Here is a 72,089-nt window from a genome sequence, read left to right as displayed (position 1 = left end):
GGCGTAGTTCGCGAAGTAGCGCTACGCGTAGCTACGCGAAGTGCACTTCACACTACGCGAGCTATGCGTAGCACTTCGCGAACTGCGTAGTACCCTGTTCGCACTGTGCAAGATGCTGTTTTCAATGATTGCACAGTGCGGACAAGCATCCGGCACTGTGCAATCATTGAAAACGGCATCTTGCAAAGTGCAAGCTGTAGTTTTCTGCCGCTCGAGTAGATTTTTACTCGAGCGGCAGCTTTCTCAATGCGGACTGGTAGTTTCTCATCGCGAGCATTCGCAAGCATACGTGACCACTCTCAATGAGAAACCTGACCTCCCCACGTTGAGAATCTCGCTGGGAGGTTTATTTTCCATGCTCGTGATCGGCAACTTGATGTTGTTGATCGCGAACGAGGAAAAAGTCTCGCCAGGATGTCATTTTACTTGCTCGCGGTCACCAACTTGACGTTGAGGACGGCGAGCAAGCAAAAAATGACCGCTGTGCTACGTGCAATTCGCGTAGTGCGAAGTAGCGCAAACTACGTGAGTGTAGCGTAGTGCTTTGCCCAGGCTTAGAATAAACTGAAACTCTCTGGAGGCTCTAGACCATCACGTAATGCGCAAAATGTATTGCTTGAGCCTCCCACTTTCAAGAAGGAAAGATCGATTGCCCAATCCTTTACAGGCAAAGTGGTGAGAATCTGGAACTCACGTCCGCCTCAGCTCCGGACCATCCCCTCTTCCCAGTCCTTCAAAACTGATCTCAAAGTTCTCCTCCTGCAAAGACACTTCCAAACTTAATTCACGCCCTCTCTATTATCTAAAGGAAGTCTTTCCATTATAGGAAATTCTATTCTCCATGCCTATAAAAGTGCCTTCCCAGTGTGTCCCTGTGTTTTGAGTGTCTGGCATTTATTGCAGTTTTATACCTCTACGTATACTTTGTACTCTTTTGTAACATGCACACATGTCACTGTTCCTCTTGTAACGTATCGTTTGCTACCTCTTGTATTTTGTTTGCTTTCCATGCATGCACAATTGCCACCATTGCCTCATGTAACATAACGTTTGTTCTTGTGTTTTATGTGTCTGCCATCTATTGCAGTATTATACCTCTATTTGTACTTTGTACGCTTTTGTAACATGCACACATCACTTTTTCCTCTTGTAACGTATTGTCTGCTACCTCTTGCATTTTGTTTGCTCTTGATACATGCACAATTGTCACTATTGACACATGTAACAAAATGTTTGCTTTTGTAAAATGCTACGTTGTACTTTTGTAAATATATTTCATTACTGTTCATAATGGGAATCGGTCTGGGGACTTTAAAATAACAACAAATAAAGTGGCCATAAGGAGAGCGACCCTTGCCTAAGGGGCCGCTCCCCCAAACAAAAAAAAACAACCCAAAACAAAAAAAAACAAAAAAATCCCTGGTGCTAGTGGCCATTCCTGCTGCACGATCGCACGATCGTGCAGCAGGAATGCATAAAAGAGACATCGGGGGAAAGGAAAACCCTTTCCTTTTCCTCAATGCCTCTTTCTGTGAAATCCCCCTCACCCCAGCCCCCAAACTTACCTCTTTCTTCTCTGACGCGCAGGAAGCAAATGGCTTCCTGCTCGTTGGAGAACAAAGGGGAAACCTCCAATGACGGGGGGGGCGGGGAGGCAGGGGAAGGTCTTCCCCTGCTTTCCAGTAAAAAAAAAAGGATCGACCACTCACGGGGTGAGCGCCAGCGCTTTCCCCGTGGGTGTCATGACGAGCTGGACTTGTCATGGGCACACGGCGACTGTGCTCCATGACGAGTCCAGCTCGTCATAGGCATAGAAGGAGTTAACTTGGTAAGATAAACCTCTTGCCAGGCCCAAACCTTCCCTTTTAGTACATGTAAACCACCCCTTAAGTAGGCACTGGATAACCCACAAGTACGTTGCAATGCATTAAAAAGACAGTATATGTACTTTTACATTTTACATGTCCTGGTAGTTAAAATCTCTCAAATTCATTTTCACTACTGCAAGGCCTATCACTCCCATAGGATAACATTGGGATTACTTTTTAAAATGTTTAAGTTTAATGTCCAATTGCGAAGAGATAGAATTTTTGGTGTCTCTGAAATCACAATTTAAAATCACAACTTATAGTAAAGTAGGATTTTAAATTGTAATTTCGAAAGTTGACATTTTCTTAATTTAGCCATTTGCCTGCTCCCTGTCTCTGATACACATCTGGAAAGGGTGAAAGCTGAGCTCTGTGTATTCCCCTAGATAGCCACACACAGTGGGAGCTTAGGTGTGACTTGATAGGCCACCCTGACAGGATGGGAGGGAGGAGCTAAGCCCATCCTCACCTGTGCCTGAATAGACTGTGTCCTGTCCCCACACAAAGGGCTGCATAATACCCTTTAGTGGATCTGGAGCCAGGACAGGAAAGGAGGACCTCCATGCACTTCCAAGATCTGTCTTTGAATTCTCCTCCTGTCACGGTCCCTGCAACTGCTCACACCACTGCCCGATCATGATTGTAGCTATGGTCTCTCTTGTGCTGCTTTGTATGTATACTGTTCCCTCGTGGCAGTGGTCGGTGCATTAGAATACATTATTACAGAGTATTGTGTCATGTTGAACTGTGATGGCAATGGAAGGCTTGTGTTGCAGGTTTATTAACTAGCACATGCAAATTGCTCTTCATTGTTCTGTAGGAGCCAGCAAGTGTAAATCATCTTGCTGAGTCACCCTTCCATGCGCCGTGTGCTGGTGTTGCAGCGTGGAACATCAAATTCCCCCTTTGTCACAGACCAATTACCTCAATAGCAAATTCACTCAAATACATTCATTGGTGGGGCCCATAACACCAATACTCACACTCCGTTGATCTGCTTCCCTAGAGGAATCAGTTTCCAAACGCTGACATGAATGGAATATCTTTACCTAATTCTAAATGCATTGACTCCAATCCTAAAATATTCCCCTCATAAGGTAATTAATCATTTAGTTGTTTTATAGGTTTAGTGAACACAATCATTTATCTATACTTTACACACTAAACTAAATTCTCTTCTTTACATAACCGACACAACACATTTGTCAATTAATCAAATATCATTTATCTAAAAAATATTGCAAAATAGTTAGAAATCATCATCAGCATTGCAGAACATCATATTTACCTAATCTGGCTAAAATTCATCCTCTAAGTCAGTCAGGTTGAGGAAAAAAAAAATCTTTATTTCATCAACGTTAGGCCGCAATTCAGTCTCTCAAAGATTCAGGATAACAGCTGTCCAGCAGTGTCACCGTCCTCTCTGTCAGAATAACGTCAGGAAATCAAGTTCGTCAAAGAAGAGCGTTTTTTAGTTCAATTCCCTACCTACTTTATAATGAAAATAATGTCAAAAAGTATCAAGATTGGGGTTTTAGAAAGTTCTGATTGGTTGACTTGGGGTCGAGGGGTAAAGTTCTTGCTGGTTCCGGTTTTAAATTGTCTATTGTCTTGTCGTTGGCGAAGTTCTCGGAGCAACCTTGAATAGGACATCCTCTCCTAGGGTCAGGACCAGGCCACTGCTGCTGACGGTGACGCCTGCGCACTTCACCCAGAACCTCGTGTTGTCAGGGGCAGTCACGTTCAACGTCTCGTTCAGCCATTTTGACTAGGCCGAAATAGGCAACTTAAGCAAAAGAAACACAAAAACGTAATTAAAACATAGAAATGGCTAATAAAATGTTAACCCCTCGCTAATACCCTCATGTGTGAGTAATTATCTAGCAGAAAGCAACATTCAAAGCATTTATACTCACTTAATAAAGCACAATTTACAATCACATCACCAAAGCAACATATATCATGCAATATTCCAATTTTCTACTATCAGTATGCGTACATGTTAGTTTACAATTAGTTTAGCCATGCAAAGTGCAATTCCCACGTGTAATTCTTTTGTTAATATGATTGATAAGTCCTTCACTGCAAACCATTAATAAGATTACTATTAGTTAATTATTCAGATTAATATAAACATGCAAAATGGAGGGGTATACAAAATTTTGTACTACCCGCTCCTGCAATCCCCCCTTTGGTGATTATATCACCACACCTACAAAAATTTTGTATCCCCTTTTATGGAATTCCAAATTGATTTCTTGTTTCATTCATATTTCAGTTTCCCCTGTTTCTTCTCTTTTAGCTGTTTTATACATACTCTCCTTGATCTCCTCTAGTTCTATTTCTTCAAATTCTCTTTCTTGTTTCTTATCCCTTCTCCTTAAGTTCTCTCTTTTTATTCTTTTCTCGTTTTTAACTTTTCTACTACAAATACATCCTAATCTAATTATTAATACTAAGAAAATCACACATGTTAATGGAAATAATATCTTACCTATAAATGTACTACCTAATTTTACTACAAAGTCTTTAATAGCTGATATTTTCTTACCAATCTTCTCCCAGACACCTTCAACCTCCAGTGGTACAATTTCGTCATGCAATTCTGTAATATTCCTAATATAAATTTTCAAATCTCTACTTTCGTCAGGAATGTAAGTACAACAATGTTGAACTTTCAGCATTCCACAGACTCCACCCTCTTTTGCCACTAAAATATCAAGGGCAAGTCGATTTTGCATTGCCATAGCATGCATGGCAACCATTTCAGGATTTACCAATAAAAATCCTCCAGCGCTGCTTGTGGACAAGCGATCCACTACTGTTGAAAGTCTTCTAATTTTGTTTGCATTCAGAGATATTCCCACTGTGGGTATCAAAGCTCCAAAAATGTCACCCACAATTTCAGTCCAAGATTCCCTCTTACTATGTGCTAAATAACTACCTAAACTATGTACACCATCTTCTCCTCTATCCATATGAAAAATCTTTGGAAAAACCAGGCCAACATAACATGTGCCATACCAATGGTCTGGCAAACGATAATATGCCCTGTTCCCACAAATGAAATACAGTCCTGGAAAGACTGGATCTCTTCAACCTTTAAATCCCCATCCTCCCATGATTCGGTATGTATCATGGCACTCACTATTTCCTAGAAAATAATTGTCATACGCTGTTTGATTCCTTATTATACACAATTTCCCTTTCTGAGGCCAATCTAAAGCCACAGTTGGACTCGTTTCCCCTTTCAAGTGTTTTTCCATTTCAACATCCCAAACTGTTTTCTCCACTTTCCCTTCTGAAGCCTTTCTTTGCATTTTCAATCTCCTTTCTTCAACCATATCTAAAAATGTCTTCTCCACTTTCTTTAATCTGCAAGTCAAGTTATTTCTAAATATGTATTCTAATGTTAGTTCTTTAGTCTCTAAGAAAAATTCACCTAATACTTGTGCAGGTTTTACCTTGTTTAGTTTGTTAATTGCGGTTACTTGTGAAAATATAGTACCTAAATCAGAGAAATAATACTCTAATTTACCTGTTTGATAAAATAAACTAGCTATTACACTACATGTTATTCCATATGTTACTGGAAGGTGATGATAAGTCACTCCTTCAGATACAGATGCAGGTAATTGCATACATACGTAGCAATCCCTTACGTCCATTGTTTTTACATATTCATACAATAATTTTGAAAACACATTGTTAGAAAAATCTGTTATAGACCTGTCTTTATGTAAATAGTTTCTATCTATTCTAGTCGGAACTACCTTTTGAATCTTCCCTATGTTAGTTATGTTATCACTATGTCCTTCTAATGTATCTATAGTAACTTTAAATGAAATTAGTAGAGCGAGAATACTCCAAAGAAGCATTAATAATCCTGTACAACAACAACACATTTTGCACCATCTTCTAAAAAAGGTATATCTACTTTTGCTACTTTCTATGTTTGCCATCTTAGCTAAAATGAGCCGTGTCTTTAGACTTAGCCTCTTCTACTTCACAACTAGTTTCCAACCCAAGGCTCTAAGCACCTATGTGGTTCTACCAGTTGTTGTCTTTTTCAGTATTTTATTGTCTTTCCATCAGTAATTTTCTTGTCTCATTCAGTTTGGCATCTCATCATCTTTCACTTTCCCTTCGTTTTCAGCATACAGGTTGTCCTGAACATCCGCTTCTTCTCCAATATCAGACAAGATAACTCTCAGGATTTCCGATTCTTCGTCTTCCTCAACCACTTCCGGTACAATCACCTCTGGATTTCCTTGGCTATCCGCCTCTTCTTTTATTTCAGGCAGGGCCCCATATGTCCATTCCGGTGATTTATACTTCTGGTTAGGTTTCCTTGTTCTTTTGCTTTCTTTAACCACTGTTATTTCTTCTCCTTTCGATTTTTCCTGACTCGTCACTTCATTCACCTGTTCAGCCCTTGGCGAATTTACACGTGTCAGTCGATATCTCAGTCTTTTTATTTTATTCGGCCACACCTCGTCCTTTGCTGCTCTTTTCAATTTACTCCCTTTATCATTCTTTTCAGTCCTCCAAGCTCTGTTTCTCAGAACTCGGCCTTCTGGTATTTCATCTTCAATTTCCTCTGACTCTGTCTCAACTTGCTTTTTACTCTCAACAGTTTATTTTTCCACCACTTCTTTTGTTTTCCCTACTTCTGTCCCTCCTCGAATCTCCGGCACGCAATCTTCCTGCTGACTACTTGTCCCTGCTTCTAACTGGATGTTGGAGTTCCCTACACCTCCTCGGGGGTCTTCCGCAATAATCTTTCCCTCTCTCTCTGGCACCTGTCCATCTAAAGGTGTTGTTTCAGGTGGAATTTCTCTCAATCTTTCATCTGGCACTTCCTTCTAATGAATTTCTTTTATTGTCTTTCCACTGTCCTTTTCTTTGTTCTTCCCTTGTTCTTTCTTGGAAGAGTGTGCTCTTTGTTCTGTCTCTGAGTCTGAACTGGTATCAGAAATCTGTAACCGCCTCCTCAGGGAATTACTTCTGGAGACCAAAGTTAAACTCGGCTCTGTTTCCCTTTCAGGGTTTTCTTTTTCTTTGTCTTTCGGCTCTCCGTCATCCGACTCAGTACTGGATTCTGATTCATTAAAATACTCCTTTTCTTTGCTGTCAACTGGATTTGGAATTCTCAAAGTATGACTTGCATGGATCCAGTTCTTCAATCCAGCACACTTCACAGCTGTTGTTGTGGTCAAGATGACTTGTCTTGGTTTTCCCCACCTGGGAACCAAACAGTTTCTTCTTCTGCGTACTTTTATCCTTACCCAGTCCCCTGGGCTTAGATCATGGGCTGGCTTCTTTTCAAGAGTGGTGGCATCCGCTCCAACCTGATGAAACACAGAATGAACTGCGTCAGCCAGGCTTTTACAGTATTCCAACACCATGTCATCAGTTATAGTCATCAGCTTGTTGACTGGTATAAAGTCATGACCATGGCACGTCCCATGATGATTTCATACGGACTCAAACCATTAGTTCTGTCTGGAATTGATCTAATAGTCATGAGTACTAGAGGCAAGACATCAGGCCATTTCATGCCTGTGGCTAAACACATTTTCCCTATTCTGTTTTTGATAGTACCATTCATTTGTTCTACTACACCAGAAGCCTCTGGTCGATGGGCACAATGCAGTTTTTGTCGTACATTCAATGCTTCACAAATCAATTTTATGATCTCATTATGAAAATGTCCTCCTCTGTCTGATTCAATTGTTACTGGGAACCCAAATCTAGGTATAAATTCCCTCAACAGTAATTTTGCCACTGTCATTCCATCATTTCTTCTTGTTTGGAACGCCTCTACCCACCTGGAAAATAGACATACCATAACCAAAACATACCTCAACCTGTTACAAGGAGGCATCTCAATGAAATCCACTTGCATTCTGGTAAAAGGCCCTTTCTCTCGACCTATTGTTCCTAGACTCATTACTGTCTTTCTTCCTGGATTGTATTGCTGACAAATTAGACATCTCTGACAAAGACTTTCTGCTACAAGTCTGAATTTTGCATTATACCAGGTCTGCTTAAAAGACCTAATCATGGCGTCTCTCCCTATATGTCCCTGCTCATGTTACATCCGTGCCATGGCAGACATCATGCTATCAGGCATAACTGGTCTTCCATCTCGATAGACCGACACATGATCCTTCTCTCTTGGTGCACATCCTGCTTTTACCCACTGTTTTACTTCTTCCTCTCCTGCTTCTTCCTGCAATTGTCTTACTTCTTCCCATGTTCCCACAGTGTTAGTAAACATTGGGAAACAAGAAATCAATTCCTTTTCCTTTGCCCGATTGATTGAATTCTGATTTTGTGCACAATATTGCGCCATATCATTAGCGAATTTGTTACCAGTGGCAACGTAATCACCACTGCGACTATGGGCAGCACATCTTACCACAGCCAATTGCCTAGGCAACTGTATCGCCTCAAGCAACTTTTCAACCACTTCAGCATTGTTAATGGGAGTTCCACTTGAGGTTAGGAAACCTTTCTGCAGCCAAATTTGGACGAAGTCGTGGACTACCCCATAGCCGTTCTGGCTATCAGTTATCTCAGTCACTCTCACACTTTTCCCAATCTTACATGCTCTGGTCAGGGCAACAAGTTCAGCTACTTGGGCCAACCTTACTCCTTTCAAATAGGATGCTTCCATCACTGCTGCAACTGTACATACCACATATGCTGCACTCAGCACTCCATCATCTGTCCTCAAACAAGATCCATCAACAAACATGACATAATCCCTTTCTGGTAAGGGTTCATCTTTTATGTCAGGTCTTGTTTTGTAGAGATATCAAGTACATCCAAACAGTCGTGATCTGCTTCATCTTTTACTTCTACATGCTCTACATCTGGCAACAGCGTTGAAGGATTCACATTCACACATCTCACAAGACTCACATTTGCAGCACCCAATATGACCTTTTCATACTTAGTCAGTCGGCTGTGCGTCATATACTGAGTACGACTCCTTGTTAAAAGGATCGCCACATCATAAGGTACAAACACTTTCACAGGATATCCCATCACAATTCCCTCACTCTGTTCCAAACTTCGACATGTAGCAGCTACTGCTTTCAAACACCCAGGAAGGGCTACAGCTACTGGGTCCAACATGGATGAAAAATATGCAATTGGTTTCCTCAGTTTTCCATGCTTCTGTACTAGAACAGAAAGTGCACATCCATTTCTCTCACTGCAATACAACTCCAATTCCTTGTCATAATCAGGCATACCCAATGCAGGTGCTACACACAATCCTTCTCTCAATCTTTTGAATGCTGTCAACTCCTCTTTGTTCAAATCAATTGGATCTCTCACATCACTTCTTGTCAATCGTACCAAAGGTTTTGCAATCAATGAAAAATTGCTTATCCACTAACAACAATATCCAACCATTCCCAGAAACATTCTCACTTCTCTTTGGGTCATTGGTGGACTCATTCTTTTTATGATCCTGATTCTGTCTATGGTTATTTTCCTGTGTCCTTTCTCAATGTTATGTCCCAAATATTGTACTTCCTTCTTACAAAACTGTAATTTCGATGGTGACACTTTTAGTCCTCCATCTGCCAAATGATTCAGCAAGGCTACTGTGCCTACCTCACAAGCTTCACGAGTTTTCGATGCCACAAGCAGGTCATTAATATATTGGACTGATACAGAGTTTTCAGGCATTTCTAGACTTTCCAAAGACTTCTTCAATAGCTGATTAAATATTGAGGGGCTTTCTGTATACCCCTGTGGAATTCGGCACCACGCCAAAATACGCTCACCGAAACGAAATGCTAAAATTTGCTGACTGTCATGGTGCAATGGGATAGAAAAGAAAGCATGGCACAGATCAATCACTGTATACCATTCGGCATCATGAGGGATCTGATATAGGATCACAGATGGATTCGGTACAATGGGACAACATGATACAACAATTTTGTTTATCTTTCTCAGATCTTGCACTATCCTAAACTTCCCACTAGGCTTCTTCAGTCCCATTATTGGTGAGTTATTTCTCTAAAAATTCCTTGTTTAATCATTTTCCCAATCACAGGAGTAACTCCTTCAATTAGTTCAGGTGTCAATTTATAGTGTGGGACATTTGGGTAACTTACTCCTTATTTTACAGTTATTTTTACTGGATCTACATTTCTCATCAATCCTACATCTTCTCCAGTGAAATCCCAAACTTCTGCTTTAACAGATTGTTTTAATTCTTTTGGTAATTCGTCAGGGTTAAATACAGCATAGGTTCCTGTAACCTCTTTCTCTCTGTTTGCCATTGTCATTTTATACAGCACATCATCATCTGGTGTTTCAAAGGCTATTCCATCTGGAGTACAAAATATGGTGCAGTTCATCTTGCACAATAAATCTCTACCTAACAAGTTCACAGGACTGGTGTCACACACTACGAACCGGTGCATTTCAGAAAATTTCCCTATACTAACCTTCACTGGTTCTGTAAGGTAAGTTTTGATCTGTCTGTTGGATACACCAACTACTTGGATCATTTCATCCGAGAGAGGAAGATTCTTGACATCAGCTGATCTAACAGTTGATTGAGTAGCACCAGTATCAACTAGGAAAGTAATATTTTCATTATTAACTTTCCCATCTACAAATGGGCCTGTCTGGTCTACTTCTAGAGTTGCGCCAAGTACGCACTCCTCTTCCTCCCTTCGGCACCATCAATAACCCTCTTCTGAATCGCTTTCATCGCGTTGCAGCCAGTACAGCGAAGCAGCGCTAGCGCGTTGCGGCTTATTTACCTGTTCTTCATTGTAGAATCCATTCTCTTTACTATACTTCTGTCAATTTTTGTTCTGTGGAAAAGGTGGTTTTGGCACCTGTTGTATTACAACCTGCTGTTGTCGTTGCTGTTGACCACTCACCTCATTCTGCACCTGTGGATTCAATGGTGCATTTTCATCGTTAGTACTTGGAGGAAATTTACTCTCGGATTTCCAATGCCCTATCCTACCGCAATTATGACACGGAAATTTCTTTTTAGCCTCTTCGATATTCCCTTTATTTTTCCCAGGATTACATTTTTGTCCTGACCCAGCTTGTTCCGCTAATTGTGCTTCCTGTCTCTTTGCTACCTTTACTTGTGCCCACATAGCCTTTTCTTTCAGTTTTCGCTGTTTTGCTTCAATTTCGTCACTGAAATATTTAGCATGTCTCAATACTTTGTGTATTTTCTTATTTTGCCAATCTACCGTATGCTGTTTTATCAATCAATCAAAGCTTTATTTCGACATGTGAAGTCATAAAAGCACAAAGTACATAAAAAACAATTTCATAACAAATACATTTTAAAACATGTCGTAAGAAGATCTAGTTAGCTAATATACAATAAATATCTAAAAATTTATTAAATTTAGCAGCTTTGGAAATAAAAAAGAGGGGATTTAACTGGGACTAATAAATCTCTGCCTTATCAACCATGCCCAGCATAAAAATTTGGCCACCCCACAGACTATAGTGGTGTTAGTGGATGTTTTGAGGATTCTCAAGGCTTCAATGTGATCCCTTGTTCCTAGGTGTAAACAGACAGGCCTAAGCCATTTCATTCTTGGTGGTGAATAAGCTGGGCAGGCAAAAAAGAAGTGGGAGATATTTTCGACAGCACCAGAGCAAAATGGGCAATCTGGAAGAGTCTTATGGGGGGGATTCTATTTGCTGGTGCGGTCACGGAGGGGGAGGGTCCCGAATCTGAACTGGATGAAAAGAGATCTGTCCTTGGGCTTCGTGATGAAGTCCAGATAGGGTTCTAGGAGAGGGATAGATTTATGCTGGCGAAATGCCTCTGTCAACCTTCCAAGATTAGGATCTCTTAGTTCCAAGGCATCCATCCATACCCAAAATGCTCGTTTGGCTTCCTCCTTGGATATTGGTGCCCCCAAAGCCCGGTCAGATGCAAGACCAGTTGCGACCAAAAGCTTTTTGATGTTTGTGAGCCACTCAATTTTATGGGCTCCTCGCATATTCATAACCTCCCTTAGGCCATCGGCATAGTTGGAAAGCTCAGGGGTACGCCACAACCGCGCCCAGTATAACAGAGGGCGAAGGGTGGGTAAATCTCTAATAGAGCGCCTTCCAAAGTCGCTCAATAGTGGTTTGGTTGGGGTACCCCTAGGGAGTGATGCAAGTTCTCTAAAGAACTTGTTTTCATTGGTCACAAGGGCATCTACACAACTGAAGCCCCATAGTTCCGCGCCATAGAGGGCACTACCTACTGCCTTTGCAGCATAAATGTCTAGTACTGGGGCAATAGGTTTGGTAGTAGAGGCACGGAATTCCTTTCCAAGGGCTCCAGTTACCCGTTTATGGTTGAGGGCCATTTTATCTATGTGGGGCTGCCACTTGAGCCTGTCAGAGATTCTAATCCCCAGGTAATCAAACTCCCTGACACGCTCAAGTGGTTTCCCGTCTAGAGTCAAGGTGGAGTTTGAGGATCTAGTTGGATTAAAATAGAGGAGTTTGGTTTTCGAAGTGTTAATGACAAGACCTCTCAGCTCGCAGAACAAAGAGAAGCGCTCTAGAAGCTTCTGCAGTCCTGTGGGCGTTTTTGAAATTAAAAGCGTGTCATCCGCAAAAAGAAGGGCGGGGACTTTGTCACCCGCCAGTGTGGGGACATCCGCGTCAACTTCGAGCAGATAGGAGACTACGCCATTCACGAACAATGTGAAGAGTGTTGGTGCCAGAACACAGCCTTGGCGAACCCCTCTATTCACCGGGATTTTGTTGGTTTTTTGACCCTGGGTCCCCCATCTGATGCAAGCGAAATTATCTTCGTGCATCCGAATAAGAAGTTTCAAGATATAAGATGGGATCCCCAACTCCTCCAGAATCAGCCACAGGCGATCACGAGGGACCAGATCGAAGGCGGTCTTAAGGTCAATGAACGCGAGGTATAGGGCGCCCTTGCCAATAGTGACCACCTTCCAATAGAGAAGCATTAGCCTAAACGCTTGGTCTATTGTGCTGGTGCAGGCCCTAAAGCCTGCCTGGAACTTTGTCATAATCCCTTTATCGTCCACCCAGGAATGAATCCTTTCTAGGAGGACCCTACCGACCAATTTCTGCTGTTTTATCATTTCACTAATTTCTGGACGAAGACCATATACAAATCTGTATACAAAATGACTCAAATACTTGTCACTTAGATTTTCATCTCCACTGAATTGTTTAAAGGCTAAAATTAACCTCTCAAAATAGGCATGTACTGACTCTTTGCTTTCCTGATGTGTTCTGTCAATTGTTACCCAATCTGTCTCTTTAGGGGGTACCTTGTTTTTCAAAAATGCCATAACCTGTTCATATTTCTTCATTACCTCGGGGTCTGGAGCCCCTGTTTTTGGATCCCTTAGATATTCCTGTTTTGGCCAATCTATCACGATTTTACACTCTGTCCATAGATCTGCTGGTACTATTATGTCAAACAGGCTATTCAAATCGATCCACAATACTTTGGATAATTTTACAAATCTGTCCACCTGTCTATAACACTCGACGGGTTTTTCACGCAGTCGAGGGAAGTCATTCGTAAATGACAAAATATCCTGTCTAGTCCATGGGACATGTACATATCCTCCTCCTGGAATCTCTCTCATAGGGCATTCTGTCACAACCTTCTCTTTCTCTCTGACAGGGTAAGCCGAAAACATTTTGACTGAAACTTCATCTCGTTTACGATACCATCTGCTTTTCCATTTGTCCACATCTCCCCATTTTCTCAACAAAATAATTATTTCTTTATTCTGATCTATTCGTCCTGTGGTATTCATGTTTTCAATGTCGTTTTCAGTGAAATCTACTCGAGTTTCTGTAGTGCTTTTACCTTTTCAATATCAATACCCATTTCATTTGCCACTTCTTCTAATCTTTCATGAAGACTTTTGGCTCTCCATGTTACGCTTTTACACAGAAATAACAACTCCTCATCTTGATAAGCTTTTAACTTTTCTGTCGGGATAGTTCCTACTATTAATTCTTCCAATACCATTCGTAGTTTGGCCACATCTATTGACTGGGATTCTTTGTCTTTCTTTTGTAAGCTTCTCAACCATTCACTCAATTCCTCTGTAGATGGTCCTACTGGCTTCTCTACATTCCCTTGTCCAAAATCCTTTTGTGTTTCTGACATTGACTCCACTATTGTCATACACTTTTCTGCACAGTTTTGGCCTACAAACGGGTTATTTGAAAAATTCGGTTCAATCATACTCATAGTCTGCTTCCATGGATTCTCATTTTGACTCATTCTTGGTTGTTCAGCCGGTTTACTACTTTTATAAGGGACTGTCAAACAATGTTCGCTATCTTTCTGTTTATCAAAAATAGGCATTACTGGACCTATCGTTACTGGAACAGTTACCGCTTCTAGATTCTTAGTCAATTCTCTTATTTTCTCGGTTAACTCTAGGGTCGTTTTTGCTAGTTCTGCTGAATTTTCATCATTTACTTTACCTCCAGACTTCTTCTCTACCTCTCTAATGGAATTGTTTCTTCCCAAATCTTGGAACTCTGGTTCCGATGTTATGATTCGTACTGTTTCGTTCATTGGGGCACTTGGGGTTAATATTTCTGGTTCTGGTCGATATGGAGGTGGATTCTTATAGAACATATCATCAAGAACATCATCCTCTGATTCATTCACTCTCAATTCCACATTATTCCTCTTTTCTACACACATTCTTCCTTCATTCTCTCTTGCAGTTCTTACGGGAAACAAACCCTCAGTCATACTCGCATTCCACTACCTTCTCATTCGATCATCATTGCGTCTCATGTCCGTATGATCTGCCAAACAGGTAACTATATCCTCTACCGTTTCTCTGTCTTTCTCAGTCATGCATCTCGTCTTCCCATTCCGTCAATGCCTCAAATTGGGTCGGTCTAGGTCTTGGTTCTAAATTAATCATTTTCTCTCTCAAATTTCTCAAGACAGCCAAATTAAATGAACCGTGTTCTGGAAAAGCCAACACTTCGTCCTTTTCGGTATATTTGACCCAATTATCTAACCAAATACAAGTGTGATATCCGTATTTCGCAACCATAAAGGATGCAGGGGTTTTCGGTGGAGGAAGTAACTGTCCTTCCCTAGTTACAATCGGTTTGTCTTTCTTAAACCACTTCTTAATTCTACCAAACCAAGACTTTTTCTCCTTTTCTGGTGGATCGTAATACATTTTCCTTTCTTTCCGTGTATCACTAGTCTCTCTTACAACTGTACCGCTATTCTGTCCAATCGTAGCGCGACTCACACTAACGCACCAATCCGGAGCGTTTATGTCACTTTTGCAATTCTCCAATCCCAGCACGACTCTCACTAACGCACCAATAGGAAGTGTTTACGTCACCCTGTATTTCTCCACTCCTAGCACGGTGCACAATAACGCACCAATCCGGAGCGTTTTACGTTTCCGACCGACTGTCCAATCCCAGCGCGGTCGTTCTGACGTCAGCAGCCGCTGCGGCAGCTCCTGCTCCTGTCTACCCATCCTTCACAAAATCTGCTCATTAATTTTTTGTTTCAAATTTACAATTCTGTTAGTAACAACATAAAAACACCACCATTGTCCGCTTCGCTAACCAAGGAATAGCAATAGACCTTTCTCACGAGAATTCCGTCTTTCCCGAGAGCAGCACTTACCTCTGCCCTACTACGGAATTGTTACTTCCGTTAATAAAGTAGCACATCCCTCTACCTTACCCTTCTAACATGCATTAGCTAACCATTTCTCCAGAATTAAGACACATAGTTGGGGACCCAATGCTCCTGAGAAAGAAAACTAGAGTTTCACAATTAACCCGAATGCATTTACATTCACGCACTTTCATACAAGAAAATGTAGTACATTCACACAGAATCCTGTCTTTCCCGAGAACAGCGAACAGTCTGTCCTACTACAGAATTATGGCATACGTTAACAAAGCAGCGCTTCCCTCTACTTTGTCCTTCTAGCAAGCTCAGAGAATACCTATTACCTTTCCAGTGATAAGCATTATCAGAATGCCTTTTGGGCTCCTGGTACCTAAGACCAAAATTTCACAGGTAACCTTCGCTATCATACACACTTCTCTCACACAGAAAATGTCTCTAATGGCAACACACGGTGATGTCACCGAATCGAACCAAGACAATGCGTTGTGCAACTTCATTCGTTACACATTTTCCCTGTGTATCTACAGGGCAACAACAATTCCGGCTTTCCCGAGAGCAGCGCTTACCTCTGCTCTACTACAGAACCGTTACAAACTTCCGACTTCCTACATCCCAGAAGCCGTGCAAACAACATAAAACTCAACACGACTCACATAGAGTGTTAGTACATAAACCAATATCAATAACTAATAATCACTAAGCTATTTACAAGCAATAATAACCAAACCAAAACAATAAAAACCATCATTCTGCTACCAGAAAAACTGTTGCAGCGTGGAACATCAAATTCCCCTTTGTCACAGACCAATTACCTCAATAGCAAATTCACTCAAATACATTCATTGGTGGGGCCCATAACACCAATACTCACACTCCGTTGATCTGCTTCCCTAGAGTAATAAGTTTCCAAACGCTGACATGAAAGGAATATCTTTACCTAATTCTAAATGCATTGACTCCAATCCTAAAATATTCCCCTCATAAGGTAATGAATCATTTAGTTGTTTTATAGGTTTAGTGAACACAATCATTTATCTATACTTTACACACTAAACTAAATTCTCTTCTTTAAATAACCGACACAACACATTTGTCAATTAATCAAATATCATTGATCTAAAGAATATTGCATAATAGTTAGAAATCATCATCAGCATTGCAGAACTTCATATTTACCTAATCTGGCTAAAAGTCGTCCTCAAAGTCAGTCAGGTCGAGGAAAAAAAAAATCTTTATTTCATCAAAGTTAGGCCGCAATTCAGTCTCTCAAAGATTCAGGATAACAGCTGTCCAGCAGTGTCACCGTCCTCTCCGTCAGCATAACGCCAGGAAATCAAGTTCGTCAAAGAAGAGCGTTATTTAGTTCAATTCCCTACCTACTTTTATAATGAAAATAATGTCAAAAAGTATCAAGATTGGGGTTTTAGAAAGTTCTGATTGGTTGACTTGGGGTCGAGGGGTAAAGTTCTCATAGAGTCTGCAAAATGAAGTCATCGCACTTGCTGGTTCCGGTTTTAAATTGTCTATTGTCTTGTCGTTGGCGAAGTTCCCGGAGCAACCTTGAATAGGACATCTTCTCCAAGGGTCAGGACCAGGCCACTGCTGCTGGCGGTGACGCCTGCGCACTTCACCCAGAACCTTGTGTTGTTAGGGGCAGTCACGTTCAACGTCTCGTTCAGCCATTTTGACTAGGCCGAAATGGGCAACTTAAGCAAAAGAAACACAAAAATGTAATTAAGACATAGAAATGGCTAATAAAATGTTACCCCCTGGCTAATACCCTTATGTGTGAGTAATTATCTAGCAGAAAGCAACATTCAAAGCGTTTATACTCACTTAATAAAGCACGATTTACAATCACATCACCAAAGCAACATATATCATGCAATATTCTAATTTTCTACTATCAGTATGCGTACATGTGTTTGTTTACAATTAGTTTAGCCATGCAAAGTGCAATTCCCACGTGTAATTCTTTTGTTAATATGATTGATAAGTCCTTCACTGCAAACCATTAATAAGATTACTATTAGGTAATTATTCAGATTAATATAAACATGCAAAATGGGGGGTTATACAACATTTTTTACTACCCGTTCCAGCACAGGCACACCGTGAACCAACCGTTATGCTCTCCGCGTGGACAGTGAACATGCGGAAGAGCCCCCACTTGAAACCCAACCTTTCCTTGCTCCAATGCTTAGCCTCTTTTATTTTCCACTCACCTGAGATTTTGACGCCTTGTTCCAAACCTGGCTTCGCTCATGGTTGCTGCTTTTCTTCCGCTGTGCACAGTCTGCATTGAAAGTTCTTGTAAGAAAAAAAAGTCGAGAAAGACCCAATAAACAAAGGTATTCATTCTGTCTCCTCATTCAGACAACTATAATGTTAAACAAGGTAAACACAGCACATTATACAAAATCTGTAATATCTTGACTGATACAATATTTGGCAAATGCTCTGTCTTTGTGATATTGCAAGACTCTGAATCGTCTTCTGTGTAGCATTTTGAAGACTTTGCACCATTGAAAGACTTAAATAGAAGCAATAGTTTAAGGCTATTTAGCAAAGACTTTTTGAGACTTTGATGCAAGGTGTAGAATGGACATTATTCACTGAGCAAACAATGATCATAAGGAATATCGTATATTTGTTGTGCAATGTTTTACTTAGGGTGAGTACTAGCTTTGTCATGGCTTGTGAATTAACACACAGTTCTGTGAAACGTCAATGCAGAGTTGCGAGAGAAACTTATGTTCAATCCATGTTACAGACGCCTTTAATGGTATACACAGTTAAAAGAATAGTATACTTGACATATAGTATGTTGTACTGCTTAACATTAAGTAACTGATATTATCTTTCATATATCTATCTATAGATATATATATATATATATATATATATAGATATATATAGATATATATATAAAAAACACAGGTTGCCCTTGAGAGAAGCCACACACTGCGGGGTTACAGCACACCACTCAGCAGGCGGCAGTGAGGTCGACAGAGCGCACACAGTCCAAGCGCCAAACGCGTTTCGAGCTCCCTCGAGCTCTTGATCACTGGCAATATGGAGGCAGAAAACAGTGCTAAGAACAACTTTATTTATTTATTGCAGAGTCCCACCCTGATGGGCGTTACCTAAAGTGGCATGCTGGTCCTGGTAGTCCAAAAATATAGCCACATTCAGACTCTAAAGTTCTTTCACCAAGTGGATACTGTCCCTGCCCCACAAAAAATATGCATCCATTTACAGTGGAGCGTGTGTTCACTGGTTTCCGCTGCCTGTACTTCTGCGAGCGAGGCCCCCACTGTCCCAACAAGTGCTAGTGTTTACCAGCACACAGGATCCGTCTAAGGCGTCGGGGCTCCTCGCGGCCGGATCAGCCGCCGTAATACAAAAAACACAGGTTGCCCTTGAGAGAAGCCACACACTGCGGGGTTACAGCACACCACTCAGCAGGCGGCAGTGAGGTCGACAGAGCGCACACAGTCCAAGCGCCAAACGAGTTTCGAGCTCCCTCGAGCTCTTGATCACTGGCAATATGGAGGCAGAAAATAGTGCTAAGAACAACTTTCTTTATTTATTGCAGAGTTCCACCCTGATGGGCATTACCTAAAGTGGCATGCTGGTCCTGGTAGTCCAAAAATATAGCCACATTCAGACTCTAAAGTTCTTTCACCAAGTGGATACTGTCCCTGCCCCACAAAAAATATGCATCCATTTACGGTGGAGCGCGTGTTCACTGGTTTCCGCTGCCTGTACTTCTGCGAGCGAGGCCACCACTGTCCCAACAAGTGCTAGTGTTTACCAGCACACAGGATCCGCCTAAGGCGTCGGGGCTCCTCGCGGCCGGACCAGCCGCTGTAATTCAAAAAACACAGGTTGCCCTAGAGAGAAGCCACACACTGCGGGGTTACAGCACACCACTCAGCAGGCGGCAGTGAGGTCGACAGAGCGCACACAGTCCCAGCGCCAAACGCGTTTCGAGCTCCCTCGAGCTCTTGATCACTGGCAATATGGAGGCAGAAAACAGTGCTAAGAACAACTTTCTTTATTTATTGCAGAGTCCCACCCTGATGGGCGTTACCTAAAGTGGCATGCTGGTCCTGGTAGTCCAAAAATATAGCCACATTCAGACTCTAAAGTTCTTTCACCAAGTGGATACTGTCCCTGCCCCACAAAAAATATGCATCCATTTACGGTGGAGCGCGTGTTCACTGGTTTCCGCTGCCTGTACTTCTGCGAGCGAGGCCCCCACTGTCCCAACAAGTGCTAGTGTTTACCAGCACACAGGATCCGCCTAAGGCGTCGGGGCTCCTCGCGGCCGGACCAGCCGCTGTAATACAAAAAACACAGGTTGCCCTTGAGAGAAGCCACACACTGCGGGGTTACAGCACACCACTCAGCAGGTCCAGCATGCCACTTTAGGTAACGCCCATCAGGGTGGGACTCTGCAATAAATAAAGAAAGTTGTTCTTAGCACTGTTTTCTGCCTCCATATTGCCAGTGATCAAGAGCTCGAGGGAGCTCGAAACGCGTTTGGCGCTTGGACTGTGTGCGCTCTGTCGACCTCACTGCCGCCTGCTGAGTGGTGTGCTGTAACCCCGCAGTGTGTGGCTTCTCTCAAGGGCAACCTGTGTTTTTTATATATATATATATATATATATATATATATTCACTGAAAAAACCATAGGTTTCAGGCATGTTATAGTTAGGAATTAGCATTTAGAAAACCTTAGAAATTCACTGAAAAAAACATAGGTTTCAGGTGCGTTATAGTTAGTTGGACATTTCACTTGTACAGAACAATTGAAATTCCCCCGTTATAGTTAGTTCAGCTAACTAATACTCGCGCGCCCGCAATGCACTGCTGATGACGTCACATATTACATCACTCATGACATGGTCAGTGACATCACTCATGACATCACTGATGACATCTCAAATGACATCACTGATGACATCACTGATGACATCATCCAGTGAATGTGTGTTTTTCTGAAAATCAAATATGTTTTATATATGTATATCTCAAGGTCGATGGAAGAATAAATGGGTATATAAGTGTCTAAATGGATGATTTTTGGGGGAAAAATTGATTCTATAACTGACTGATTAAGTGTATCTTAGTGAATACATGGGTTAGTAAGTAATCTTTAAATATGTAAATATCTGTATCAGTCTCTGACTTTGTGTATAAGTGGCTGTATGGGTTGGTGAGTAGCTACATGAGTGTCTATCTAGGTTATTACTATTAGTTGTTTTTTTGAGTATCAGTATGAGTGTCTCAGTGTCTGTATGGTTCACTGGGGGTATTATATAGTGCATAGATGCATGAATGAGTGACTCACTGTTTGTATGTGTTGAAGACAGAATGTGTGCAGCACTGTATGGGTGGATGAGTGTGTGCATGGGTGTGTTAGTGAGTGAATGACTGTCTCAATAGTGTCTTTATGAGTAACTACATATGTTTTAAACTAGTATCTGTGAGTATTGGTGTATATAAGTGATTAAATGTGAGAGTGAGAGATTGGAAGAGTTCCTGTATAAATTAGTCTGTGTTTCTATAAGTGATTGCTTAAGAGAGTAAGTATGTGTAATTTTCTGTAGCAGTAAGTGTGGTGGTGTGTGTATAACTGTATATATGCAATTTAATGGATGTTTGATACTTTGTTTGTATGTGTGACTATGTGTTTGAGTAACTCTATGGATGAGTGTCACTGTGTAACAGGATGTACAGGTCTATAAGCACATATGATGAGTGAGTACATGTATGAGTGACTGTATAGGACTGTTGGTGAATGAGTGGATATGTGTGTATATTTTCGAATTACTGAATTGGTGTGTTGTAAGTGGTATTGCTATGTCCATTCATTTGAAAATGTTAGTTTCTATTTTTGAGTGTGTGTATCAAAGGTTCTATTATGGTGAGAGGAGGTCTGCCACTCTATCACAAGGATGATGTCATCAGTGATGTCATTTGAGATGTCATCAGTGATGTCATGAGTGATGTCACTGACCATGTCATGAGTGATGTAATATGTGACATCATCAGCAGTGCATTGCGGGCGCGTGAGTTATAGTTAGCTGAACTAACTATAACGGAGGAATTTCAATGGTTTTGTACGAGTGAAATGTCCAACTAACTATAATGCACCTGAAACCTATGGTTTTTTTCAGTGAATTTGAAAAGTATTGTAAAAGACAATTTTTAAATGTATTAATTGTTATATTGATTTTATTGATGCTGATTACCTACATCTTTTTAAACTATTTATTTTTAGATATTTTATTTTTTAAATTACATTATAATTACATTATACATTATAGTACAAAATATACTTTCTCAGAACAAATTACTTTAGTATAAATACTTTGCAAATAGGCAATAGACTTTTAAGTACAGTAGTTACAGTTGTTGCAATGGGCAACACAATTTCAAACACAATGCAACATTGAGCTCAATGGGAATTTCTAGTTAAATGCAAATAGTTACTTTATGGATTACTTTTGTAACCACAGGACTGGATCCTAGATTCAGTCCTGGGACATCTCCTGTAAACAGTAGAGTAAAAGCGTTTTGGTTACAGTAGTGATTTTTAAGGAATATTATTGTATTTTAAAAGTTGACACTTAGAAACTTTTTCACATAGAATCACCAATGTTATCCTATGGGAGGAAATTCACTTACCAGATAAGTAGTGCTATCGTTACTTTTTCTAACTCAGTGGTGGATCCTGGCTCCAGCACTGGTGCATCTCCTGTGAACAGTTGAAAGAATGCGTTTAAGTCATACAGGCGATTTTTAAGGAATATTTGTAGTTTGTGAAAATCCACACTAAGAAACTTTTCTGGTGAAAACCACACAATGGATTCCTATGGAAGGAGATACAAGTTACTGGTAAGTATGGTTAGAATTACTTTTCAGGGTCAGTGCTAGGCTAAAAGATGCAGCACTAGGTTCTTTCCTGATAACAGGTGAGTAAATCGCAATTCGCTGTTCGGATGATTTTAGGTGAATATTTTAAAGTTCCTAAACTCCACACACTTGGAAGAATTTCCAAGTGAAAGCGGTCAATGTTAGCCTATGGAAGGAAATTCAAGTTACTGGTAAGTACGGTTAGAATTACTTTTCAGGATCAGTACTGGGCTCAAAGAAGCAGCACTGAGGTCACTCCTGATAACAGGTGAGTAAATCGGAATTCGTAGTTCGGCTGATTTTAGAGGAATATTTGCACAATAGTGAAGGAAGGGGGCGGGGCCTGAGGTGACATGTGTGAAAACACGCCATGTGGTGCGTTTTAAGTTCGGGAAATAATTCCTCTTCAATCCTGAGGTCCCCTGGGGGCCAACTAGTCCACCAGGTACCTCCAGTATGCGCCAGGGAGCTGCGTTGCAGAGAGGTGTTCAGAGGCCATGCCCCTTTTTACAACACTCTGCAACGCAGCTCCGTGGCGCTTAGTGGAGGTACCTTGTGGGGTAGTTGGCCCCCAGGGGACCTCTGGATTGAAGAAGAATTAATTCCCCAACTTAAAACGCGTCACAGGGCGTCTTTGCACACATATCACCTCAGGCCCTGCCCCCTCCCTTCACCACTGTGCAAACGCACCCCGAGGCACGTTTTAAGTTGGGGGATTAACTCCCTTTGAATACTGAGGGTCCCTGGGGTGCAACTAGCCCACCAGCTACCTTCATTAAGCGCCACAGAGCTGCGTTGCAGAGAGGTGTAAAAAGGGGTGTGGACTCAGAATACCTCTCTCCAACGCAGCTCCCTGGCGCAAAAACATTTCATTTTGGGGAGGGGGGCTGTGTGGCCTCCCTCCTGGGCTATTAAATTCCCCGGGGACCCTATCCCCCGGGGCTGGCCCACTCCGTTGGGGACCGTGGGGGGTCCCCAATCCCCCCACAGTCCCAGCCTGCTCCCCGCATCCTGCGGGAGCCGGCATGCTTTTCCACATGGGGAGCAGCTAACATGCTGCTCCCCATGGGGAAAAGCAATCTGCTTTGCTATTTGGAAGAGAGAGCAGGTTTCTTGCTCTCTCTTCCCAATAGCAAAGCAGTTTGCAATAACAGGGTGGGAGCCGCGAGGCTCCCGCCCTGTCATTGCAAACAGCAGTGTCTCGGAGCTGGCCCTGGGGGGTGGCGGTCCCCAGGGCCTGTACAAGGCTCCAGAAGGGCGGCCCCCCTCCCACATTTGTAAGAAGCCCAGGGGGGTGGCGGTCCCTGGGGCTGGGGGGCCTCAGAGCCCTCCCACACCCAATTTGAAGTAGCCCCAGGGTGGCGGTCCCCAGGGCTGGGGCCCCCCGGGGGCTAAATAGCAAACAGCCCCGGCACGCATCCTGCACGCATCCTCCTGTTTTTTAACTTTTGTTTTTATTATGCCCCCGGGATTTGGCCCGCCCGGGGGCAAATTAGCATATTCAGCGCGTTTTTTTATTTTCTGCTGAAATTCTCGCTGGGTGCGCGAATCTCGCTGATTTTAAAAATATATATATCTTTTTTTGGCCCTGGGGGTCCTTGTGTTTCTAACCTGCCCCCTTTTTCCATTTTTTTGCGTTTGTTTTTTAGGTTTCTTGTGCCTCTGTTCTACCGAGGCACAAGATGGCTGCCACCACTTCCTGATCTGGAGTGTTGACAGCCAATTAGAATACAGCTCGTGCACGTCAGGGTGCGCGCTGGGTGCGCATAGGGTGCGCGGATCCTCCGAGGCCATAGATATATATGTACTTTTACCTCCAATTTTCTCAGGAACTACTGAACGGATTTACACCATTTAAGCAAAAGGCACGAGTCTGAACTGAGGACTACCTCTTTGACAAATTTGGTGTAATTCAGCAGTTCGGGCTGTACCTGCGTCAAAAGGTCCTATGGGAAAATGCATGGGGAAAACGCGTTTTGGGACCCCCCTTTTTCCTCGGCCCCCGCTTGACGAATCACCGTGAAATTTTCAGGATAGGAGCAGACCAGAGCTGGCCAAAAGTTTGGAGAATTTCGCGAAGATTCATCAATTGGCGCCAACGTTATTCCAAATAGAATGTTGCAGATTTCCTATGGAAAATAGGTCCTAACTATATCTACCTACTGGCGACCGCCAGTAGGTAATATATATATACATACATATATATAACCCCAGCCCTGAATTTAGAACCTGTAAACAACAATTCCGCATGCACCCAGGGGCACAGCAAAGTAACCCCAGCGTTTATTGTTTCTCTCTTCTTTTAATCCCAAACCCCCTTCCCCTTGGGACTACTGCAGGTGCAGAGCACTAACCTGCTACCAATGCTAGTTCTCAGAGGGATTTAGGGACTAACGTCACTCCATCCTAACTGCCTGGATTTCAGGGGTGTGGCTTATGACACCTCCACTTCAAAGACACAGCTGGGTATAAGTAATGGACCTCAGACACTGCCCCTTTGCTGGACTGCTGCTTTGCTGTGCTGCCCTGCTGCTTGCTGTTTCCCTGCCTGGGTGAGAAGAATTGAACCTGCATCACTTGAACCCAGAGTCCAAGTGCTAGCTGGTGGGCCTCCTGGTCTGAAACCTCCGGGACATAAAATACTTTAAATTTCCCTGCTTCTGCACCTGTCCTCTGCCATTTGTGAGTCTGCCCTGCACAGATCTCCTTGCAAGATATTGCTGCGATTCTAACTGATATAAAAGCTGAGAATGCAGCATTACGCAGAGACATTTCAGCTTTGCAGACAAACATGCAAGCAGCCCCTACTTCTAGTTCCAACCCTTGGGGGGCACCTTCAGCTCCGGCTCGACGTCTACCTCTCCCCAAAAGCACTCTTATCCCCTGGGGCAAGCTCTGCTCCCTACTGCTCCCTACTTGCTGTTTTAATCCTTCAATATTCTTTACAAGCTTTTCACTAAGTTAAGCCTGTCTGCTCAGTGCCATAAGTATCAGGTATTGCGCTCAGGTTTTAATTATTGAAACCTATGACTGGTCTTAAAAGATTTGTGAATGTATTGCTTGCAGTGGACTATCGTCAATGCCAATTAACAGTTCACTTTCTAACAGCGTCTGTGAACATACGGACTTCTGACAGTTTCTTTACCATAGCTCTCTTTCACCCTACTTTAAGGAAGATAGAATAGTGAGTAGATGCATGTTAGTACATGTACTTCAGAGAGATTACCAGGCCCTCCATGTCTAAATGCTGGCTGAGCCTCCACTTGGCAGTGTGTGATTTTCTGTAAAGAACAGAACCTCTGTCATGATTTGGAAGCCATGTACATGAAACATGAAAGAGGGGGTTCAGTTGTGTTAAACTACTCTCCTCTGGCCATGTGAACCCATTACATAGTGTTAGAATCCGGGTTCTCTGGTTGGCACAGGTAGGTACTTGTGACAAGCAGGGAACCTTTCCTCTAGTCAGGGTAAGGGGTTACACTCCAAAAATAACCCCTGCTCACCCTCTAGGTAGCTTGGCGCGAGCAGACAAGGCTTATCTCAGAGCGTTATAGGTTCAGCATTTGTGAACACATACAGTAACCAAGTGACAACACTACAAATGGACACCACACAGGTTTTATATAAAAAGGATTCTTTATATAGAGTTACCACAAGACCATTAAACGACAAAAATACACAATACTGTTACTTTAGATGGTAGAATTTTGCTTAGTTCTCTTAAGTTCTTAAATGCGACACTTTAAGTCAATGTACCTTTTAGATGCGACACACAGGGCAACGAAAGTGTTGCAACGATGTTGCTGCGATGAAGTTTTTGGTGCAAAGAAATAAAGACGTGAAGATCTTCCCGATGCGTTACGCTTCTCCGATGTTGCGAGAAGACTCGACTCGAAGCGTCAGCTACAGCGGCGTCACCCTTTACGCGATGCGACGACAGCGGCCTTGGCAGCGGCACTCTTCTCCGACGTTTGCGAGACGCTTCCACTCAATGCGAAGTTGCAGCGGCAACACCCCTTTACGCGATGCGACGACAGCAGCTCCGATGGCGGCACGCTTCTCCGTGGATGCGAGGCGCTTTTCTTGATGCGGTGCAATGCGACAGCTACGATGGCTGCAATGGCGACACGCTTCTTCGGCGATGCAAGACACTTCTTGGATGATGCGAGACGCTTCTTCTCGATGCGATGCTGCAGCAGCGACACCATTTACGTGATGCAACGACAGCAGTTCCGACGGCGGCACGCTTCTCCTTCTTGATTCGCGCTTCCAGCTCCTTGCGACACGCAGTTCCTCAGAAGGCCCAACAACAGCAGTAGGCACTTCCAAAGAACTTTGGAGAGCTGGGGGGTGACGTCTGTTGTTCCTGAGACTTCAGCAGGAGGCAAGCTCTATTCCAAGCCCTTGGAGATCTTTTGAAGCACAAGTTGAAATAAAGTATTTGTAGTCTTTCTCCTCTCCTTTCAGCAACAAGGCAACCACTGCAGGCCAATCCCCCAGGTCAGGCACAGTACTCCTCCTTACAGTTTTCCCAGTTTCTTCTCCTCAGGCAGAGGTTCTTCTTGTCAAGCTGGATCTAATTTCTTGGGAGCAGGGTCCCAATACTTATACCCCTAATTACTTTGTTCCTCTGGGGTAGAGGGGCCTTTGCCCAGTCCAAACCAGTTCCTGAGCACTTTGTTGACATGACTCTGACTTTCTATTCAGGGTGCAGGGCAGAGACATCAGCCGCTCCACAGGAGGTGGAGCCAGCATTGTGGTGGCAGAGCACAGCCCTATTCAGAGTCCAGGTGCGCTCCTCCCACCCATCTGGATGTCAATCTCTCTATTCACCACCAGGCTACCTAGCCCTGCCCCTCTGGGTTTCCCCAGCCCTGTCACTCACACAAACCAGACATGCAGATACACATCATAGCAGAGGTGGGCTAAAATGGTTAGGCAAGCAAATACCAACTTTCTAAAAGTGGTATTTGCAAACACAGAATATTAAAATAAACTTTACTAAAAGATGTATTTTATTATTCTGAGTTCAGGCATACTAAACCCGAATTTCTACCATGTTCCCTGGGTCTGTTAGGATCATAGGATGTAACAATTCTAACAGCCCATTCTGGCCTATGGGAACAGGTAGCCTTGCAATAGTGAAAAACGAAAATGGCTATAATTCACTATTAGGACATGCCACACACATCAGGGCTTGTCCTACCTTATGCTTACAATGCACCCTGCCCTTGGGCCTACCATAGGGGTGACTAATATGAAGTTAAGGGAAGGTTTAGGGACTGGGAAGTGGGGGCACTTGCCCAGTCAGCATGACAGTACCAGACTGCACGCAGGTTCTGCAATGGCAGACATTTGAAACATTTTACTAGGCCGCTTCTGTGGATGGCACAACCAGTGCTGCAAGCCCACCAGTGGCATTTGTATTTTCAAGCCCTGGGCACTCCTGGTGCACTTTACTGGGGTCTGACAGTAAACCAAATGAGCCAATCATGGAATCCAACCGACATTTACATTTTACAGTACGGAGAGCATATGCACTTTACCACTGATCAGCAGTGGTAAAGTGCCCAGAGTCATAGAACAGCCAACAACAGGTCAGAAAAAATACAGGAGGAAGGTAAAAATTTCAGGGATGACACTGCAAAAAGGGCCAGGTCCAACACATAGGAAAATGGGGCAATATGTAAGAGACAGAGAGCAAGAAGTATGATAGGAAAGTGACATGTGGGTGCAGGGAGCATAGTTGCTTTTTGTTCAAATGGGGTTGGTTTGCTTACAAATCAAAGCAAACGAGCACAGTATACATTTTTCTTCTGCAAGAACGTGTCTAAGTACTTGTGTTTTAGTTCTTATTCAGGGTGAGAAAGTGAGTAAGAAACTAGAACATAAAATGCGGCTGATTTCAAAATGCATTTAGGAGTATGGGAATGGGTAGCACTACAGGAGCAGTCCTTATGTACTGCTACTTCCTCTTTGACTCAGCACCAAAATCTCCAACCCGCTAGTAGTAAAAGTACGAGTAGGGCACAGTCTTTCTATTTCTACTAACTGTAAAAGACTGCTGAATAGTCTAATTTTATTCCTACTTTGTTTTGGGGTCAATTCACAATGGTATGTTGGAATGTGTAAAAAGTACTACATGTTTACTCCTTTATGTACACCAAAATTCCTTTGCAAATAGACCCAGCAGAAAGCAATGAGCTCCTGAAACATGCTATTGCTATGATTGATCATATGTTTAATAAGCAAATTATTTAGGTAATGTATAATTATTGTTCTGTGAAGCAAGGGCGGTAATGATGATATATGCAATAACATAAATTATAAGGCTACAAATCATAAGCAATTAGATGTGTAAGTACTGTAGTGAAGTAGACCGAGACATGACAATTAATACAACTTGCCGTGGCCATCAGATCATTGGGACAGCGAAGAGATGAATTATTGAAACGTGATGAGCCATCGAGAACACAAATGATAAACAAAAAAAATGCTTGATACTTCACAATTATACCTAAACGGACTAGAGTGTAACATTGTGACAGCATATGCTTCATACAAGACTATACTAATCCACACACTACTACCGTGAAATCATATGTGCACAGGCCCCCACCCAAATGTTGTTTTCGACAGCACAACACACAACATCAGTTTAGGTGCTAGGAAATATTACTCCACTAAAGCCATTCAGAACAAAACACATGTTAAAAGGGTGAGAAACTGCACAGCAAGCATGGTTCTACATGAGGGTTTTGATACACCAATGAACAGGAAAAGAGAGTGGCCTCTATACATGAGAGCCCATTCTACCACACACATAACCAAAGATCACCAAAACAAACTCATCCAACTGCCTATTATCACATTTATCATCAGAATGGTATGTATGCAGCAAACAGTGTGATCAGGATTAGAGCAGGGCAAAACCACTATCCATCTTGAAGTAGATAACCATGGCAAAATCAAAGGCCTGTCTTTGACAGGTGACTAAAACACTTGCACACATGCCAACATACTTAAAACACATAACTGACATTCTTAATTTCATCAATGAAACACATTTTAACCTAAAATGTGAGTTTCTAGTGGGTCTCGAAAGTAAGTCCCAGTGCATGAGGATGGCACTCATGAGGATGTTTTTTTTTAAAGTTAGCCACAATAAGACATTGAATTTACTTATAGAAAGAAAAACATTTGAAAACCACATCCATCTACAAAAGCGGTATGTAGAGATAGAGGTTAACCTTATCTTTTTGCAATGTACTGCAAAATAATTGATAACATGTCTAATATGACTTTATGTATGGAATGAACACCTAAAGTTTGCACTCTAGGCCAAAAATAAAACTTATCATTTCTGAATGTCATAATCAGTCCAGAATGTCACATCTTCCACTCTCCGCTCAGTAGGGGTGGGCGGCTTTTGCGTAATCGCGTTACACAAATCTCCGCGAAACGGTAAAGAAATCTCCGCGAACACGCAGAAATTCCGCGAACACGCGGAATTGCTTGTTCGTGATACTTTTTTCCTGTTCGCGATCGCTGTTTGCGTGCTCGGGGTGAAATATCTCGCGAACATGCATATTGAGAACGCGAACAATCAAAAAATTTTGCGAAGTCGCAGAATGCAGATTTTTGGGCAATTTCGCATTCTCCGCGGAACGCGAAATTACCCAGAGGAGAGGATTTTTCATTACAATTCCAACTACACCAAATATGATTTGGTTATGTGTTCCCATTTGAAAATTAAGCTTATTAAATGTAACAAGGGAACTCTAATGTAATCATATGGGGGAGGCAGGCCTTCCAGTAGTGAAAAACAAATTTGAGAGTTTTTAGCTACAAGGACATTTAAAACTTAAAAGTCACGTCCAACTTATTACATGCACTGCTCCCTACCCTCTGGGCTGTCCAGGGCTTAACCCAGTGGTGGCTTTTAAGTATTAAAAAGGAAGGTTTGGACCTGAAAGGTTTCCTTTGCCAAGTCGAAATGGCAGCTTAATACTGCACACACAGGCTGCAATGACAGGCCTGAGACATGTTTAAAGGGCTAATTAAGTGGGTGAAGAACTCTGTGCTGCAGGCCCACTAGTGGCTCTTAATTTACAGTCCTGGGGCACAGGAAGCACCACTTGACTAGGGACTCTGTGGCTTCTCACTGAACTATAGTGTAATTTCACAGAATCAAATTCTGCCAATTCTGTCCACACCCACACCAAACCCAATTCCAGATATAAGGAAAGAAATGGTGTGCAAGGGCCGAGATTTAAACGGTATTGCAAGAATTAGTTTTCAACTTTTTAAAAACACTTGCAGTCATTGTATCCCCATAGTTCAGTAGCGTATATTGCTGCTGACACCGCTTTCTGTCTATAAACTTGTAAAATGATGGACTGGGCACTGCAACCAATTCTGGTGCCGATTAGGATCCTGGAAAAATTTTCCCCGTACGACTCGTATCCGGTCTTTTTACCGTACGAATCGTACAAGTGCCGTACAAACTGCCAAGTACGATTCGCATGGGAAAAACTCCATACGAGTCGCATTGGGAATAATTCCCCACACGTCCTCGGGTCGGAAAATGTGTCCGACACTTCCCCGGATGATTTACCGCACAAACGTGAAAAGTGAAGTCCGACCGCGCAAGTACGATCCATCCCGTGCGTCCGATGTCACAACCGTATGGAAAAAACACCGTCCGCACCGAACTCCCATTGCAACCATGGAGACATGTGCCCACATACGCGCCAACCACCCCCAGCCCCCGTGAGCACGCGCCGAACCACCCCAGCCCCCGTGAGTACGTGTCGTACCCCCCGTGTATGTACACCCGTGTACGTTCGAGTTGTACCCCCACCCGTGTATGTATGGTGCGTACCCCCAGCGCGTAGCGCTGGGGGTACGCACCGTACATCCACGGGTGGGGGTACAACTCGAACGTACACGGGTGTACATACACGGGTGGGTTCGACACGTACACGGGTGTACATACAGGGGGGGTTCGACACGTACACGGGTGTACATCCACGGGTGGGGGTACGACTCGAACGTACACGGGTGTACATACACGGGGGGTTCGACACGAACACGGGTGTACATACACGGGGGTCCGACACGTACACGGGTGTACATACACGGGGGGTTCGACACGTACTCACGGGGGCTGGGGGGGTTCGGCGCATACTTACGGGGGCTGGGGGGGTTCGGTGCGTACTCACGGGGGCTGGGGGGGGGGGTACGGCACGTACCGGGCCCCCTATTCTGGTCGTTTCGCGGCGTACTTCGCTTTTCCGGCACTTTTTGGGTGCCGCAAAAATATTGCCGTCCGGACTGCTGTCGGTTTGAATCGTACTTCCTGGGTCGTGAAACGCTGCATGACAGCGTCCTGACGTCACGTCGGCGCATTCCCGGATCACATTGGTATGTATAATTTCGTCGGACGGTGTTTTTTACGATTCGTACGGAAATGGTGTTTCCGTGCGAATCGTACTTCCATGTTTGTAAAGTTTTACAACCAGGTACGAGTCGGATGGAGAAAACGCTCCGACCGACGGTTCGTACCCGGTTTTTCCAGGATCGTAATTGGCACCTTTATGTTTAACCCACAAGATATCGTTTGATTGACACTGCAGGGTGTTGGCTGCTTTCTCAGTATTGTCATGCTAGTTCAGTTTATTCTTGAAGCAAATACCCAGATGTTTATAGCTCCTGATGGTTTCAAGCACCTTGCTCGCTATCCTTGCTGATTTCCTTCGCGAGGGGTCCGTTGTAATTGCCATTACTTTCGTTTTTTGTACATTGATACAAAGATCCTTCTGGCTACAGAAGCTCTTAAACATTGTTAAGGTTTTGTGCATTTTGATCTGTGTACATGTCAATGAAACTGCGTCGTCTGAGAATAGAATACAGACTATTTTTTTATTACATAGCTTCGGAGCATCCGGACTTCCTCTTAATAACATTTGTTTGCAGTAATTTAAAAGTAAGGAAAGCACCAATGGGGCAAATACAGCAGAACATATAAAAAAAACAAGGGCTACACTCCTCTGTACTTCCGGAAAGAATACAAGCACTTGTTTCTGCATATAGGTATTTAAGTGCTTCAAGAAGGGTGTTTTCCACCCCCATTTTTAAAAGTGAGTGCCATAATTTGGAACTATTGACCAGACTGAATGATCTATAATTGAGAGGTATAATGGCGATGTAAGTGACTTTCCATATTTAGCATATACAATATATAATTTGGCTGTTCGGACAGTGGTGCTAATTCCTTTGCATAATCCAGCCTGTGCATCAATTAATGTGCTATTTTTATAGACTGAGGCCTATAACCTGGGTAATAGAACACAGCCAAAGATTTTCCCAGTGCTATCAAGTAATGAAATGGGCCTATGATAACTGGGAAGAAACTTGCTCACTTTTTTATGCAAAGGCACTATGATAGCAGTTTTCCATGTAGGGTATACAATTTTGCCCAAAAATGTATTGAAGATCTTGGACAAAATCTTTGACCAGACGTTTGGGTAAAAGCAAACCATGTTCACTGGAACATGGTCAGGGCCTGGAGCTTTGTTGGCCTTTTGCTCTATGGTTGCTCTTTCTGGCAAGGTGGCGTCCGCTGGGTTGGACGCGTAAGATGGCTGCTCCTGGGTGACTAAAACCCCCCACGCCATGCTCAAGCTGCATGAATACCTTTGAGAGAGGAGCTGCAGGGAAAGGCTGTGCGCGATGCTGATTGCCGCGGCCGCATTTTCGTCAAAGCTACGCCGCATACAATATCGCTGTTGGTGGCTGCACGTCCAGAGTTGGAGCTGGCATTTTCCTCCGGCGTCTGCATACCAAGGCGGCTGCAGAGGGCTGGATATATCCGCGTCAACAATGCCTCCCAAGGTAGCAAGAGGGAGGACTCGCCCTCTGGTGGACAATGTTGGAATCATGATTAAAAACACATCAAACACAGTGAGTGGCTCTACATCACCAAATAAAGACACTGTGTTAAAAGGAGGAAAAGGAGGGAAACTGATGGAGAACATTGGAAAGCGCACTATACCGCTATTACTCTCTGCTGGTAAAGCAAAGGATAAGGGGGAAGCTATCCAACCTCCCCAACCTCCTAAATGCATGTCTTCTGCTATGGCATTAGGACTCACCTCAGAACCAGAGTGGAATGAAAGAGCCTGCAATCTGAGCGATGTTGATGCCGTTGATACTGATAACGTCAGCGCGGGACTACTCCCTATATCTAGGGAGACCTATTTCGGAGAACACGTTGAGGATATTAACAGGGAGGGGAGGTTTCCCAGCAATCCAGGGGAACCCCCTACTCTGGTACCTCTTGTTGGTCCTGGTTCTAAATCCGGATCGATTAGGGACAATGATACCGGCTTGGCTGCAATTCAGCATACAATAGGTGACACTACCAGTCTCAAATCTACAATGCAGGATATAGATACCGGGGACTATTTTTTCTCATTAACTGACCAGTCAAACTCCTCGAATGACGACCTTGAGTCTATGTTAGGGGCTTCAGCTAGGGCTGGTCTGCAGGATGATGAACGCAGTGATGGTAGTGTACACCTGGAGGACTCCGGGGATATATCAGATCGCAAACCGCGTACAGTGCGTAAAAAATTAGATCTGAAAAGCGGTGCCAAATCAAGGAATGGCGGCAATGGAAGCAATGTCCTACAGTGGGACTATTCCTGCTCAACTGATTTAAGCATTGAGAGTGGGCAAGCCACGGGAGCCGGTACAGAACTACCTATTAAGGCTCCTGAGGATAGATCCTTAACACTGATCTATCAAACTATGGTCACTCATAGAGAGGAGGCCCGAGTAGAGAACCAGAGAGTACAGGGCTCATGTCGCAAACTACAGAACTCGGTATGATGTATAGCCAAGACCTGTACTGAGTTCACAACAAGATTTAGTGAAGCAGAAGCAAGAATATCCTCTCTCGAAGACGAACTGGTTATAAAGAAGGCTTTAACCGAATCTCTATGATCCCTAAAAGATGACACACAATGGAAGCTAGCTGACATTGAAAATCGCTCTCGAAGGAACAATCTTAGAGTTTTGCAAATTCCAGAGGGGGTCGAAGGTCAAAACCCTCGCAAATTTATCATCGATTTATTTACGGAAGCTTTTCCAGAGTTGAGCAAATGGGACTAGGCAAGAGAAGTAGAGAGAGTGCATTGATTCCCATTTACTCCTCGCCCAAGACCCAAGCTTCTTGGCTAGGGAAGATGTGTATTCTTTGGCATGCCCTGATAGAAAAAGAGCAGGGAAAGGGTTGGAATTTTTTGTTAGGCCTGACTTTTGGAATTTAACGGTGGAAAGGCGCTGGCATTCACGTCAGCTTATTGCACCATTTCAGGCCAAAGGAGCGCAAGTCTTTTTATTAAACCCGGCCAAGCTTAAAGTTATTGTTAAGGATTAAACCCGGTTCTTTTCCTCCAAGATAGTAGCAAAATAATTTTTACAATCTTTGTGAAATGTGCTTAAATGGGGGATTTTAGAATGACTTTGGTAGATTGAAATAATTCTGGGCAAGAATTTAAGTCTCGATTTGTAACTATATCCACTGTTTTTCTGGTTATTTTTTTCTCTTGCCTTTTCTCTCTCTCCTCTCTCTCGTGTGTTGTCTCACCCTATGTGAAAATTTGGTGTTATAATTAAGGTTTAGTTGACATCAGCAACAGGTCTATAGTCTAAGGATGTTTCAAATTTAACATGATCTATATGATGTCTTGTCTGGTTCATAGGGTGACGGGCATGGTGCGGGGGCGTTCACCTGGGTGTTGGGAGCTTAGCATCACAGGGACTATTGGTCCCAAAGCCTCATGGAAGGGTAGGGGTAGGGCGGGGTGGGGAGGGTTCGGGAGTGAGCAGTGGGGGGTTGGGGGGGTCTGGGTGGGGTAAAATAAAGAAAATAATCCACAGTATTGATATCATTTTGAGTTTGAGTTCAAGTCTAAGTTTAATTGATTTAATGTCTGTTTACAGAGAATTTAATATTGGATTGCCCCTCTATTAATCTAATGGCAAGGTTTGGGTTCCGAATATATTCACTGAATGTATGTGGCCTAAATAGCTATAATAAAAGACAAAGGGTAGCCGCTGAACTTCGGGTGATTCAACCAGATATGGTTTGTCTACAAGAAACCCATGTAACGTGGGGTAAACAGAAAATTTTAACAGAAATGGGTTTTGTGCTTCTAGCAGCTTCTCAGCAATCTACATCAACCAGGGGAGTGGCGGTGTTAGCCAAACCTGCTATACAAAGCACGGGATGGGTATCGGCTGACAAGCTGGGGTGGTGGCTTATTGTAGAATGTTCGATAGGGGGAAAATAATTTACGCTTTGTACTGTTGATGACTCCAATTTCGAAGAAGCCATGGTGTTGCAACAACTTAATGTGGAGCTTGCATTATGGCACACCCCTTTGGTGCTATGTGGAGATTTTAATATCAGCCTGACTAACAAGGAACTTCAGTTGGGCATGCAAAATTACTATGGTAGGAAACCTAGGGTTTTCAATGCGCTATCTCATTTACTTATGGATCATGGTTTGGTTGATGTATGGGACTATCTATGTCCACTTGATCCTGGCTTTACATTCTATTCCCATCCCCATCAAAAGCTAGTACGACTCGATTATTTTTTTGTTTCACCGACATTATTCACAGAAGCTAAAATCCTAGTTTTCCCAAGAATTACATCTGACCATGCACCAGTAGTCCTGGATATACCCGCATTAGGTTCTTATGTAAATTCACGAATTTTTACTTTTAATAGGAAATTGCTTCTTGAAAAACTCTTTATAGATCTTATTAAGAACTGGATCAAGGTTTTTTTTCAAGATAATCTGCATTCCGCCTCCGCTGGAGTCCTATGGGATGCCTTTAAGGCCTGTCTTAGAGGGAAGGTCCTGAGTTATGGATTGTACCAGCAAAAGAAAGTTGAGCTTGCAATGCAGTAATTGTACAATAAGCTCAAGGCTGCGGAAGAACATTTGGCACAGGGGATTTGGGTCAAGAATGATATTATTGATCTACAGACTAAGGTGGCTAGATGTAGGGCTAACATTAATTTATCCTGGAGCAAGGAAATCGCAGCTAACTATCTAGTATACAAAAAGGAATGCTATGAGTATGGAGAAGCGGTCTGGCGCTGCCTGGCTAATAGAGCACGCTCTAAGGAAGCCACTTATAGAATAGCCAATTTGAAGAACCAGTCAGGTGATATGATCTATGATCCCCAGGAAATTGTTCAGATCTTTTTTGAATTCTATGAAAATCTCTATTCGGGAAAAGAGACAGGGGTATATACAGGGGACTCAGCAATACAACAGCTAGTGGAACGAATCGGTCAGGAGGAGGCAGAGATTTTGGAAAGCCCTATCACTATGGCAGAGTTAGAACTAGCCATCAATAGTATGGCGATTGGTAAGGCAGCGGGACCTGATAGGCTTCCTTTGGAGGTGTATAGGGCTTTTTTCAGAAGATTAAAATTGACTTGTTGGCCGTCCTCCAAGCCGCTCAAATGGGAAATGCACCGCAATCTTGGGACGAGGCCAACTTTGTCATCTTTAGGAAAAAAGATAAGCCACCGGATTTGCCAGGGTCATATTGCCCGATCTCGCTCATCAATTGTGATGGGAAGATTTATGCTAAAATCCTGGTGAATAGGTTAGCAGAGGTTATCTCACCCTTGGTCTCCCCAAAACAACACAGATTTATTCCCGGCCGGGAGACTGTGAATCACATTAGCAGAATTGTGACGCTCTTTGACATTGCACAGGTCGAGGCTAAGGATTTAGGGCTGATCCTACTAGATGCAGAGAAGGCGTTTGATCGTGTGGCGTGGGATTTCCTCTGGGGGGTTATGCAGCGGATGGGGTTTGGTCAGGGTTTTATTCAGGCTGTAAAAGTATTATATCGATCGGCCTCGGCAAGGATCTGTTCTATGGGTCTGGTATCAGACCCTATACAAATTTCAAGAGGCACACGGCAGGGCTGTCCCTGCTCTTCCTTGCTGTTTGCCCTTTATATTAACCCTTTTTTAACAATGTTAGAGAGAAGTACTCAGATTAAACCTTTTTGCGTTCTGGAAAACCAGTTCCGTGTATTCGCATACGCGGACGATATTGGCATTATAACATCTGTCCTTCATACTGCTATATCTGAATTAGTCTAGCATTTGAGTTTAAAGCGGTTTCGGGCTATAAGTTGTATACATCTAAAACTCAGATTTTGTGTACTAAACAGATCATGGCCAGCGACCCCAGAGTGTTTAAGGAGGTTACTTATCTGGGAGTTAAGATCCGAGAAAACTTGAAAGATCTGGTCGATATTAACTGGGGGATATTACTCGCAAAGTGAAGCAATCGCTAGATAGTTGGGAATGACTACATCTCACTTTGGTGGGTAGAGCTAACATCCTTAAAATTAATATACTCCAGAAGGTGTTGTATTTCTTTAGGTCATTACCATTGGAGGTATCCCGCGCCCAGTTACAACATCTGCAAGCACTTTGTGCTAACTTCTTGTGGGCTCCAGGGAAACCCCGGAGAGCAATGCATCTCATGACTCTTCCCAGAGAGGGATGGGGTGGTCAGCCCCTGACTTTACATTCTATTATTATTCTTGCCTTCTATTGAATATGCAGATAATGCTGACTGGAGAAGACGTCAGCAATTTGACCAAGGCTCCTTCAATTTATCAGATGGTTTTGGGTTCAGAAGTCAAGAACTGTCTGCTTAAGAAACTGGATAGGAGTTATTACAAAATAACACGTTTTAAAATTCTAGGGGTTGCATTCAAAGTCTGGAATGTAGTCCGAAAATTATTACAAATTCAGGGATTAAACTTCTATACTCCAACCATGGCCGTAGGCATTTTGCCATCAATATTTCATGATCAAGTTGCTAGTAGTTGGAGGCGGAATGGCATCTCTCAAATTGGGGACTTTTATGAGGCTGTGGGGCTTTATACTACTTTTTCAGATTTAGTGGAAAAATTCTCTCTCCACAAAAATCCGTTTTTTAAATATCTTACAAATACGTGATTTCATGAGTAAAGTACCCACAGCGATGGTACCACTCAAAATAGTTGAAGCTATTGGGGGTCAAGAAAAAATAGGCGTTCTTTATAAAATCCTATTAGTTTCAAGGAGGGATGATTTGGAAAAACATAATTGTAAGTGGACAGCAAAAGTTGGAGAGCCTGGTGTGTCTATGGAGAAGGCTATTGCCATTGCCGGGGAAATTTGTTTATCGGCGAATCTTAAAGCTCAGTGTTTTAAAACCGCATTTAATATTTATCATACTGCGTCCAAAATGATGAAATGGGGGAGGGGCAATGATGGCAAATGTTTCCGATGCAGCGTTGATAACGCTGATAGTCTCCATATTTTTTATGACTGTGTTAAACTAGGGCAATATATAAAACACATAGAGAAATTCATGACAGAAATTGTGGGGGTTAGGGTCAAAATCTCTGCCTCTATGATGTTGCTGAGGGTTGGTGAGGATCTCGAGCAAGGGAGACCCATGCATAAATGTCGGTTTTTGCTTTTTATCGCTTTGGCGGTTTCTCGACTATGTCTAGCGTCTTTTTGGCTACAGCAGAAAGTACCATCTTTTGAAATGTGGCGAGCCCGGTTCTATAATATATATAACTTGGAGCATAGTCTGTATTCTGTGAAAGGATCAAGGAAACGCAAATTAGGTCTATATATATGGGGGCAATGATTGATCATATGAAATGTTGAAAGATAACCAATCCAAATAATTAAATTTTTGTTTTGTGGTATAATGGAATGAAATCAATTGGTGTTTTTTTGTTTTGCCATGTTAATTGATTCTTTATGTATTTTTTTGATGTTTTTTATACTGTGGATAATAAATAAAAAATAAAAAAATAAAAATGATTGCTCTTTCTACCTCCGGGCCTAGAATGTTTAATTGACCATTTGATCTATGGTTTGTTGGTTCTTCTAAGTGTATTGGATCATCATAGATATTATATACTGCCTTACAACGATCCACTAAGGTCTGTGAGCAAATCTTATGGTCAAAACTGCTTCGGCCGTCCCCAAACACTCTAGCAAGTTTCCCCCAGAAAGTCTTGTTCTTTTTCTCTTCATCTGTCTTGATCAGGTCATTCCACACTTCTTGCTTGGAGATGAATGTATTTTTCCTTAGTAGGGCTTTATATCTACTCATTTCACCCATAAATGAGTAAGTCAATAGCAATTACAAAAATACACGCTTACCTCTGCTACAGTTATATTACTGACAAAAAGGCTTCAATCTAGTCCAACCAAGCCTTGGAGCACGTCAAGCACCACACATAACCACTCACTGGTACTGGAACACATTCCATTAGAAATCATATGGAGGCAGTGAAATTATAGGAACAAATATAAACAAAAAAAACACATTTACTAATACATTGATTTTAAAATATTTTCAATGTTTTTGTATTGAAAGAATGTTTTATTATAATCTAAAACATTTGTTTTTTAAATATTAAATTGCATTTTTGCTTATTTTTTTTTAAATTGCAACTTAAAATAATTAAAAATATAAATAACATAAAACATAACATGGAACCAAGCTTACAATACATTGAATACAACTGATAATAATTGGTGGTGATTAACATATTAATTAATCTATTTAAAAAAGATAATTTGAATATCAAATATTGATTTTTAAAGTATAATAAAATAGGACTTTACATTTCTGAGCTGGTGTGTCATGTCTAGTTATTGTGATAGTCCTAAATTAAGAGGAATTAGAAAATGGTGATGATTACTTGCTAAAAGAATATATGTGAAAATATTTTAAATGTTACTTACCTCTATTGAGTTTCCCAATTAGTTTTGATACAGAGATACCTGACTCAGTAGCACAAATATCTACAACCAGTTAGATAGGTACTAAGAGTAAAGTTGTGGTCATAATTTAGTAGTACGACTCTCCACCCCCTCACTTGAATAGGTGGAGACTTGGCAAAATCAAGGAGATGATGGATGGAGCATAGAATTTTTCAGACACTCACCCCCAGTCACAGATCTGGGTTGAATCCATTATAGTTTATCTCACTTCACCACCCCAGTTCAGACCCAGCCATATGCAAAGAAGTCTTGGCCTTTGGCTCATGGAAACAGTCCAGACCGAAATGCCAAGCCAGGTCTTCCCTGGTCAGTAAACAAGCATCCTGGGACCAGTTTGAGGGTAACACCCCTCATAAGCCAGGCTACTTGAATCCAATGGCAAAGTGAGCAAGGGACCCACATCTGGGCATACCATGGCAACTTAGGGTGAACAAAGCAAACACAAGGAGATGATGGACGGGCGCTTAAACTTTTCAGACACTCACCCCCAGCCACAGATCTGGGTTGAATCCATCATTGTTCTTTAGCTCACTTCGCCAACCCAGTTGAGACCCAGCCATATGCAAATCAGTTTTGACCCTGTGCCTCATGGGAACCGTCCAGACCAAACTGCCATGCCAGGTCTGCCCTGGACCAGTAACAAGCATCCTGGGACTGGTTTCAGGGTACCACCCCTCATCAGCCAGGCTAGCTTGATTCCAGTGGCAAAGTGAGCAAGGGACCCATGTCTGGGCACACCATGCCAGCTTAGAGTGAACAAAGTAAACACAAGGAGATGATGGACGGAGTGCTAAAAGCTTTCAGAAACTCACTCTCATCCACAGATCTGGGTTGAATCAATCATTGTCTTTAGCTCACTTCGCCACCCCAGTTCAGACCCAGCCATATGGAAATCAGTCTTGATCCTATACCTCATGGGAACAGTCCAGATCTAACTGCCAAGCCAGGTCTTCCCTGGACCGGAAACAAGCATCCTGGGACTGGTTTCAGTGTACCACCCCTCATCATCCAGGCTAGCTTGAATCCAGTGGCAAAGTGAGCATAGGACCCACGTTTGGGAATACCCTGCTAACTTAGGGTGAACAAAGAAAACACAAGGAGATGATGGATGGAGCACTGAAAGTTTTCAGACACTCACCCCCCAGTTACAGATCTGGGTGGAGACTTGTGAAACTGAGTTACGAGACAAGTAAGTCTGATAATTAGCTGTATCATCAGCATAAACCATAAAAAGCAATTCTAAAGGACCAAATCAGCTTAGTCTGGGGGACCATATTGATGTTAAAAAGTGTGGATGTCAGGAGTTTAGGAGTTAGGCACTGTGATAAACATTAGGTCACTGGAAAGTCAGGAAGCTAGGCTGCCACAGGGTAGGGACTTCCAAGTGCTAGTGGACAGGCAACAGAGGAAGTGAAGGATATGAAGTGTCAGCAAAATGTAGATGGAAAATATTGATACGTTAAAACAGGTTACATTTTAGTCATTAGCTGCGTTAGTATATAGTTGGGAAGATATTTCATACGTTCTGTAAAAACCTCACTCCTGTATTTTGGGACACCTGGATATTCCTGACATATGTGACAACTTCTTTTGTCGCCAACGCCAGGAGATACACACATAGATAATGCAAGATTTTTTAAAGGACCTCAAAGAAAAAGTCACTACCTGCTGATGTCACAGATCTCACTGCAGGGTGCTTCGAGGAGCACCTTAGTGCAGCTTCAGGGTGTCTCATGGGATATCTTCTCCCGGCCACAACCTCTGCGTTAGAGGGAGGCATCACTGGAAAGGAGAAAAGCATCCATATCCCACAATGCTGTTTTCCAAACAGATCCCAGCTTATGGATAACAAGTGTACACTAGACGTCAAGGAGCTGTTATTTGGTTGGGGGGCTGCCCCCATGCTATGGATCCACCCCACAGGGAACAAAAAATAATCTTTGGGGTTTTTCCTTCCCTGAGCAGGTTGATTGGGTTTCCAAGGGGAGCTGGATTTCCTCACCCCAGCGGATGGAAAACACCAGTCATTTTCTCTGTGCTTGTGTTGCCTGGAACCTTTTTTGGCCCTCAACCCAGGCAGCACAAACATTTGAATGATAAATCACTGAAAAAGGGAGAGTCTGTACTTCCCAGCGATGCTTGTTTCTAACAGATTCCTGGTCATGGATCGCGGGTGCAGTGAAATATATGAACAGGGATGAAAGGGTTTCAATGCTTTTGCATTTGACTCGTGAGGGACATCTAGTAACGACTAGTGGAACTGCAGCTTGATGTAATAATAATTTCAATGCTTTTGAATTTGACTTGTGAGGGACATCTAGTAACGACCAGTTGAACTGCAGCTCTTTGTAGAATTATTTTGATATTGGACACTATAATATTCACTGCCCACATCTAATCTCGTCCCATAATGCCTTGCAGGGCCTTTGGTTGGGATTGTATTTTTGCCCATAACTGTGTTTCGGGTGGTCCTAGGAGGAAGGGACCACCACTGAATCATTCACCAGCATGATATGCTCTTTGTGTTCAAGGCATCTGCTTGGTCCTCCCCCTAGGTTAGGGGGGACCCCAAAATCATCGCCTCTCTCATTGCCTAATATTTTCAACCACAGTTCACTTTTGTGAATTGATTATCTGCTTTTTAGCATGTAAAATTGCTTTATCAAAGCATTTGTGGGTATTGTTGATATTGCTGCTACGCTACGTGTTGCAGCACAGTGTTTGCACTGTGCTATGTGCATTTTGCGTAGTAGTGCAAACTATGCATGCTCCGTGAGCGAAGCATAGTGCTATGCCCAGGGTACCTTATGACCTCACATAGAACATCACTCATGACATGTTCTATGACATCATTTTTGACATCACTTATGACATCTCAAAAAACATTTATTACATCATCCAAACTTCACTTTCCTACAAATTGCTATACAAATTACTATTATAAACAAACAAATGTTTGGACGTGTGTTTTCAATTAATACATTCAAGAAAACCAATTATACAGCAAAAAAAAGTGATGGTGTTCTTATTACACCTTCCCTTTTGTTCATTTATTTTTGTAACATACTCAGTCAACAATTAGCTCATGTCATGAAAAAGAACAATGAATATGACAATTTCTACACAAACATTAACCCCTTCTATGCTCATGATGGAATGGTTCCTTCATGAGCACAAGTTCTAGTGTGCTCATGAAGGAACCATTCCATCATGAGCACATGCTCAGGAAATCCCTCTGCTGCAGACAGCAGACGGATTTCCCAATTATTATTTTTTACCTGGGGAGGTGGGGAAGAGCTTTCCCAATCTCTCCAGGCATATTTTGGAATTTCACTGTAATGACGATCGCACGCATGGCGCGCGATCGTCATTACAACGAAATTGAAACTGAACCTTAGTTTCAGTTTCTCAGTTTCGGTGCTTGTTGGGCTATCTCAGCCCCCGAGCACCGAAAAAGATGGGGAAGGTATCGTTGGAAAGGGGAGAATCTCTCTTTTCCAATGGTACACTTCATTTGGGGATCCATGCTTGGGGATCACCCCAGGAGGGAGATCCCCAAGCAGGGATACATCCACTAGCACCAGGGAGGGGGGAGCGGCCCCTTGGGCACAGGCCTTTGCTCCCCCACTGCGTTTTGGGCACACCAGTTTTTCTGCCCCCCGTGGGGGGCAAATGGGGGCAGTAGTCCCCAATCAAAGCCCACTAGCGCCAGGGATTTTTTTTGCAAAAATTCACTTAGGGTGGGGGCTGCCCAAAATGGGCATGCCAATGCCTCCACCTCCCTCACCAACATTATAGCCTTTCTGCCCCCCCTGGGGGCAAAAAGCCCACTAGACACCAGGGATTTTTTCCCCGCAATTTTACTTAGGAGGGGGATGCCCACAACGTGCATGCCAATGCCCCAACCCCCACTACACCTAAATTACAGCCTTTCTGCCCTACCTGGAATACCCTGGGTGTCTACTTTTCAGAAATGTGTGGGTTTGGTAGGTTTCCCTAGCTGGCCGCCGAGCACGGGGCCAAAAACCCAGGTGACCCCCCCTTGCAAAACCAGGTCATTTTGTGACCCTTGCCTGTTGCGGGTACTTGGGCCTCCCACATGAGTGAGGCACCAAATTTATCGGGAGGCCTGGGGGAATGCTGGGTGGTAGGACATTTGTGTCAGCCCAGTGAGGCCACAACTTTCCCACACAAAAATGTACGGAAAAAGTGATTTTTTCAACTAAATTTGAGGTTTGCAGGAATTTCTGGGAAAGAAAACGTTGGGGATCCACGCAAGCCATACCTCCCTAGAACCCCCCAGATGTCTAGTTTTCAGAAATGTGTGGGTGTGGTAGGTTTCCCTAGCAGGCCACGGGGCCAAAAACCCAGGTGACCCCCCTTGCAGAACCAGGTCATTTTGTGATCGACAATTTTGATATCGCCTCAATATGTTTTGGGCCCTTGCCTGTCGCAGGTACTTGGGCCTCCCGCACGAATGAGGCACCATTTTTATCGGGAGACCTGGGGGAACGCAGCGTGGTAGGAAATTTGTGTCAGCCCAGTGATGCCACAACTTACCCACACAAAAATGTGTGGGAAAAGTAATTTTTTTCAGCTTAATTTGAGGTTTGCAGGGGATTCTGGGTAAAAAAACTTTGGGGTAGCCACACAAGCCATACCTCTCTGGAATTCCACATGTGTCTAGTTTACAGAAATGTGTGGGTTTGATAGGTTTCCCTAGCTGGCCGCCGAGCATGGGGCCAAAAATTAAGGTGACCCCCCTTGCAAAACCAGGTAGTTTTTTTGTGATGGGCAATTTTGATGTCGCCTCAATACGTTTTGGGCCCTTGCCTGTCGCGGTTACTTGGGCCTCCCACACGAGTAAGGCACCATTTTTATCGGGAGACCTGGGGGAACTCTAGGTTGTAGGAAATTTGTGTCAGCCCAGTGATACCACAACTTACCCACACAAAAATTTATGGAAAAAGTGATGGTTTTCAGTTAAATTTGAGGTTTGCAGGGGATTCTGGGTAAGAAAACTTTGGGGGATCCACGCAAGCCATACTTCCCTGGAATCCCCTGGGTATCTAGTTTTGAACAATGTATAGGCTTTCTCGGTTTCCTTAGTTGCCTACAGAGCTAGGTTTCAAAATCTACAGCTAGGCACTTTGCAAAAGAAGGATCCATTTTCACTGTGAAAATGTGGTGTGTCCATGTTGCGTTTTGGTCCGTTTACAAGGTTGGGTCGGAATGCTTAAATCTTCTACCCAGATACCCTAGCATCAACGGGATCAAGTTCAGGTGGAATCTCAGAAGGATAACCTTATGTTGTGAAAATGGCACCTCTGCTAGGTAAAAGAACTCTTCCTCTACCATTGGTGGTGTTATTTGATACATCTGGACCATCTGCTTGCCATGGTTCCTCTCACTACGATTGTATTGGGCTTGAAGCTTAAATGTATCATCCAGCCTCTGCCTTGGGAGCTTTCTACAGGTGATTGGGTCCTTAAAAAGATCTTTCAAGCCTATGGCAGTCAGTTCCCACTCAACATAGTTTAGCCATCTAATCCTGCTGTGATTCTCCCTTTTTAGTGTATCTCTCATGATCTTCTAGGTAAGGGGGACAGTGTCCCTACACCATTTTGATAGCCACATCAAGAGAGTAGTCAATCAGATGGAATCAGTAATGTATGGGAGATCTAGTTCTATATGGGAGACGTAATTTGAGTAGGGTTGTGGGAGAGAAGTTAGTGATTTAAAAAATGTATTTTCAGTTATTTGAAGTGAATCAATGGGCACCATACCCCATATGCCTGCCCCATAAGTGGCAGCTGATTCTGTCTTGGCGTGGTAAATCTTTTTTATGGGGACAAGTGGTTTTGCGCCTAACCTACTAGAAAAAGATTTTAAAGCTGCAAAGATTATAAAGGATTTTGACTGATTCATTTTTAGATCAACGTATGCATAAAAGCCACATATGCTGTTATGCGATGTTGGAGACCCAAACCCATTCTAGAAATCAATATAGCATCTTCGGCATATGCCAAAATTGGGAGCCGATGAGAGTCAAATTCAGGGACGTCCAAGGTTGCCCCGGCCAACGCCTCCTCCACACCATTTGTGTAGATGGAGAAAAGAAAGGGTGCGAGGATGCAACCTTGCCTTACCCCTCTTAGGATCTTAAAGGGGCTGGTGCGCTTCCCATTTTTCCCATACCGGACACTTGAAGAGGCGTCAGAATACAGTTGGCGGATGAAATCGATTAGGGCCTTGTCATTTCCCATCTCTACCATATTATTCCAGTGTTTGGGTGGCACACACAGTCAAACGCTGTGGATAAATCCATGAAAGAGAGATAGATTTTCCCACCCTTCACTCTGGTATATCTATCCATAATTCGGGAGAGGTTCAGGCACTGATCAACAGTGCCCTTCCCCTGCTGAAATCTATACTGTGGTTGCATTGAAATGTTCCTATCCTGCGCCCAGGACTCATGCCTTGACATAAGGAGACAACCCAGAGTCCACACAAAAAGGAAGGTGCACTTGATAGAAGTCAACCAGATGACAAATTTATAATCCAAAAAGTTCTTCTTTTTATGTTATCTTATTTAAAAACCGGCACACAGCCAACTCGTTTCATTCCCTAGTGTCACAGGAACTTCGTCAGGGCTGTAATAATTACAAAGACCAAAATAAATATATATATAATACAGGTATTATACAAACTGTTATGAACAATACAAAACATGACATGAATAAAACAAATGGTCCAAAACATAATACAACAATATGAAATTAGAAACACATATATCATCAATGAAACAAAAAAATGAAGAAAACACACAGAAACATCTATAGCAACCTTAAAGGCGTTATTCTGCCTGTTGTTGTGCAATCAATACATTTTAAGAAACATTGTGAATAAATAAAATCTTTTTCAGAGGTGGGAGGAAAAAAGAACAGCAATTAAAAAGTTTTTTAAGATCATATTAGAAACCCAAGGGGAACAAGAGAGACAAAGAAGAAATTATCAGTAGCAGAGATATTAATATCAGCAACATAGTAGCCCGAAGAGACCGAAAAAGACACGCCACCTAAAGATTATGCAAAATCAAAAAGAAAAAGTTCATTCTATAGAACTTGACCATATACTATCGTAACATATGAGGGCATCTCACCTTTCTAAATGTATCAGTTAGATGGCTGAAAAGCTGGAATATTTGGCGATCAATCAAGTAAGAGCAAATGTGGACACAAAATCGATTCACATATTCCTAGTCAGAAAAAAGGGGGTAGTAGTAGATGGCAATGTATAACATGCATAGAATATTAAAAAAAAATTAAAGCTTGTCCAAGGCAAAATCAAGCAGTTTATACCTCACCACATGATATGAACCAATCCCAGATTATAAATAGTGAAACTGATCCATAAGTGGGCAGAGCAAAAACCGTAATGTCATTTGTAAACAGCACTATAAGTTTACATAATATGACTATCTTGACGCAAGTGTCTCACCTGGGTCAAATAATAGATTTCAGGAATGATCACAAACAATTCGAGCGGTACTTCCTGTATTTCTTAAAGTAATTCTGTTAAGTACAAAGAGGAAGTAGATGTAAAAGAAGAGTAAAAGTGCTCTTAAAGATATACAACATAATTAGCAAGATTAATACTATGCCAAGAATAAGTGTCTATAACGCTGATCAAGCTCTTAAAGTTGTGAGCGTGTAGGCTCAATTCACCATGTAACATCTCACCTTAATAAGGTATGTTGAGATGGAAATCTGAACGTAAGATTTGTTCGGGGACACCCGGGTATACGAGAGCCCGTCTTAGGTACCTAGAAGCAGAGATTGCAAATTAGAAGCAACTTATGCGTTTAAGAATCTTATCTTCGCAGTCAATATTAAAAAATTGAAATTATACCCTCAACTCAATTCTCACCTTGATGGATTACGGCAAAAAATCCAATGATATAGCCTAGATTCGTATATAGAGAAAGATATATCCAATTTCAGTTAGATACCACTGTTTTTTTTCACTTTGTTTTTTTTGTCCTCATTTACCACCAATCTCCCTTTGAATGCACACTCAAGCAGTCCATACCCACACTCAGCGAGCTGAGAGGCGTAAGCGGCTAAAGATTAAGATCACTCACCTACCGGCATTGAGACTTGTTAACGTGTACACCAAAACATCTGCTGAGATAACTCTATATTGCAAGCTTCTAGAACTCATGGCCTTATTTTAGGAGCTCCCCCCATACTGGGGGGGGGGGGGGTTCCCAACCTCACCCTTAGAGTTTTCAGGCAGCATTAATCATACGACCCAGGGAAAAAAAAAAACCTTTCAATTCCGGGTCCCATTTCATTCCAGTATAATCCAGAATGTTCTCTTCTTTTTGCTGCCTGTTCTCATTAAATCCAACTTAGATGTCGCCAGAACAGAAGATTGCCAGTCAAAAAAGGAATTAGAGACCACTGTTGATATCTAGGAACAAAACATGCACAAAATAGTTTAGACCTTCATAGAAAACTTGTCATGTTTTAGCCTGATTAAAAAGAAAACAGAGCACACCGGGTCTCACCTCAAGATGAATTACGACAGATCTCCAGAGGTGGCCACACAAATGTAGCATAGGTTTTCAAGGCAGAATGACCCACGGATATGAAAGGGACCCGATATCAGTATCTGACAGCAAAGAAAAGTAGGGAAAAATTGTAAAAGATAGCCCCTATTGTAAGTGTAAAAGCCCCCAGTACTACAGTTTAAATGGCGGGTCCCATTAGTAGCCGAATGGTACTATTGCCAAAAAAGTCACAAACAATCTAATACCTAAGGCCTTACCTCAATTGCAATAAAAGGCGATATCCAGTTGTAGTCCCAAGATTAGAACATAAAATCTCTAACTAAGGAGACCCACGGGTGCAAATAAGGCCAATTATCAGTGTGTAGAGGCAAACACGAGTAAAGGGAGAACCATTATTTAAGCCAAAATTGCAAAAGATGCGAAGTCCCACCTATAACCAACATAATATGCAAAAGCCCAATGTCTATGATATCCGAACCGTGAGATAAATGTAAACGCACAGGCTAAGCATTTATGGCAGAGTCAGAGATCAATATCTATAGATAATATGAAAAGCACATATAAGCAATCTATTTATTCCTATGTTGACCATATTTCCCAATTAGCCCCATTATTATAAATGAGTCCAAATATTATCACGCCCGGTTGTACATAGGCAGTTCCATTTAACACCACCAATCGTCATAAACACCTAATACTGATGATTCCTACTCAGCTCAACAGTTCATTAGTACACCCGTTACGCAGTACGTCCCACGGGGAAGTAGACACTTACCGCAGCAGCAGGGCAGCATGGTGGCTTACAACGGCATAGGAGTAACACTGGAGCCATGATTGCTCTAGCGCTAAATAGATCTGTACGTCGATGTAATGACGCGTCGAATCGTAGGTGTGGATGGAGACAAAAACGATGGACCATCATAATTAGGCCAAAACCCTGAAGCGGCAGCCATATCGGAAGAGGTAAATTCATTCTCTATCCCGATCACGAGAATAATAGTCATAAACAATTCATCGCAGGGCAATTGACCAAAATAAACAAACGAAACACTCCACACCTGTACCACTCTAATCCGCACCGACTATACACGTAGATTCCAAGATTATCATTTGCCGAAAGCAGGGCTTGTTTACCCGCAATCACTCAAAGCAAAGTCATGACCATAGGAGCAAAGAAAGAGCATAAAGAAAGGACCAATGTATCCCAAAATTTGCAAATAAACGGCTGCCATATTAGATAGGCTAAATTATATATGTGTACAACGGCAAAATAATATCAATTGCAAGTAGCTCCATAGACAACAATAGTCATAAATCCCTAAATAAACAGATTCAAATATCAATACGTGGTACATATTTTAGTTATGAAAGACACCACAGTTGAAGAACATTTTAAAAGAAATTATGAAATCTAGACAGAAAAACACCAGATAAGAGCCAAAACAGAATTAAAATTGGAAACACATGTAATAAGTGGATGAGATCTATGCTGATGATAAGGTGTCCAGTTCGAAGTTTTGATAACAGCTTTGACACATTTGATATCTATACAAAGTTTGCCAGTAATAAGAACGATGTCACCCAAACGTCCAAAGGATTTTTTTGTATATACCAATTCACAATAATTTTCTTCTCTCAAGCTCTACTAATGGAATATTGGAATACCCCTTCAGTGATATTCCCATAACCCATAAATGGCAAATACATTGAAGATAAGCATGCAGCCATCAAGGAGAATAGTGTCACAATATTTTTCATCCCTTAATGTCTGTTGATGGAAACAGTTAAAACAAATTACTAATTTCAGTGTATTGAACCAAATGACAAACACAATATGAGTACTCTTACAAATACCAAAAGTGCTAGGGTCTCACAGAATCATTTCTCTTACTCATTATCCAAGGAAGTAATGGAGTTCCCTATCTGTATTGTGACCCATTTGGCTGGCTTTCAAATTACAAATCACATTTGCCTCCCTTTGTCTGACCTGCAATTCCCGATTGCCGCCCCTAGCCCCAAGGGGCATGTGGTCGATTCCATGAAACCAGAAGGAATTATCTTCCCGGGTGGAGTCCCATATAATGTTCAGTTATAGGATAACAACTATCACCATTGACTATTGCCCTATGGTTTTCTTGAATCCGAACCTACAGTGAACGCACCGTACTTCCCACATAAATGATGTTACATGATCATCCACAACCGACAATGTATATTACATATGGGGTGTCGCAATTTATAAAGTGTGCGATCTTATATTGTTTCGTGATATTATAAGCAAACTCTGTGATTTTATTTTTTCCATTGGGGCAAATACTACAAGACACGCAGGTATAGAAACCTGTAGGTTTGGGAGGTAACCAGGTGTTTTTGGGAGTAGTCACATGACTTTCACTTATAACATCTCATAAGGATCTTCCTTTGCGGTACGTAACTGAAGGCTTGGTGGGCAAACAAGATGTTGTAGACTTTACTACTGTTGGTATTGTATTGAGTGATAAACCTGACCGTCTTTTCACTTCTTGCTCTCGTAGCGGCCTTGGGTTTATTCTGAAGAGTATCTCCCTTCTGAGTTGTAGAGCTTTCTCAATAGCCTTGTCCAATAACACTCCATTGTATCCACATTTTAGAAACCTTTTCCTTGTCTCCAGGATATTCACATGATAGGCATCATCCTCACTGCAATTTCTTCAAAGGGGCCGATTCCGATCCGGGTCGGAAAGCACTCCGACCGAGCCAGATCTGGAGTGTTTTCCGACCGAGCCAGAGTCCTGCAGTCCGACCGAGCGAGTACGATGCGGCCGTATGCTGCCGGACTCGGTTCGGTCGGACTCCTATAGAAGTCAATGGGATCCAGTCGTAGAATGCGTACATGGGCTCCCATTGACTGAATGGGTACGTCGCGGACAAGTGGGTACGCGTCGGTGCCATCCACACCGTACATGCCTGTGTTGGGGAGACCCATGGGTCTCCCCCTGTGTCCGAGTCGTAGGGCTGCGGGTGACAGGGGGTCTGACGCGGACCCCCAAAGGCAACCACCCAGACAATTTGCGAGCCGGACACTCCGGCTCGCACAGGCTTTCCGACGCGTGCATCGTAATGGCTCAGTCGTGAATCGCATCCATTGCACGCCACGGTTAGCTTATGACCAAGACGTACGGAGCGGTTCGGACCCGGAAACGGCTCGGTCGGTGAATTTCATGTCGATCGCATCGTACTTGCTCGCTCGTACAGCTGTATGAGTCGGCCGGAAAACACGCGTACGGCTCGTAGTTTTTCCGGCCAGATCGTGTTCGGTGCCCTTCCGACCCGGATCGGAATCGCCCCCTTAGTCGTGTCATCTCCCCATAGGGAATATTATTGATGACTGAACTTGAGTGAGCGCTGTCAGCGTGTAGAACTGCATTGCACGCAGTTTCTTTTCTATAGAGAGTGCTTTGTGTGATTTCTTCCTTAACATAGAACTGTATGTCAAGAAAATTAATCTTGACCTTGTCGTATGTCATCGTGAGCTTCACATTGAAGGTGTTAGCATTCAGATATTCATGGTACTGATCTAATAAGCCCATGGATCCTGACCATAGGACGATGATATCGTCAATGTACCTCCCCCAGAACACGATATGTTCGGTCCAGGGGGAGGCACGTCTATGCCAGGCATACTCCCTCTCGAACCACCCCATAAAGAGGCAGGCGTATGAGGGAGCACATTTTGAGCCCATGGCAGTCCCAAGTATTTGCTGAAACCAAGGAGTATCATGTAAAAAGAAGTTGTTGCTTAAGATGATATCGATCATTTCTAGTATCCTCTCATTGGATTCATAATGTTCAGCCAGCTCTCTATCCAAAAATGATCGGACAGCAAGAATACCAAATTCCTTGCCTATACATGTGTATAAGCTTTCTACGTCAAATGTGACGAAACAAAGGTCATCAGACCTTTGGAAGTCATAACATTTCACCAGTATGTCTTTGCTATCCCTAATGTATGAGGGAAGATCAGCAACATACTTTTGGAGTCTGAGATCCACAAAATGTGACAGTTTTTCGGTAGGTGAGTCTATCCCTGAAATTATAGGGCGGCCTTGTGGAAGAACGCCACCCTTGTGAATTTTAGGTAATATGTAGATGCATGGATATTTTGGGTTGTCGATTTTGAGATACCTGAACTCATCTTCTGACTGGAGACCAGTTTCCCTCCATTCACTTAGCTTCATATTTATCATGGAGTTTACTTTTTTGAACGGATTGGTAGTGATACCCTGGTAACAATTGATGTTGCTCAATTGTCGATCGATCTCAAAGGAGAAAACCCATCAGTTTAGTTGTTGTATCTATAAGTGAAATTGGTCTATAATTTTTAGGATTTCCCTTGTTGCCCTTTTTATAGATTGGAACTATTATGCTCGTCTTCCACGAGGGTGGGGGGCCTGCTAGTGCTGTCTTATCAAAAACATTTGTCAGCAAAGGGACCCACAGATCTTGATTCTCCTGAAAAAAGTCTATTGAGACCCCATCAGGGCCCGGGGCTTTGCCAGTGCTACAGGTCTCAAGCCCACACTTCTCCTCTATGGGCAAAAACACTTTCTTTTCCTGTGTGTTCGTGCCTGTAATAGTAGGGGAAGGGGAGGAGAAGTAGTGAGAGAAAAAATATCTGAATAATGTGCCACCCATTCATCTTCTCCTACATTGGTGTCTAAAGCAGGGTCCCTTTGGGTCTTGAAGTAGGGTGCATTTATTGTCTCCCAGGACTCTTTCCTATTGCCCGTTAATGAGGCATGCTCTAATTCATTGTCAATTGCAATCCTGTTTTCCTTATGCTTGCACTGATTTTATAAGCTGGCTTTTTTATTCAGCCAGGTTCGAGCAGAAACATTTTAAGTGATCTGTGAAACTGGATCAGTGCTGTGTCACTGCACAATCAACTTTTCCCACATGACTTCAGAAACTGTATGCATGTACAACTCTTTTTGTCTCACCAAAAATGTATAATTTAGCAAAATATATTTTTAATTCATTATTTTGCCTCAACAGAACTGTTTTGGTGGCACCATGAGAAAATCCAACTGATTGGAACTCAAATTCCGACATGTTCAATGCCTCTGTGAGTAGTACAGGGCACTCAATGATCAAATCATGCAGCTTAGGCAATTCAGAAGGCACAGCCCTAACTGCAGTGGAGCTAACCTCATGAACCTCGGATCGGCTGTCTCATTATATTGAAAGGACAATGTTTGCTGTCAGCCTGATAGCTTTCAAACTAAAAAATGGAGTTTGCTTACCAGAATACGGAACCAACAGAGACAATACAAGTGTCACAAACCTTTGCTATGTTATCTTATGTTATATTATGCTACATTTTGTTATGCTACATTACGTTATGTTATGCAGATTTGTAGAGTGCCCTCTCACCCGGGAGGGTATCCCTGCACTGAGTATGTGTGAGCCTAGCACATAGAGCATATTAGGTCTACTTGAAAAGGCTCATCCACAGGACCCGGTTTTCCATATGAGTGGGATTTGTGCAAGTAAGAGTCCGGATGAGCTGAGGTATCTGAAAGGTTTGTGAAAGCAGATATGATGGTTGAGATACGCTGAACCCGTGTTATATAGTGCCTTGAAAGTGTGAGTGAGGAGTTTGAATTGTGCTTGTTTGTGTAAGGGGAGCGAGTGGAGCTCCTTTAGGTGTAGTGTGATGTGAATGTAATGTGGGAGCTTGAGAGTAATTGTGGTGCACAGATATAATATCGAGTTTTTAATTTCGAACTACAGAAATATCGAGTTGTAGATATCGAAGGGACAGAATATCGACATCAAGAAAATCGGTGACCAGAATATCGACCTGAAGGTAAGAGATATCGTTTTTGTTAATATTGAAGTCAGCAATATCATTAGCAAAAATATATGTAGTACATTTTTAGAAGTTAGTACATTTTTTTTAAAGTTAATTTTGTGTTTTAGTACTGTAGCGGGTTGTGGGTTTATAGGGGAATACGGTGGGAAGTAATTTAATTATAGTAAATTAAATATTCATTTTTAGAAATTATAAAATTATTTTTAATTAAATTTTGCATTTTAGTTCCATAGGGGATGTGGGTTTATAGGGGAATAGGTTGGTGAGTAATTTAAATTGATAATCAATTTATTGTTAATTAATTATTAATTGGCAATTAATTTGTATTACTTGATTAATTGATTATATTAATTGTGTTAATTTAGTTTAGGAGTGGGTTGTGGTTTTATAGGGGAAAAGGGTGCGAAGTAATTTATTATAATAAAGTAATTATTAATTTTAATTTATTGGTATTGATAATTTTAATTTATTGTTAATTACTTAATGATTGGTAATTTTTTTCAATTGATTGTTTATTATATTAATTGTTTTAATTTATTTTAGGAGTGGGTTGTGGGTTTATAGGAGAATAGGGTGGGAAGTATTTTAATGTTATTGAAGTAATTATTAATTTTAATTTATTGGTGTTCATAATTAATTTATTTTTAATTAATTACTAATTGGTTATTGAACTAAAAACATTATTTAATTGATTAGAATGTTAATTTTAACCCTCTTCTATCCAACACTTTCCCTACAGTTACACTCTCTGAACTGGGAATAGTAATTTTTACCCCTACGGTATCCAACACTTTCCCTACTGTTGCACTCTCTGGAGTTAGAATAGTAATTCTTACCCCTACTCTATCCACCACTTTCCCTACTGTTGCACTCCCTGGAGTGGGAATAGTAATGTTTACCTCTAAGCTATCCAACAGGTTCCCGACTTTTGCACTCTCTGGAGTGGGAATAGTAATTTTTACCACTTCGCTATCCAACACTTTCCCTACTGTTGCACTCTCTGGAGTTGGAATAGTAATTTTAACCCCTACGCTATCCAACACTTTCCCTACTATTGCACTCTTTGGAGTGGGAATAGTAATTTTAACCCCTTCGCTATCAATCATTTTCCCTACTGTTGCACTCTCTGGAGTTGGAATAGTAATTTTTTCCCCTACGCTATCCAACACTTTCCCTACTGTTGCACTCTCTGGAGTTGGAATAGTAATTTCAACACCTATGCTATCCGACATTTTTGCTACTGTTGCACTGACTGGAGTGGGAATAGTAATGTTTACCCCTTCACTATCCAACACTTTCCCTACTGTTGCACTCAGTGGAGTGGAAATAGTAATTTTACCCCTATGCGATCCAACTTTTTCCCTACTGTTGCACTCTCAGGAGTTGGAATAGTAATTTTAACCCCTACGCTATCCAACACTTTCCCTACTGTTGAACTCACTGGAGTGGGAATAGTAATTTTTGCCACTTCGCTATCCAACACTTTCCCTACATTATTTAATTGATTAGAATGTTAATTTTAACCCTCTTCTATCCAACACTTTCCCTACAGTTACACTCTCTGAACTGGGAATAGTAATTTTTACCCCTACGGTATCCAACACTTTCCCTACTGTTGCACTCTCTGGAGTTAGAATAGTAATTCTTACCCCTACTCTATCCACCACTTTCCCTACTGTTGCACTCCCTGGAGTGGGAATAGTAATGTTTACCTCTAAGCTATCCAACAGGTTCCCGACTTTTGCACTCTCTGGAGTGGGAATAGTAATTTTTACCACTTCGCTATCCAACACTTTCCCTACTGTTGCACTCTCTGGAGTTGGAATAGTAATTTTAACCCCTACGCTATCCAACACTTTCCCTACTATTGCACTCTTTGGAGTGGGAATAGTAATTTTAACCCCTTCGCTATCAATCATTTTCCCTACTGTTGCACTCTCTGGAGTTGGAATAGTAATTTTTTCCCCTACGCTATCCAACACTTTCCCTACTGTTGCACTCTCTGGAGTTGGAATAGTAATTTCAACACCTATGCTATCCGACATTTTTGCTACTGTTGCACTGACTGGAGTGGGAATAGTAATGTTTACCCCTTCACTATCCAACACTTTCCCTACTGTTGCACTCAGTGGAGTGGAAATAGTAATTTTACCCCTATGCGATCCAACTTTTTCCCTACTGTTGCACTCTCAGGAGTTGGAATAGTAATTTTAACCCCTACGCTATCCAACACTTTCCCTACTGTTGAACTCACTGGAGTGGGAATAGTAATTTTTGCCACTTCGCTATCCAACACTTTCCCTACTGTTGCATCCTCTAGAGTTGAAATAGTAATTTTAACCCCTAAGCTATCCAACACTTTCCCTACTGTTGCACTCTCTGGAGTGGGAATAATAATTTTACCCCTTTGGCTATCCAACACTTTGCCTACTGTTGCACTCTCTGGAGTGGGAACAGTCATTTTTACCCCTACGCTATCCAACACTTTCTCTATTATTGCACTCTCTGGAGTGGGAATAGTAATTTTAACCCCTGTGCTATCCAACACTTTCCCTACTGTTGCACTTACTGGTAGTGGGAATAGTAATTTTTACCCCTACGATATCCAACACTTTCCCTACTGTTGCACTCTCTGGAGTGGGAATAGTAATTTTATTCCCTCCACTATCCAATTTTTTCTCTACTGTTTTTGTTAATGCAGTGTAGCATTTATTTTAAAAATATTAAAAATTTTGTACATTTTTATTTTGTTTGTATATATTTTGTATATTTCCATTTTTATTATTGTTGTATGTGTATATATGTATTTATAATTCATAAATTGTTTTTAACAATGTATAAGTTATTAAAATAATTATTTGTGAATATTATTAAGTAAGTATATATATTATATTCTACAAAAGTCCATCAAAGTAATAGACGCACTCTCGGAGGTCAAGTTGCTACACCAAGTTTAATTCTTGTTTAACCGCTACGCGTTTCGACACCAACAATGTGTCTTGATCACACGATAATACAGTTTCAAAGAAAGTGCATAAATAGGCAATGAACAGAGAAGAAGGACCAACAAATACATGAGTATGCAAGGTAAGAGTAGCGGCCATATTGTAAGAGGTTATAATTCACCAATTATCAAATGTTATCACTTAGTATGTCTCATAGCGGAATTGGCCATTGTTATCAAAGACACCAGATTATTCATTACGAGAATTCTAAGGCTCACGTATTATAAAAGGCATGACAAAACAATACAAAGCAAAAAGTAGCGTAATATTTGACGTTTCAATTCTCCAAGTGGAGAAACTAATCTTGGACCCCGCGATCCTAAATATAAAGTCACTCCTAGATTAATAAGAACCAGACTCTGAATCAATTGATTTCCTTAGCTCATGTAAAGGTACACCATAATTATTATATACGATATATACAGCCCATCAAATATACATCAGTGGCAACTCTTGGGCGCGTTAATCAATAATACGCTACTGAAGTAATGTAATCCCCAAGTTTAGACAGGTTCATATTACAAATTCGCTTATATTCTGTAGTAGATAGTAATGTAATTGGTTCCTGACTCTGAAATTCTACAGTGTCTTAAAGACAAAGAAAGGTCAGTACAGCAGCCAGTACTGTACAACGAGACATAAATAAATCCATCTAATCGACAAGTGTCCATGGCCTCAAAACATTGATTACTTCTAAGTTGGTTATCTCCAAGTTCAATCAAAAAGTGTTTTATCATACAAAATAAACTACCAACAGTTAACGTGTGGAAACAAATGTAAATAAAAACATTTTTGAAATAAAAATGATTTATCTTTTATCCTTATCTCACAGTGAGTGCAGAGAATCATGTTGAAGAAAAGGGTGGGGAACCCGTGCAGAGTCCTGGAACATAATGGGTCCCTTCCTTTTCTCCTGTGATAAAATGAGAAGAAAAAGATATTTACAATTTTAAAATCATGAAACAGATATACTAAAAAAAACACAAGTTCAGGTAGTATATCAACACAGTCACAACATCAGGAGAAAAGCTAAATGGAAAGATAAGGTAAATTAATCGTTATGCAGATGTGTGTCCATTTCTTCATCCAGGTTGTGTCCACCCGGCATTCGGGTCTCAAGATCCATAATCCATTTTAAAGATGTCCACCCTGGTATTAGCGTAATTGAATAGTTCTGTGGGGCAGAACGTGAGACCTAGACATAGGGTGGTTTTCTCTGCTTCAGACAATGTTCTTGACGATAAATTAATGATAGTTTTGTTTACCATTTTGTCATCCATGATTACTTCATGTTTCTGTAGCCACCTCGTCTGGTTCCCATGGGCACTCTGCTTCCTCCTTTGTTTGTATTTGAGTCTTCTTTGCTTGGCCAACCGGAGCAATCATCGGGAATAACACCGCAGAGAGGCCGTGGCCAGAAACGGGGACGAGGAAGAGGAAGAGGCAGAGCCGCTCCAAGCAAAGAAGACTCAAATACAAACAAAGGAGGAAGCAGAGTGCCCATGGGAACCAGACGAGGTGGCTACAGAAACATGAAGTAATCATGGATGACAAAATGGTAAACAAAACTATCATTAATTTATCAGGGTGGACATCTTTAAATTTGTGCTTAAACTAAAACTACAGAAATGGCACACTTTGATGAACAACAGACCCCCTGATAATACCAATATTAGTGCAGAATGCAATACACAACCTATGGTCACCATGAGAGATGCAAATCTACTACAGACAATGTATACATTGGGTGGGATAGCCACGGAAGACGATGACATTAGATCTATGGCCAATCAAGCCAATATTCCCACGGATAGAGCGGCTTGCACTCAATTTAAACCGAAATCTATTTTTTGCCCTCTTCTTCCCCACGACTCTATTGACACTTTTCACGAAGTGGTAACTAAAGAGCTTATCCAGTACAAGCACAGAATATCAAGAGCCAACAAAGTTCAATTTAATTTGTCTAAAAAACAAAGGGATTTTATTGTGTCTTTGGCTAATGATGAAAATGTCATAATACGCCCTTCTGACAAAGGTGGTAATGTGGTTTTATGGGGGAGGGACCTGTATATAGAGGAAGCTACCAGACAACTGAGTGATGGTGAATTTTATTGTAAAAGCAATACCACAGAATACAATCAGAGTATAACCACAACCTGGGAAAAGTTATCCACATGGCAGGAAACAGGTCTCATTACATGGCAAGAGTACTGTTTTCTTAAAAAAGATTACCCTAAACTTCCTATACTCTACCTACTCCCCAAAGTTCACAAAAATAGTAACGAACCACCTGGGAGACCCATTGTCTCATCAATAGGGAATGTTAATGAAAACTTGTCCAAATATGTGGATCACTTTCTTAGAGACTATGTGACCCAGCTACCATCGCACATAGAGGACACTAAAGATTTCCTTAATAGGATTGATAAAATCAAGTGGGAAAATAATTTTATCATGATCACATTAAATGTTTGCTCATTATATACCATCATAGATCATGAACAAGGAATTAGAGCTTGTCAACATTTTTTGGAAGATAGAAACATGAGTCTTTTTGATCACACACAGATGCTCTTGGATATGATAAGGATTTGCCTTGTTAATAACATCTTCATGTTCAACGGTGACCTCTTTAAACAAACACGAGGTACTGCGATGGGTTCTTGCTTCGCGCCGAGCTTCGCGAATCTTTTTCTTGGCAAGTGGGAGGAAGAAATTCGAAGTAATATTTTGATTCAATCTGATCTTGTGCAGGTTAAAGTCTGGATGAGGTACATCGACAACCTTTTTATTGTATGGGGTGGCACAGAAAATGAAGCCATTGATTTCATTGGCAAACTCAATAACAACCTGTACAATATCAAATTGACTTACAACATGAGCAGGACCGAAACTGAATTTCTAGATGTACTCATAACTGTGCATAATAATACTTTGATTACCAGCCTTCACCGCAAGGAAACAGCTGGTAACAGCTTCCTCCATGCCTTTAGCGCCCATCCTGAATCATTGAAAGGGAGCATTCCTTATGGGGAACTACTGAGAGCATGGAGAAACTGTGGCACTGATGAAATTTTTGACAAGGAACAGGTTAAGATACTTGCCAGATTCAGGGAACGAGGTTACCCTGAGGGAGTACTGACTCGAGCTTTGAATAAAATCAAGGAAGTCACGAGGCCCATGAGTCTAGAATACACTAGGAAGGACCAGGAAGAAGAGGCCTGCTTAAGGGTTATTACAACCTTTACACATGATTCCAAAAAGATCAACAAGGTCTTAGCAGATAATTGGAAAATTCTCCAATCCGATAACATCATAGGAGAAAAAATAAGCGATAGACCTCTAATCACATACAGGAGGGGCAGAAACCTTAGGGACATGCTTGTTAAGGGTGACATAACTGTAAACAGCAACAGAAATATTCACAATCTCAAAGTATTCTATCCTTGTGGACACTGTCGGGCTTGCAGGTCTAGTCATATGGTCAAAGAGTTTGAAGTACCTGGGTGCCCCAAAAGAACCATCTCACAGTTCCTTACATGTAGCTCTAATTATGTGATATATGTTTTGGAATGTCCATGTAGGCTTAAGTATGTTGGGAGCACCATCTGCATGGTAAAGAAACGTGTTCAGGAACACTTAAGAGCTATTACTCATGTAGATCTCCAGTATCCCATTGCCAGACACTTCCAAGAAAAACATCAATCCAACAATCTTCTTTTGAGATTCTTTGCAATTGAGCAGATTGTCCTGGGTAGACGAGGTGGTAACAGAGAACTCGAGTTGAGGAAAAAAGAATCCAAATGGATTATGGATCTTGAGACCCGAATGCCGGGTGGACACAACCTGGATGAAGAACTGGCCACACATCTGCATAACGATTAATTTACCTTATCTTTCCATTTAGCTTTTCTCCTGATGTTGTGACTGTGTTGATATACTACCTGAACTTGTGTTTTTTTTAGTATATCTGTTTCATGATTTTAAAATTGTAAATATCTTTTTCTTCTCATTTTATCACAGGAGAAAAGGAAGGGACACATCATGCTCCAGGACTCTGCACGGGTTCCCCACCCTTTTCTTCAACATGATTCTCTGCACTCACTGTGAGATAAGGATAAAAGATAAATAATTTTTATTTCAAAATTTTTTTTATTTACATTTGTTTCCACACGTTAACTGTTGGTAGTTTATTTTGTATGATATAACACTTTTTAATTGAACTTGGAGATAACCAACTTAGAAGTAATCAATGTTTTGAGGCCATGGACACTTGTCGATTAGATGGATTTATTTATGTCTCGTTGTACAGTATTGGCTCCTGTACTGGCCTTTCTTTTTCTTTAAGACACTGTAGAATTTCAGAGTCAGGAACCAATTACATTACTATCTACTACAGAATATAAGCGAATTTGTAATATGAACCTGTCTAAACTTGGGGATTACATTACTTCAGTAGCGTATTATTGATTAACGCGCCCAAGAGTTGCCACTGATGTATATTTGATGGGCTGTATATATCGTATATAATAATTATGGTGTACCTTTACATGAGCTCCTTTTCATGAGATTATTTTTGATGAAGGAAATCAATTGATTCAGAGTCTGGTTCTTATTAATCTAGGAGTGACTTTATATTTAGGATCGCGGGGTCCAAGATTAGTTTCTCCACTTGGAGAATTGAAACGTCAAATATTACGCTACTTTTTGCTTTGTATTGTTTTGTCATGCCTTTTATAATACGTGAGCCTTAGAATTCTCGTAATGAATCATCTGGTGTCTTTGATAACAATGGCCAATTCCGCTATGAGACATACTAAGTGATAACATTTGATAATTGGTGAATTATAACCTCTTACAATATGGCCGCTACTCTTACCTTGCATACTCATGTATTTGTTGGTCCTTCTTCTCTGTTCATTGCCTATTTATGCACTTTCTTTGAAACTGTATTATCGTGTGATCAAGACACATTGTTGGTGTCGAAACGCGTAGCGGTTAAACAAGAATTAAACTTGGTGTAGCAACTTGACCTCCGAGAGTGCGTCTATTACTTTGATGGACTTTTGGACTATTCACTTCCGGCTTAGGGCTTTTGCCGGTTGACGCTCCACCTGACTCGGGACTGGTCCCAGGAAAACCCACTTCAGTTTTGCATATTATATTTTACATGTATATGTTTAATGTATTTTTACATTATGGTGCCGATTCCGATCCTGTAAAACCCGGGTACGAATCGTCGTACGAAGCGTTTTCTCCGTACGACTCGTACCCGGGGAATGCACCTTGCAAACCAGCAAGTACGATTTGTACAGAAATACCATTTCCGTACGAATCGTAAACAACACCATGCGACTGAAAAATACATACAAGTCCGATCCGGGACAGCGCGTAGGCGACATTCGCACGGAGTCAGGCAGCGTTTTACGGACCAGCAAGTACATTTCGTACCCACAGCACTTCGCACAGGAATATTTTTACGGGAGCCAAAAAGTGCAGAAAAAACTAAGTACGCCGCGATGCACGAGGAAAAGGGGGCCCGGTACGCACTGTACCCCCATCCCTACACGTCCGCACCGTACCCCCAGCCCCCCCCCACATGTACGCACCGTACCCCCACCCCTGCATGTATGGCGCCTACCCCACCCCCGTATGTATGGCGCGTACCCCACCCCCGTATGTACAGCACGTACCCCACCCCCGTATGTATGGCGGGTACCCCACCCCCGTATGTACGGCGTGTACCCACCACCGTATGTACGGCGCATACCCCACCCTGTATGTACGGCGCGTGCTCCACCCCCGTATGTATGGCGCGTACCCCACCCCTGTATGTACGGCGTGTACCCCACCCCCGTATGTACGGTGTGTACCCCACCCCCATATGTACGGCGCGTACCTCACCCCGTATGTACGGCGTGTACCCCACCCCCGTATGTACGGCGCGTACCCCACACCCGTATGTATGGCGCGTACCCCACACCTGTATGTACGGCGCGTACCCCACCCCCGTATGTACGCACCGTACCCCCAGCGGGGGTGGGGTACGCGCCGTACATGCGGGGGTGGGGTGGGTGGCTGGGGGGCCATACGACTCATACCCCTCGCCCAGGTGTACCCGGGGTAGGGGTGGTACACAGTTCACGCCGCACGGGACGTTTTCCATACGTATGTGTATTCAGAACGCCGGTACGGATCGTACTTGTGCGCTCGGACTTCAGTTTTACGAATCGTACGTAAAACTGTCCGGGGACGTGTGGTAGACTTTTCCCGAGGTCATTCGTATGTATTTTCCACGTACGAATCGTACTTGGCCGTTTGTAGGGTGCTTGTACGATTCGTACGTAAAAAAATACAGATACGAGTCATACGGGAAATTTTTTTAACGGATCGGAATCGGCACCTATATGTATTAGTTATAAATTTTAAAAAAAATTAAATATTTTTAACTATCTTTCTTTTAATTATATGTATATTTACTTTATTTTACATTATTTTTTTAACATTAAAAAAACAATATTTTTAACAACAATATTTTTGACAATGATAATTTTTTTCTCAATATTTCTGTACTTACCATAATGTAGATAGGACTTCGATATTCTGGACATCGATATTCTTGCTTTGATATTTCTGTAGCTCGATATTCTGTCAGTGATCTGGCTTTGCTGGAGCTGATTGGGAGCCATTTGAAAATCTGACTCAGCCTCTTGAGGGTATGCAAGCATAAGGCGGTGATGGCGTTGACTTGGGCGGTCAGGTGCAGTTCACTGTCAATGACAAACCAGAGGTTCTCAGCGTGGGGGTGTGAAGGTGGATGTCAGTCATCACTTTGTTGTCCACCGGGTGGAGTTCCACAGTAAAGTCTTATTCCCAAAGATCAAGATTTCGATCTTGTCTTTCAGTCTTATCTTTCATCTCAACCTCAATAACGTCATATCACCAGAACCGTTTGCCAGTGAATGGAGCATTGACACTGCATTATTCTGACTTTGGTGACAGTGCGATGGTGAGTAGTGGAGAAAAGAGCCATATGAAAAAGATTGCAGTAGCTTTTTAATAATTTATTTTGGTGTTTTTTGGAAGAAGTAGTGTGAGAGTGGCCTCTGTTTTAGTGTTGTTTTTGATGAGTAGTGGAATGTTTCTGTGATTATGTAGCTTCATTTAAGCTAGGAATGCAGTAAAGTATAGTGAGAGGTAGTTGTTTATGTGGTCATGGCTACATTTGTTGAGTATGAGTAGATTATAGCTCTAGGGTAGGAAAGGTCGTAAATTAAAGAAGACTAATTGCCTTGGGGCAATGGAATGTGTTTGTTGGTTGGTGTGATTCTGAATGTCAGATGGACCAGACTCCATATCACATCGTTCTGGAAGGTCGACAGAAGGTCGGTCAGTCCCAAACCAGCAATTAAGGATTCGACTGAACACTGTTCGGTCGCAATCCTATTCTTTACAATGGTGGCATGCATTCTGAGCAAAAGGCATGTTCTCATTGCAAAGAACACAGGTGCAGCTCATCCCTGCACCCCATGGCAGGCACCACAAGGTGCCTGCCACCGGGTGCATGGATCAACAGGGGGGCGCCATAGGTGCCCCCTGAGCTGCCATTGGTAGGCATTGCACCCATGGGGGCCCTGCTGGGGGCCCCCAAAGTGGGATTCTAACAGCCTTTCTGTATCTGAAAGGCTGGCACAGAAAGGTTGTGGCAATCAGCCATTGTAATCCCTTGGGCGGAAAGAGCCACCTGAGGGATTTTTGGAGACTTTATGAATGGCAGACGGGTTCTCCGAGCCCATCAGAAGACATTCAGAAAGCCTGTTTGGATTCCTTTCCAACCAACCACATCATAATCGGTCAGCCAGAAACAAATCCAGATGGGAGATTTCAATGTGGTCAGAACAGCTCCGACCAATGGTCAGAGCCATTTCCAACCGCATAGAAATCGGCCCCTAACATGTTCACAGAAGGGAGATGATCAGCAGTGGTGACAGCCAAAAACAGAGTGTTCGGTTCTGTGACTATCCTTGGAACTATGCTTGTATGATGAATGAGTGTACGCCTTCGATGGCTAAATATACAATGCAGAGTGTGCTGAAGGTTAATCATCACACCACACAGAACCAGTATGGCACAGAGACAACTAGTTTGAAGTATCCCAGGAGCTGACTTGCTGTCACCTTTTGGGTACTTGAGTAAAATAAAGTTTTTTGCATTTTTCAAAGTCAGAAGAGGATTGCCCGCAGCAGCTTCTTCAAATTGAGTGGTTGGCATTTCTCGGTGGGCCTGAATTGATCTTAGATGGAACATGGCTCTGGCCAAGCGAAACCTTAATCTTGCCAGTTGAGAACATAGCCAAACAAAATGCTTGAATCAAAGCTGTAGTTTAGTGAAAGAAAACAAAGTGGCACTATGCCTATCTGTAATAGGCCATTTAGTGATGTATTTTTTCACTTGTGTCCTGGATGGGAGTAGGTGTCACGATGAAGGAGACTTGTGTATGGCTCAAAGTCCACTATCCCTCCGTTTAGGGTAAAAGAACACACTGTGGATACTTTTACACTTTTAAGGAGTCCAGGATGCCACTAGCATGTTGGGAAACATGTATTAATTTGTATTTCTAAGAGGGATAATGAAATTTACTTGCAATTGTTCAAATCCTAAAGATGTACAGAGCTGCGAATTCTATTCAATAGTTATGAGAAAATCCTTTTTTCATTCTGACGTGTTCGATGAACATTTTTTAATTTTTTTTTTTACAAATATGGGTTAGGAGGTGCAACATGAAAATGTTTAAAGACCATTTCCTAGCTAAAGACCATTTGTCTAGCATACTTGGGTCCTGACATGGATAGCAGTGTCATGCATTTTCTCAGGGAAACCTAGATGTGATAATATTTATCAACAAGGTCAAATGGTTGTATCTAGGTTCACTTGAGAGATCTTGGAAAAGTGGAAGTCCAAGCTCAAAAAACAGTTTTGATTGGGAATAAACTCTGTGACCTATTATGCCCATTAAATTGAATTTAAAGTTGGCACATGTAAATTAGCACTTCTTGATATTAATAATTGAGTAAAAGAAGCAAAATCGCATATTTCCGTATGTAGAATAGAAATACTTTAGAACAAACAAGAAGGTAGCATCCAAAGAGAGAATCATTAAAGAAAATAGAATGTGTTTCTGATGAGGATATATTTTTAGAGAATGAAAAATTAATAATGTTGAAAATGTAAACGAAAGGGACGCCCTGAATGGCAGTTTCCATGAATTCTAATGGATGTTTGCTGAAAATTATGACTGTGTTGCATTAATATTTCGATGGTCCCAGTCTGTGTATTGCTCACTCTCTTGGGTGACATACAAGGACTGTGCAGTGGATTGCAAAGTGAATATACAGCCCACTGTGCAGACACAATCAATTCAGTGTTAAGGGCAGTTCAGCCGTGAAAGACAGAGTGGAGGTTTCAAATCATTGATTCTCTTTAACTGAACAAAGACCACCTGATTTGGAATATGAGGCTAGAGCTCCTCCACATAGGTGGGTGCAGAGTGTAACTGCACCCAAACGGGTGGAGATGGTGGGAGGGGTCCCTTGGATCCACAATGATCCTTCCAAAAGGGAGCCTCAGTAGCGCACAAACTATGTGCCACTTTTTCTGTGGTTTACAGTTTAATGCCGCTTTCCAGAAGCTGTTTATCTCTGTGCCCAAATCAGTACAACTAAATGCTCTTCTTAGCAAAGGCCTTTCAGTCGTCCCCACTGATTGGAGCAACTTCTTTGTTCTTCAGTAAAATCTACTACAATTGTTCAGACGAATTAGACTTATCAATTCTTCGCAGACAAACCCACCAGTGACCCTTTATCCCACTCCCCATTTCATCGCCCTTCCACCTTTCATTCACCAGCCTCCCTCATGCCACCTGAAATATTATTATTTGAGAGTCCTCCACGAAGTCGCTGTCATTGAGAAGGAATTTGTATTTGTACTGTACACCCTCTCCTTCGCTGAGAAACAAGCACTTTTGAACCTCAAGGCTAACACTGACATCATAATCAAACCAGCCGACAAGGGCGGTGAGATTGCTATCATTGACAATACAAAAAATGACACAGAAATAATGAGACAGCTGTCCGATACTTCACATTACCTCGCCCTTTCTACCAACCCCTTACCAGACACCAGATCTAAAATATGAATTGTGGCTGATTCTGCTCGAGTACTTGTTATTATAATGGAGAAAGAACGGTTGATCCTCAACAACCCATACCCACGTACCCTGTCATCTATGTACTCCCTAAAATACACATGGATGCTACCAACCCCCCTGGTCGACCTAAAGTTTCTGGCTGTAGGTCCATTTTCAAACCACTTTGCAAATATATTGATGCTGTTATCAAGGAACTTGTCCCCACCACTGACACCTTTATTAGAGACAGCATGGATCTGATTAAACTAATTGATGATAGACCTTTCAACACTGACACTAATCTTATGGTCAAACTTGAATCACTTTACACCAACATCCCTCATGATGTGGGTCTATAGATCATGAAAATCCTTATTGACACTAGACCTCAAACTACAAGCATTCCTACTGACTTTATTGTGAATTTACTCCAAATTGCACTCAACAACGCCAATTTTTTGTACAAAGATACCTTTTATCCACAAATCGAAGGAGTAGCTATGTAAGCATGTTTGCGCCCAATTTCGCCATTCTGTACATGCACAGTCTTGAAAAATCACACACCTTGGTACCCACCAAACCTTTCTTTGGCCAAATACAATTCTGGCGATGATACATAGATAATATCCTCCTACTATGGCACAGTAACAGTGACACATTACATTCCTTTGTTGAGTGGCTAAACAACTGCCAACCTCATCTAAAGTTTACTTCCGATCACAAGGATAAATCTCCCATTCTTGTACCATACCCTTCATGTTGAAGAAGGTAAAATTGGGCCCTTTTTTTCCGCAAGCCCACATATTGAATACCCTTTTACTCTACTCAAGTTTTCACCCCATGACCTTTGGGATGGTCTTCCCTATGGACAATTCCTCCGTATACAGAGGAACTGCAAATGGAAGAAGGTCTACTTCCATGAAGCTGCAATACTCACTGAGAAACGTATCCAACGTAGTTACCCGTGTCATTTGCTTTCTAGAGCCTGCAAACAAGCCTAGTGTAACCACAGAGACATTTTGCTCACACCCAAGGAGAAGCACATCAATAAACACGTCCCTTTTGTTTCAACTTTTAGTCCATCAAGCAACAGAATAAGCAAATTCAACAAAAGAAACTAGCATATTCTATGTATACATGAAGCCTTCAAACAACCAACATTGTTCTCGTACAAAAGAGGTGAAAAGCTTGCGGACCATCTTGTACACGTGATCACATGGCCCAAGAAACCTGAAAAAACCCAATCTTTCACATCTTCCTGGGGTCTCCCGCCTGTCCTGGAACATTTCAAATGCCACAATTGCACAGTCAGTTCTTAAACATACAACACCAAGGATTTCAAGGTGAAGGAACATGTGTACCATTAAAGAACTTCCCCAACTGCCGCTTCACCAATGTCATTTACGCTGTATGCTGTCCCTGTAACCTATTTTACATAGAACAAACAACACAGATGGTCAAGCAACGTATCATTCAACCCATGAGCCATATATGCTGTAAGGTTAAAACAACACCACTGGTTGCACACTTGCTTGAACATAAACATAGTGAAACCAATTTAACCTGGCAGGTCATTGACCAACCGACACTTCCCCAAAGGGGTAGTAACTTACACCAACGTCTGAACAGATATGAATGCAGATGGATCACACGTTGCGTTTCAGTAGACCATGGCCTCAACAACTTGGATGAGCTAAACACCATACCTCTTCAATGAGTACCCTCTCATCCTTGCTTTTTCTATACTCCGAGTCCTTTTTCTCCCTGCCCCCTTCTTTACTGATCGTTTGACCTTTATCTTGTGTAAAGCTATTGTTCCTTCTCTAGTGTTTATCTCTAGATGCCTAAATATTTGTTACTGTCATTGTTCCTTCTCTCCCTACCTTTTACCTCCTTGATATACCGAACCCACTTTTGTTGTGAGTGATCATTCAGTTGTTTTTTTTCTTTTTTTACTCCGACTTAAACATAACAATGAACTTAATGACTTACATACATGATTCCAGTATGGTTTTGGTCTAGTCTATCCACATTTCTAATGTTTGATACAATTCATGACGCCTAATTCAATGTATATATTTCACCTTTGTGTTTTTACCTCAATGCATTACTTATACATTGGACAGACTGATGAGTACAATTTCTACTACAAATGCCACTTTCATTGTACTACTATGGCTTTTTTCACTCCCGCTCCTCCTTTTCCCTCCTCTTCCCTGTCCTTTCCTCCTTTAGTAATTGACCTTTATTATAAGACTTGCTAGTTCTGATTTGTCCATTTCAGACAATTGTTAAATACCAGTTGACTGTATTATTTTTTTCTATTCATTAATTGCTTTTTCCCTCTGACTCTCTTCCCTTCATTTAACGTTCATTTCGGGTGTTATCCGTTCATCTATTTCCATGTCTCTCCTCTGGGACCAACTTCCTACTCCTCAAAGGCCCCACCCCTTCCCTTACACCTACATGTTACACTGTCGTCACCCGCTACTTAATGTGGGTTACCTATGTGCTGGCTCCAGCTCTGGACTAATGCCGCAGTAGCTGCAGAACCTGGAGGAACCTCACTTTCATATCAATTTACTCTACCATTCTGGTAAGTGCTTGGTTGCTGCCAAGCCTTGCTGCCTCTGCCTGAGTCTTGCCCTGTCCATTGAGCAATTCGCCAACCTTCCCTTACAGTCCCGATTCTGTCTGTTGTATCCGCGGCGCCTACCTCCCATATCACCTTGGATTTCTTTCATGTTACTGGGCAACCAAGCTTTGGATAAATCGGGCCACAGCATTGATACGAATGATTGCCCTCCATTTCCGGTGAGTCCTTGCTCCTCTCACCACTTACATTAGCTGTCCAGCACTCTGGTTGTGAATAGTTAGCCTTTACAACTGTTACTGGCACAATAAACTCGCTTCCACCTCACACTTTGCTCTTGCCAGTATCAGGCATCACCACAGCTCAAGTCCGACATCGTTTTTAACCACGCAGTTCACCTGGCCTCCCGCCTCAACCAGCCACCCCTTCAGTTCACTATTCCTAAGGTGCTGCTCCTCTTGTCTGCTGGACTTAATTGCCAGCGTTATGTATGTCTCACCTTACTGTTTTACTCTGATCCCTGGAATCTTCTTTTTACACTATCTCTATTTTCCTCATGCAGCACTCTCTTAAATCATTTAACCTGGTCCTGAAGAGGACCTAAAATGAAAACAGGTTGAAATGCCCTCGACAATACTGCTTAGTCATGGGTGCAACTTTTTGGGGTCCTTTATAGTTGCTTATCTGGTTTCTCTCTGGTTTAAAGTCTTTATTTCGATTTTTACATCATAAAAGACAATTGAAAACAATAAAAATTAGACATACAGAAGATAGGTAATTTAAAACCATCACAATTACAATTTCATAAATTTCAAAAAACATTCAGCGTTAAAAATAGAATTAAACAGTATGATAAAAACCTAATACATGAAAAAACCCATTGAGAAGTTAAAAAACGAGAGCAAGATCAAGGTGCCTGCAGATATCTTGCTCTAATCACCCATGCCCACCCCAGGAATTTGGCTACGCCCACAACTACCACCTCAGAGATATTGGTACGAAGCACCCATATAGCCTCAGCACTCCCTCTGACTTTAAGATGGCGGCAAATGGGTCTAATCCATTTGCTTCTTGGAGCATAATAAGCTGGACATGCAAATAGGAGATGGCCAACACTCTCCTTATGACCAATGCACCAGGGGCAGAAACCACTCGCTCGGTTAGACCAGTTCTTGGTGAAGGATCTTAAGGGCAGAGACCCTACTCGGAACTGGTGGTAGAGCTTTTTGTCAAGTGTCTTAGTTATAACGTCCCAGTAATTCTCCAGGAAAGGGTCCAATTTATGGGACAAGAACCTTCCTGTTAAGCTAGTAGAATCTGAGGCGATAACTAATGCTTGGCGAACAGAAGCCCAGTAAAGTGCTTTAAATTCCTGTTTTGAAGGAAAGGTGGTGGAACCCGGGGAAACCCACAGCTGATTAAGACCCATATCATCCAAAATCAATTTCACTTCACGAAGCCAGGGTATGC

Source organism: Triturus cristatus, chromosome 9 (assembly GCF_964204655.1).
Source record: "Triturus cristatus chromosome 9, aTriCri1.1, whole genome shotgun sequence".
Classification (NCBI taxonomy): Eukaryota; Metazoa; Chordata; class Amphibia; order Caudata; family Salamandridae; genus Triturus; species Triturus cristatus.
This window is presented reverse-complemented; position numbering follows the sequence as displayed.